The sequence below is a fragment of the Ornithodoros turicata genome, chromosome 6, assembly GCF_037126465.1.
Source record: "Ornithodoros turicata isolate Travis chromosome 6, ASM3712646v1, whole genome shotgun sequence".
Classification (NCBI taxonomy): Eukaryota; Metazoa; Arthropoda; class Arachnida; order Ixodida; family Argasidae; genus Ornithodoros; species Ornithodoros turicata.
Genome location: NC_088206.1, coordinates 52399429 through 52468230, shown reverse-complemented (window position 1 = coordinate 52468230; position 68802 = coordinate 52399429). Strand labels below are relative to the sequence as shown.

The following is a 68802-nucleotide window of genomic DNA, read 5'->3' as shown; positions in this document are numbered from 1 at the left end:
TTTATTCTTAAGGGTGAATTTCGGGGACCCCCCACTTGAACGTCAGTGGACAGCGAACTCAGAGCACACGCGCGAACGAACGAGCGCTCAGCACTGCCACAGTTCCCGTCGATGCTTTGTCAAGCGAAACAACGCGGGGCATGCATATGCTTTTCTGCACTAGAGAGGAAAACATAGCAACAACACACACACAAAACAAATATGGCAGCCATGACAGACCACTATGTAGAGGGTGAGTGCTAAGAAGGGCAAAAACCACCAATATAAGCTATGTCTTACTGCTATCCTCTGCGTAGAGCTATCACTCCGCTGTCTTGTTGGACTACAGGATATATTTTGAAACACTTTATTTTTAACGATATATTTTTAAACAGTTTATTTGTGATGATATATTTTGCAACGATATATTTTCATGGTGGATTCTTGAGCGATTGTTTTTTGAGCGGGGATTTTTGCGCGTTTGATTCCTTATCGGGGAATTTTACGCGGTTTATTGTAAAACAATTTACTTTGAAACAGTTTTTCTTGAAGGATTTATTTTTAAACATTTATTAGTGTAACCCCCCAATCAGTCAACAATGCAATACACACAGGTTTGTGCGTGTGCAAGTGTTGCCCTCCCGTCTGTTGCTATTTTATTTGCTTTCTCTCTCTCCCTCACTCTCTTTTCGCGGTTTGGTGTGGGAAAGCACCTCTCTGCTGTCGCTGTGGAATAAATGGAATATTCCTGATTTGGTTGTGCCTCATATGCACCAAATGCTCATAACCTCCAAACGCTCAAAACCTCCAAACGCTCATATGCACCGAAAAAAAGTTGGTGGTCTTGAGCGTTTTGTGGAAATGAGCAGGAGGGGAGAAGCTGCTCATAAGCACCAAACGTCCAGAACATCAGAATGCTCATATGCACCGAAAGGCGGGCGACCACAAAGGCCGGGTCTTCTCCCGCATTTGGAACAAGGTCAAAGGGTGAGAAAGCTGGAATGAATAGCGACTACCAAGACCACTTAATGTGCCAGTTTGAAGTTTATGTAGCAGCTTGGTCCTGCTTCTATGTAGCCAGAAGGAATAGCGCCTTCTCGTTTATGATTTCAATTTTTGGCCGCCCCTGTACCGCTTGTGGTATAATAATAAATGAAAATATTAAATTCGGATTCGGAATTTGAGCTTTATTTTCATAGATATGGAGGCAGCCTAGGACAAAAGACTTGATTCTAGCTCGAAAGGCACTCGGCTCCCAGTGCTGTAGCATTGAAAGAGCGTGGTCCTCTCCGAACATGTGTCCGGGTTCACTTACAATGCAGAAGCTGGAATACGATATTTATATAGGGTTTATATTATGCATACATAGGCCTGCAATGAACATTTGCGCAAAACCCTTCTTTCGAGCCTTGTTCTTCGCAAGTTGGTTAATTAATGCGTCATAGTCTAGAGATATGATAATCATGTTTTCGGTTGCCTACGAACTCAGAAAGCCTGACATCTCTTATGGTTGAGCGTCGGTCAGTTTCATTGTGCTGAGGCTTCTTTCAGCATCAGCGAAAGTAGCTGGTGTGGTCAGAAAATAGAATCCTGACGCAAATGCAAGGATTCAGATATACCTCCTGGAGGCTTCCCTGTATGTGTACGTTAAAAATTGTTTGGCATCTCTTTGTTTGGCGTCCTCTCGTTTTCTCAATGACACAAAACGATATTCCATTATAAGTTCGCTGGAATCGATGTCTACCATTTTTACTCAAAATTTTTGCTGCGATTCTCCAGTTCAAGTTCCCATTGACACTGCCCCAAGTTGTTAGCGTTTTACAGAAATCCGAACGACTTTTACCACTCATCAGTGAGAATAAGAAAGAACTGAGATTTGAATTTTTGTTCTGCAGAAAAACGACTCTTACTTTTTTTTCACTTTTAGGAGAAGGTAGCAGACATTGCAGAACTGCTTCCTGATCTTGTCGCGTTGTCTGTACTCCGCAAAATAAACAGAGGAACAGAAAGAACATACGCAATTTATACAATACAAGCGGTGCAGCAAATGGAACCGCTTTTATGTTCCTCATTAAATGACGTGCAGCATTTATTGTTCATTAAGATTAATGTTAATTTAAAAAAGCATGTCTTCTAATTTCGAACAAATGAGGAGTGCGAATGATAGCACTTGATTGGCTATGATCCGGTTTATCAGATGTCCACAACGACACTCCTGCATTTTTGGGCGCACGCGGAACCGCGCGGGACCACTGCTTCCGCCACGCAACCAGGGACCAATTTTTCCGGGACGAACTTTTCCAGGACTATTTTTTTCCGGAACTCCATCCTACATGCTCTACACATTCTTGCTCCTATAGTTATTCTATCTTCAGTCTTGAAGATGACTGGCTTGGTTCTTTGGATGATTGGTTTTCAACTCATTTCTGCTTGCCCATCGATTTAGGCACACCTCTAATAAGTAGAACTCGGAAATTTACGTGCCAAAACCATGAAAATAGGCAGGTACTTAGACCCCAAAAAACACCTAAACAGGCAAAACATGCAAAAACAGACACGTTGTAGCACATGCCAAAACTACTTCTAATGTACGCTTCACGACGCAGAATTCATACTGTGGAACTGTAGCGAATGCTACAGAACCATTTGATGACTCCAGTGCCTGACTGCGACGCTGTGCAGCGTCAATCCTCCTTCCTACACCGCTAGTTCAAGCTCACTGGGTGTTGTTGAACCTCTAACACATATTCAGTTTAATGTTATTTCTTCAGTTTATTTTTACTACTCGTTTTCTCTTATGTTTATTCGTTTATGTAGCTTCAGGAGCTATGGAGTAGACGGCGTTCCATGTTGATATCCGTTCATCGGCCACATTTTCTCTTAGACGTTTTGTCAACCACACTCTACCTCAGGTAGGCAAATTTAATTCACTGTGGTGACGATGACAGGTCTCGCCGTTGTTGGCCTCACAGAGGTGGGCAACGTCACGATCGACTGACGGCCTGGGGGAATGTGCATCCTGGTCGACTTCTAAGGGAATTGTGCCGACATATGATTTGGTCGAAAGACATTTCATCGAAGATCGAAACGGCAGCGGTCGTTTGATAGATTTGTTTATTGGTTCACTTGAAGTGTTGAAAATGAAAAAAAAAAAAAAGGAAACAAAGAAAGAAACAAAGCCGGAGTTCTAAATGCCGTTGTCCTAGGCAACATTTAACTGTGCGTAACCCGCTTGCTCGTAAACACATTCCTCATGTTAACCCACTTTTTCATGTCCAAGAAGCGGTCCAAGGGCCCATGTTGTTCACCCTAGCCCGTTCGACAACCTGATAGGCTTTTCCGCTCTGACACACAATGACTAAACATGCCATACATGTTAATCCCCCAACCCTTTATCAAATAATAATTGATTTCAAGTATGAAACATTTTTGGCAAATAAATAAAAAATAAATTAATGACATTTTTCGATCATTTATTCCTGTTGACTGTGTATAAATTTTGGCAATGTATTATTGTTTGTAATCAACTGACCATTGTTGGGGAGAAAGAACAGTTTTAGTTTATTTACTTTTCGCCTATGTGTAGGTGAATCTAAATTTAGCTCTTGCAACAGACATGTAACCGAAGAAGTCCTTCGAAACCTAGACAAGATAAGCAGGGCAGCAGATCTTTGTACTTTCTCTATTTTTTTCGGATAGCGTGCATGTGCCCAGATGGCAGAGGCATACACTAAACGAGGTTGAACTAAGGTTTTATATGCTGTTAATTTAATATATTTCGTTGTGCCATGGCGAAATTTCCTTCTTATCATCCACAGACTTCGAGTGGCTTTCGCGCACATATGGCTATCCCGTTTCAGACCGTTCTCTTTAAATATGTCACCAGCAATGAGAAGGGTGCTCAGTAGAAGCACAGACTATCGGCTGCTCCCAAGCTGGGGCAACTTTCTTCAACATATGTCCGACTGGTTCGTAAATTACAAACGTCTGCAAGTAACGAGTGGTCTCCCTGCAAAAAAATAAAAATAAAAAATAATAATAATCAAAATGAAGCTTACATAAACAAACATAACATAATCATCAATCATAATCATCAAGATCATAAGAATCATCAATAACATACCAAGCTGTTACATAAACTTCAAACTGACACATTAAGCGGCCTTGGTAGTCACCGTTCATCCCACCTTTCTCACCCTATGACCTTGTTGCAAATGCGGGAGAGGAAGACCCGTCCTTTGTGGTCTCACCAGCTCCGGTGGCGCAGCGGTAACGCGTGCGCTTGGAGACTGGGAGGTCCGCGGTTCGAATCCGCGGGCCGGCTGTGCCGTCTGTGGTTTTTCCTAGGTTTCCCTCAGATGTGTAATAGGCGTATGCCGGCACAGTTCCCCTGAAGTCGGCCCATGGACGCAGCTATCCTCCCCCCGAGCGGATTCCGCTCGGTCTTCCACTTCACCCTTTCCTCTCCTCCTCTCCACCACCTTTCCCTTCCCGAGAAACATGCCGCCTAATCAGGCAGGCAGACCTCTCGGGTTCCTCCCAACGGCACTCTTCGTCCTCCTCCTCCTCCTTTGTGGTCTCCTTGTGGACTCCTCCTCCCCTCCTCCTCCTCCTCGAAGGAGACCACAAAGGAGGAGGAGGAGGAAGAGTGTCGTTGGGAGGAACCCGAGAGGTCTGCCTGCCTGATTAGGCGGCATGTTTCTCGGGAAGGGAAAGGTGGTGGAGAGGAGGAGAGGAAAGGGTGAAGTGGAAGACCGAGCGGAATCCGCTCGGGGGGAGGATAGCTGCGTCCATGGGCCGACTTCAGGGGAACTGTGCCGGCATACGCCTATTACACATCTGAGGGAAACCCAGGAAAAACCCCAGACGGCACAGCCGGCCCGCGGATTCGAACCACCGGAGCTGGTGTAGTCTCCTTCCTTGCGGTGCATATGAGCATTCGGATGTTCTGGACGTTTGGTGCTTATGAGCAGCTTCTCCCCTCCTGCTCATTTGGCTCATGGGCGTTTGGAGGTTATGAGCTACTAAAGGGGATTCTATTCATATTGTATACTACTTTTGTATATATTTTATTGTATACTATCTATTTTGCTCTATACAGTTTCTATAGAAACCTGTCACCAAATATCCATTGGAAATGGATTAATATTAGATAAAGGCTGTATAGAATTCTTATAGCTTTTGTACCTGCCTTGTCTAGGTTTTTCTATAGAATTCCTATAGAATATTGAAACGTTTTTTTAGAAGGGAATGGTCGCTTTATGATATGCATAACCAGTGTCCTCCAGGTAGAATTCAAATTCAAAGAGGAACTCGGTATTTTTTAATGTTTCAAAATCGCAAGATGTAGGGGAGGGTGGGGCAAGATGAGACGGCATACACACACACATACATAAAGATACGATGATGAGATGGGGCTGATGCCGACGGGGCTGAGACGGAAATTCGCAATTGAATATGAAATTTGTATTTCTGTTTTTCAAAACAGGTAGCCATATGCACGTTCTCAGGGGATTAGAGCTTCTGACTTGTAAATGCAGAACGGACGTAGCCGGTCTAAAATAAGCACAGCACAAGAAATTTAAACCTCGAAATTGTCTCATCTTGCCCCTTACCCTCGGGGCAAGATGAGACACGCCGTGGTAATGAACTATACAAATTAGGTTTTGCAATCCAAGCGCAAACTGTAAAGCCCGTAGGCCTCGATCTACGCAGCCCCTTTGAGCCCATCGCCCACATGATCTGCAATAAAACCACCACAGAACCCGACACTGTATTTTGCTCCACCGCACCTTGCAAACAAGGCAGTGCCAGTCGGATGTCTCGCTGTTGCGTGCAATTAAACTCTCTCTGAAATATCCTAGGACACAGGAAAATTTGCTGGAAAATCCCAAGCAATATGCAAAAATGAAATCTGAATGAAGATCTGAAGAATCTGAGGAACAAGAATAAATCCACGTAATAGGTTTGATAATATAAATCCACCTAATAGATATATTTTCTGAATTACATTAAATTTAAATTACATTAAGTTTGAACATGATGGCAATTGTAATTGCAATTCAATTGTAATGGCAACTGCAATGGCATTAAGTTGTTGCGTCTTCCCTAGTGCAATAATCATCACATGCATTAAGAGAGAGAGAGAAATACATAATGACGATGATATGGGGCGCATGCATTAAATTTTCTGTTAAACTCCGCATAACTAAGAGTGCCCATACTTTGCATATATCTAGATGAAATAGGTTGTGGACATACATTGATGGAATAAGCCTGTGACACGCAGCTGCACAGATAACAAGAAAAAGAACTACAGAAAATCGCGCCTTTTTTGCGGGTCTTTACATTCCTGGCAGAAGTAACCGATTTGTTTCCTCTTCAACGCAAACACCAATCTGCACAATTCTCACATGGAAGAAGGCAAACATGCTGAGCCACCTATATGAGTAAAGTTTCAACCGCATGGAACAAAGCTTCTCTGAGACAGGCGTCGTCGAGAAACAAATGTCGCATCTTGCCGCGTGTCTCATCTTGCCATACGTTACCCTACAACAAATCAACTTTTTTTTTTTTTTGAGATGATGAATGGGGAGTATCATTGCCAGGGCACAAGGTGTAAACATTTTTAGAGAAGTACGAAAAAGTTTTAGACATGACGTATATTCGTTAATGTAATTGGCGACTTTATGTTGCGTTCTCGCCCGTGATCGAACCCTTTGATTGGCAGGCGGACAAGCTACCGACTGATACTCGGGAGCCTATTCGTCAACCACACTCTAAAAACTGAACTTCACCGCATAGCACGCTCTGCGCCAACCACTGCCACGAATGATAGGGTTATCGCTTCTGATTTGAAGAGAGAGTGAGGTGTACGCCTTTTTGTGTCAATTATCATATATCCAAATTGACACAAAAAGGCGTACGCCCCCTTCTCTCGTCGAATCAGAAGCGATAACCCTATCATTCGAGGCAATGGTTGGCGCAGAGCGTGCTATGCGGTGAAGTTCAGTTTTTAGAGTGCAAACGAGCATCATTTGGGAGCCTTAGGAAATCGTTAGCGCCCTTCTACTCCGACTCCTAATCGCTGTCAATGAATCAGATATCAGCAACATGATGTCAGCCACCCCAAGGGAACCAGGCTGTTCTCTTATGTTTTCGGTAACGTTATCGTGAAACATCTACGTTTTCATGGAGCTCCCTACACTCTAAAAACTGAACTTCACCACATAGCACGCTGTGCGCCAACCATTGCCAGGAATGATAGGGTTGTCGCTTCTGACTCGAAGACAGGTGGGCGTACGCCTTTTTTGTGGCAATTTGGATATATGATCATTGACACAAAAAGGCGTACGCCTCCCTCTCTCCTCGAATCAGAAGCGATAACCCTATCATTCATGGCAATGGTTGGCGCAGAGCGTGCTATGTGGTGAAGTTCAGTTTTTAGAGTGTCATAGCGAGCTTCAGTAGATCGGAAGGTATTCACGATAATTGTTTCGAAAATATGGTAAGCCAATTGCTGTGTTTCTTTGAAGTTGGGTGACATCACACTGCTTGGCTTGGATTTGATAACTTCCTTGATCGTATCGTTTTTGTAGATTTCTTCCGACACACGAAAACTCCCCATTGTTTCCAAATCGGATGGTTTTAATGATAGTTCGTGGCTTTTCGTCGCGAGACAACTATGATGATGAGCGGAGCCATATTGATACGTCTGTGGATTAATTTTGCCCACCTGGGGGCTTTTTAGAGGAAAACTCCGCACCAAAAACGTGTTGAAGTAACAGTGCATCAATGCATACTGTCTCATATTTTAGTGGCCACAATTTATTATCTCTAGGACGCACAGATAATTAAGAAAACGGCTGTCTCAATAAGTAATGCACAAATTGTATATACAGGGTGTATGCTATAAAAGGTCAGTCACAGTTTCGTGCAAGAAGTGATACCTCCTTGATGCTATACCTCTATCACGAAAAGACTTCCTCTGCCTCAAAGTGACTAATTTATGCTAGAGGAACCTACGAAACGATTGTGGTTACCTAGCAGTGTGTAACAAAATAAATATGACCATGCAAACTTTCACCTCCATCTATCGGTATTGCGCATACACTCTTAAAAATGAACTTCACCGCATACCAAGCTCCTAGCCAACCAACATCGCGAATGATATCGTTATCTGCCCTGATTTGTTGAAAATGGGAGGCGTACGCCTTTTCTGTGACAATTATGAACAGCATAAGTGTCACAAAAAAGGCGTACGCCTCCCGTTTTCAACAAATCAGGGCAGATAACGATATCATTCGAGACGATGGTTGGCTATGTGTGTGCTATGCGGTGAAGTTCATTTTTAAGAGTGTAGGAAAGACATGAAGACGAAAGTTTCCGTGGCCGTGTTTATTTTATTACGCAGTGAATGGTACCCACAATGTTTTCGTAGGTTTCTCTGGCATAAGTGATTCACTGTATGGCAGCACAAGTCCGTCTCTCAAATAGATATAGTGTCACGCACGAAAATGTCACTGACCTTTTATAGCATACACCCTGTATTTCGACTTTTCTTTCCCGTTCCTTCCCCCAATTTTTCTGTCAGTGTGTTACTATTGTTACTCGTGTAATACACACAAGTATTGGTATTATGTATTTACCTTAGAATGAAAGTATTATGTATTAGTATTATAATACCGGTTTCTACGGAGCATCACGTATTAGTATTATCATACAAAATATGAGTATTACTGCCCACCCCTGAACTGAAATAAGCAGTCTAGTCGGTTTATTGGGAGGATTTAGACTATGTTATGACTCTACAATGTAAAACACTTCCATGTAAACCTCGCCGTCGATGCGGCCAGGCGAACCGCTCAACGTTATTCCATCCCTCCCCCACGCAAACACAACTCGGATTACCAGCTTCGTGATACTATCACCATATCATGCTTTGACGATAAGTTATGTGCGGGCGGTACATCAAATAATTACCCGTTGAAACGTGAGTGTTTCCCATCCAATACTAGCCATCTGGCACGCATGGCGGAATGAAGGAAACGCTCAGATAAACCGACCTTGAATGTCTATCGAGCTACATGAATTTAGCTCCGGAACAGGCGGTGCTGGAGTCAGTCGCTCCACCGGCGTTACCAGTGAAGCAGCATGTCGACGCACGTCAAGGAAGAGAAGATTTACGCGGTGAGTTTTGCCAACAGCATTGCGTCGGTTGAATCGCATGGCGTTTTTGTGCACTGTGACTCGATGGAAGTACCGTGATCATTTGATCCGCCGTGGAGGGGCGGCGGATTGTTTCATGCTGCCTGTAGCAAGTGTTTGTTTTCGTGAGAGAATGCTTTGCGCCGTTGCCTCGACAACCGAAGCGCTATAATTACGCGAGGTTGGGCCCAACGCAAAACGGTCTTGAAAACGATCACCGATAAAAGGTTTACTAATCCTTAGAAATATGGCTTTATAGGAAATAATTGAGGCTCACGTTCTTTTATAGCACGTTTTATGAAAATGGTTGGTAGAACAACATTCCTAATATTTAAGATGACTGATCAAATTCAACATTAGAGTGTCATTACGTTATTTTAGCACCTTACAGTAGTCGAGACGTCATCGTCGTGTCGTCTTTCTGTTACAGTATGAGCGCAGACTGTGGTGCACTCTAATGTGTCGTGTAAATACTCTCCGATTTCTGTCTGCAGCCAGGAAATGCAGTCTCGGTTGTTGTAATTTGACGCAGTTTGAGTCTAGAAAGGAAGAAATTGGACTCGCCCCTCGACGAATTGTACTAGTTACTATATCATAAGGAATCATCTTCCCATCGCCACCGCCAGCGCGTGCACACATATACACAAGCCCACACAGAGAGGGTGAGAGAGACAAACAAAGAAAAATGCTACAGCACTGCACTGCATATGGGGGAAGGTGGAGCAACATATGAGACAGAAATTTGCAATTGAATGTGGAATATCTGTTTTTCGTGTTAAAAAAAAATAAACTACTCATATAGGCACATTCTCAGGGGTCTAGAGCTTCTGATCTGTAAACCAGAACCAACGTAACCAGTTCTAAAATAAACACAGAAGAAGAAATTCAAAAATGCAGATTGTCTCATCTTGCTCCAATCCTCGGGGCAAGATGAGACACGCCGTGGTAATGAATTATACAAATTAGACTTTGCTGTCTCAGCACCAACACGACCCCCTTGGACCCGCCGCCTACATGATGTGCAATAAAGCCACACAAAACCCGGTGCTATTTCCCTGCACCGTCCTTTGCAAACAGGCATCGCCAGGTTGGTCGCTCGCGTTTGAGTTGTAAATCCTAGGCAATATGCAAAAAAGGAATATCTGGGGAACAAGCATAAGGCCATCTATAGTTGAGTGATCAGTTCGAAATTTAATTAAATTTAAATTGCATTATATTTAAATACATTAAGTTGTCGCTTCTTGCCCCGAGATACCATCGGATGCAGTAATTTTTCATTTAAACACTGGTTAACCAAGAGTACCCATATTTTGTATATATAAAGGTCAATGATTAAAGAAATAGGATGTGGACTTACATTGACAAAATAAACCTGCGACACGCTGCTGCACAGCTGACAAGAAGAAAGACTACAGAAAAATCGCGGCCTTTTTTGCGGGTCTCTACATTCGAGGCAGACGTAACCGTTTTTTTTCTCTCTCTCTCTCTTCAACGCAAATACCTATCCGGACAATTCTCACGTGTAATGAAGCGGACGTGCAGAGCCACCTATGAGTAAAGTTTCAAGCACATAGGGCAACTCGTCTCTGAGATAGGCGGCGTCCAGAACAAAATGTCGCATCCTGCCGCGTGTCTCATCTTGCCGCACCTTACCCTAACTGCACGAACTGCCTTTAGCTGCATCTTATACGACTATACAGACACGTGATAACACGATAAGCGTAAAACAAGGCACAAGAGCCTGACAGACCGAGAGCTTTCCCTCGCGGTTCTACTTGGCCCTACCTAGCACGCTGAAGTCACGTCTGCGCTGACACGATTCCTTTGGGAATCTAAACTCCTGGGCATTCTCCTGTGCGCAACGTCCTGTGTGCAACGATTAGTGAAGGAGCTGTTTCTTCTGTATTTTTTCATAATTTTCTGTATCTCAGCTGCTTGTATCTTCTTTTGTTTGCTTGACAGCTTTAGGGAATAGCAAGCCCACATCTTGGCCAACCTTTCTCTTCTCTCTCTTTTTTAAATTGCATTAAACATATCCCCCCCCCCTAAGAGACCGTCTCAGCAGCGCACCTCAATACAGTGTTTAGGGCACACACACACACATACATCAATTGGATGATGATGACGTGGGCGCAGTTTGCAAGTGGACAGCGCAACGTCCTCCTTTTTGGGTTCGCGTTTCTCAAACGCCCAGCACCCCTGCTATGTCGAAGCTTGCATTGTCCAGGCATTCGCGAGCAGATTTTAGTCCAGCGGACTCTATAGCACCGTGGGATGAGCATCTGGTACAATGCGTGAGGGTGTGCACCGTGCTGTCCACCGCCGCACACACTGAGCAATTTGCATGGCCAGCCCAGCGAACTCAATGGAAACAAACTGTCGATATACTTCGGCACGTTCAGGCGAAACCAACGTGACGGAACGCTGACTTGCACTTCTGGATCTGCCTGGGTGGAACAGGGGAAGCCATTGTCAGCTTGTAACTATTGCCATCAGGGTGGTTCCATCACTGCACCCTGATGTAGTGAGCCACAAATCCTCCAACGCCACTTGCGACAACTTGGCTACCCTAACGTCACTCTGGTCACCCTGCTCGGCAAGGTCCTACACAACCAGTGGGCAGTTACGACTACTCTCCTGGGCTTTCTCCGTGCCACCGGCCTCTCGACCAGCCTCTAAGGCCCTTTTGTGTGTCTGTCTGTGTGTGTTTTTTAATTTATTTCTTTGGTTTTCTTTTCGTTTTCTTTTTATGGAAGGAATAGCAAGTCGGCCTATGCCTGACTAACCTTTCCTGGCTTTTTTTCTCAATAAACATATCCCCCCCCCCCCTCTACACACACTCACATATGAAGCACAAATTTCTTCGCTGGCGAAGTTGATGTTGATATTGAATATACTTTAGGGAGAGGTTGAATCATATATGGCGAAGTATGTATCCACTCGTCACTGTGTATTATTTGTTGCTGTTCGATGATTTCACGCATGGGATCGGACAGGCTGATCCGGACGTTGTCTTCGATTTTGAATGTAGAATTATGTATTCTACACTCACCTCTACAGTTTCGATTGTTTATCTATATCTATATGTAGATATATCTATATCTCTCTGTTGCAAATAATAATAATCAGTGTGAAGTAGTGGAACTCCTGTTTCGCAGGCTTTCATTTTTATTTTTGAGAGGCTTCATCGTTCATCGCCACCATCGTCATCACCACGTTGCACGACATTGATCCATCGTGCCTTGTGTTGCGACACGAGTTTCCCTGGGCCATTCACTAATGCAAGAACCTCTTTGCGTCCTCCAAGAATGGTCAGCGTACGCCGAGCAACCTTTTCTTCCCGCATACGACCTGGTTCTTGAAACGATTCTCAAAAGCCACAACGGACAGTTAATCCGTCCAACCCATTAACGTGTCTCCAATGTAGGCGCAAAAGCAGGTCACGGTCGGATCAGCTGCCTTTCTTCCCTCGGACAAAGCGGCCACCTCCAGACTGGAGACGACCCAGACAACAGTGATATGTACAGAACTAATACGTTAAGCCAAAGTGCTTTTATTGTTAATGAAGTGAATGCTCTTTTGTATGTAACGGCCACGGCCGCTCGAATGCTTTATAAGGAGCGGACTCTCCCGTTCGCTCTGTCTGTTCTCTGAAACCCGTCGAAGATGCAATAAACCACTGTTTTGTTGTTTGAGTCGGACCCCTGCCTGGCCACCTCCCCGTCACATCACCGCTCGGACCCCGAGACGCAACAACTGGATGGCAGCGTCGGGATAGACCTCGCTGGACCGCAAGTCGTCGCATGGGTGAGTGCACCGCTTTCCTTGTCAGATCTTTACCAGACGGTGAGGAAGCAGTAGGCAAATTCTGTTAGCTATTTTCGTTAGGAAGCACGAAGTTCAGCTTCAACCCAAAAGTATAGCGGGGAATTTGGCACTCTAGAGAGGAACCATGGACTTAAGTAAATTGCGGGTACCAGACTTGTTACTTCTGCTAGAAGAACTTGGAGGTAGCGCTGGGCAGGCAAAACGAAAACCCCAAATCATTGAGCTTATCCGGGGAATTGGAGCCGATGATGAGGAACTAACGGAATGTTGGCAGTTGATCCTTGAAAGAAAAGAGAAGGAAGAAGCTGCAAAACAGGAGCGCGTTGAAAAGGAAAAACGCGATCATGAGCTCACTGTGAAAAGATTGGAGTTAGAGAGACTCAGGTTGGAGGCTGAAAGTTCCGGACGTGTTGTAGGCAGAAGCGCGAACAGTGAGCGAATCAAAATCAAAGATCTGCTACAACCTTTCAAAGTCGGGGAGGACATTGGTCTGTATCTCGTCAATTTCGAGCGCACGTGTGAGAAAGTAGGTTTCGAGCGCGATGTCTGGCCTCAGAAACTCCTCACTCTATTGCCCTGTGAAGCCGCGGATGTCATAGCTCGGCTAAGTAAAGAAGACGCCGCTGTCTATGCCAAAGCGAAAAACGCTCTGTTAAAGAAATACCGCTTGTCTACCGAAGCCTTTCGGCAGCGATTTCGCACGTCGAACAAGAAGCCAGACGAATCATTTCCAGAGCACGCGTACAGGCTGAAGGCAAACCTGCTAGAGTGGCTTAAGAGTGCAGAGGTGCACGGCGACCACGATAAGGTTATCGAATGTATAGCTTTAGAACAGTTCTATCGCTGCCTCCCCGAAGCGACCATGTTTTGGGTTCAGGATCGCATGAAACAGGTAGATGTGCAAAAAGCCGCAGAACTCGCGGAGGAGTTCGCAGCCCGTCGTAAAGCGCAGACAGTGAGCACGCTGTCGTCTAAGGGTTCGCTGGAAAGCGAGAAGGAAAGCCTAGAATCAGGAAAGGTTCATAGGAAAAAGTTTCATTCCGGGCGTTTCGGAAAAGGTCAGGAAACAGCTAAGCGAAACGGCAACGAGGCACGACTGACGCCTGCTACGTCAGAAAACAGAGGCCAGTCTAACAGAGAGAATACGAGGGTATTCGAGTCTAGGAGACGTGACGTTTGCTACGATTGTAACAAACCAGGCCACTATGCGGGAAGCTGCCCAAATAAAGTAGTGTTTTCCTACGTCAGTAGCAGCGCCGAGAACGCAAAATTGCTCGAACCGTACCTGCGGGACATGACTGTAAATGACAAACCGTGCCGTGTACTACGTGATTCTGCCGCTACGATGGACGTTGTCCACCATAGGTGGGGAGTAACGCGTTACAAAGTAGTGCGTTACCGGTAACGCGTTACATCCGAGTAGTGCAATATGGTAACGCATTACATTTGGGAGAAAAGTAATGAGTAACGTAACGTCATTACATTTTTAACAACTAACGCGTAACGGCGTTATGCGTTACTGCGTGTTCGGGAACTTGAAAGCTTGAGCGAGGACCGTGCCTGCAGAATCGGGGAAAATCCCCGATTTCTTCTATTCATCTTCAACAATGACAAGAAGGTCACATCGACACCCACGAAGAACGCAAAAGAAGGGTTGTTGACCTACCCTGGTTGAGGTGTCACCTTTGTTCACCACCTCTGTTTTTCACTCCCTCTGGTATTTTTCGGACGAATGGGGCAAAAGCGGCAGAAAAATATCCTCTACCCCCTGAACAAGTAACAAAGTACCAAGGAATTGGCTGTTTGGGTTTGTACTGTATGAGATAAAAGGTCACCGTCTCTATCAACCTTGACAAGGAGCACTCACTGGTCAATAGGCGTCCTCTCAGCCCAACGGGCGAAGCTCACCGATGGAAATTTTGAATATCAACTACTTCTGCGTTGTAATAAATAAATCGTACATGTAAGTTGTGTTCATGCGTGACCCTTGTTTGTGCCCAACATTGCTTGTATTGATTTGCGGAATGCACTTATGTGACTCAACCAAAAATGGTACATATTATAAGGACAACTGGTGAAGTAATGCAAAAGTAACGGCATTACTTATCAGAAGTAACGACGTTAGTAACGCGTTACCTACTACCGCAACAGTAACGAATAACGTAACGCGTTACTTTTCGAAAAAGTAGTGAGTAACGGTAGTGCACTACAAAATAAAAGTAACTTCCCCACCTATGTTGTCCACCCATCGTACGTAGAAAAGGAAAGCTATACTGGGGAATGTGCCTGGATTAAGCAGGTCGTGGAAGAACACAGCGTGTGTCTTCCGTTAGCGAGAGTTACCATTAAGGGTCCATTCGGAACACTGGTGACAGAGGCGGCAGTATCGAGAAACCTCCCTCAGGCGTATCCCTACTTGTTTTCCAACAAATCTGAGCAGTTGCTAAAGGACCGTGGTCAGTGTTTTTCAGATGAGCTTGTATTGGCTTTAACTCGCTCTAAGGCAAGAGAGCTCGCGCCGAAAATGGAGTACGATGCTGTTCCAAATCAGACGGCACAGGGAGACCCGATAAATTCCGATAGTCTGAGTGCGGGTGGCGCCGATAAGGGAACTTCGGGAAGGGACGAAAATCGCGCCCGTGAAGAAATTGCGCAGGAGGCGACGGACGCGAATGTACAGCCCTTCGAAGGCAACTTCCTATCGCCAGTATCGAAGAATTTTGAAATTCTTGCAAATGTAAATGCGGAAGCTTTCGCCAAGGAACAGGAGGCTGACCCAACGCTTATCGAGCTGCGTAACAGCATCAAGGAAGGTGTAGCAAGGAAAAATATTAAATTTTTCGTACGATCGGGCCTTCTACACAGACAATATCAGGACCGAAATGGTAGGACTTTTGATCAATTGGTGGTTCCGCAGAAATACCGTGGCGACCTCCTTCACATAGCCCACTCAGGGTCATGGGCTGGGCACCTAGGGATTCGTAAGACTAAGCTCCGCTTGGTGCAGGAGTACTATTGGCCCATGTGCTGGAAGGATGTGGAAATGTTTGTAAGGTCGTGCGACACATGCCAACGCGTAGGTAAATCGGGCGACAAGAAGAGAGCCCCGATGCAACTTGTCCCCATTATCACAGAACCATTCAAGCGTCTAGTGATAGATATCGTAGGACCACTTCCCGCCACAAAGTCAGGTTTCCGCTACATCCTTACTGCGCTCTGCCCTGCAACTAAGTTCCCGGAGGCAGTGCCTCTCGTAGAAGTAAAATCCACGACTGTCGTTGACGCACTTCTCAGCATATTTGCGCGCGTCGGCTTCCCATCAGAGATCCAATGTGACAACGGGAGCGTTTTCACAAGCTGTCTAACCACTACCTTCTTGGAAAAATGTGGAATTAAGCTAATTCACAGCTCGATATATCATCCCCAATCGAATAGCGTGGAACGCGTTCACGGAGTGTTAAAGCGCGTATTACGGGCGTTGTGCTTTGAAAACAAAAAGGACTGGGAATCGTGCCTCTCGGCGACTATGTTCGCACTACGCACAGCTCCGCATGAAACAACCGGCTTCAATCCAGCAGAGCTAGTTTATGGAAGGAACCTAAGATCGCCATTGCGCTTATTGAGGGAATCTTGGGAAGGCCAAGGAGAGGACCCGACGGTCGTCGAGTACGTTCTGAATCTCTTAGAACGATTGAGTCACGCTAAAGAAGTTGTTGAGCAAAACATGAAAGCGGCTCAAGAAAGAGCAAAGAGATATTATGACAGGACGGCCAGGAAGCGAGTGTTCGCGACAGGAGACAAAGTAATGCTGTTGAAACCCGCAAAGCAAAACCGACTAGACGTGCAATGGGAGGGACCCGCCAATGTAGTGCAAAAGATTTCAGACACCAACTACGTGGTTGAGCTGGGAAATCGTCGGAAATCAGTAAAGGTGTACCACTCTAACCTCATGAAGCCGTACCGAGAGCGCGATGTCATTGTTAATCTCAGTTTAAATGTTCCCGAGGAAGTGGCTCCTGAGATTCCCACTGTCGATGACACCAGAGAACTCACAGTCGAGGAAATTGTATGCTGCGCGCGTTTAGGAGAATCGCTCGAACCGATGCAGGTAACTGACCTTAAAAGGATTGTACATGACTTCAAAGGAGTCTTTTCGGAAAAGCCAGGCAAAACATCGGTTACAACCCATGACATTCAGCTCACTAGCAATGAATCTATTCGATCTAAGCCGTATCGAATGTCGCCCAGACAAAAGGACATTATGGAGGTCGAAATCAAACGCATGATACAACTCGGTGTGATTGAACGAGGTGAAAGTGACTACACCTCGCCAATGATATTGGTTGAAGTCCCAGGAAAGGATCCCCGGCCGTGCATTGATTATCGGCGACTTAATGCGATAACCCGGGACGAGATATACCCAATCCCCAACATCGAGGACAGGGTTGAGACAGTGAGCAAAGCTAAGTTTATTTCGACCTTAGACTTGGTTAGGGGCTACTGGCAGGTGCCACTAACGGAGAGGGCCCGCCGGTATGCCGCCTTTGTCTCTCCCTTTGGTACCTTTCGTCCTACAGCATTAGCATTCGGCCTCAAAAATGCTCCCTTTTGCTTTTCGAAGCTGATGGATAATATCTTGGACGGTCTAAGCAGCTTCGCTCTGCCGTATCTCGACGACGTGGCTATATTTTCAAATACCTGGGAGGAACATGTAGAGCACCTCAGGGAGGTTTTGAGTCGTCTGCAGCAGGCTGGAATAACCGTGCGACCAAAGAAATGTCAACTGGGAAGCGCGGAGGTGACCTATCTGGGTCACGTTGTTGATCAGGGCTACCGCCGTCCTTCTGACTTGAAGATTAGCGCTGTAATCGATTTCCCGCAGCCCAAAACTAAGACAGACATACGGGCATTTTTAGGCCTCGCTGGCTATTACCAGCATTACATTTCTAACTACTCTCAAATTGCTAGTCCACTAACGGATGCCCTTCGAAAAACAGCCCCTTCAAAGGTGGTATGGGACGAAAGTAAGGCACAGGCTTTCCAGGCCCTAAAGGAGGCCCTAACTCGCAAACCGGTACTCGCAACACCGGACTACAACCGCACTTTTATAGTGCAGTGTGATGCAAGCGACCGTGGCATAGGAGCCGTCTTGTGCCAACTTGACGATCGCGGGCGAGAGCGGCCAGTTCTCTTCGTTAGCCGTAAGTTGACTGCGCGCGAAGAGGCGTACAGCGCCTCGGAGAAAGAGTGCGCGTGTCTCGTATGGGCTGTACAAAAGCTTGAGTGCTACCTGGCAGGGACAAAATTCATAGTCGAGACAGACCATTGTCCTCTGACCTGGTTGCAGAACATGTCGCCAAAGAACGGACGTTTGTTACGTTGGTCTCTCATACTCCAACAGTACAGCTACGAAATACGCTACAAAAAGGGGAGCCAAAACGGAAATGCCGACGGCCTGAGCAGAGGCTTTTAGTTCACTGGATGAGCTCAAGAATGCTTACCAATTTTCAATTGTAAATACCTACTTCTTTGTGTTTGTATCATAGAGTGCTCGTCTGGTACCAGCGAATTGTGAGGGCGTAATTCCTCTTTTGTGTACAAGGGTTATGCTCATTGTTAAGTAGCTGAATTGAGGGCATAAAGAAATTAGATGTACATATTATCAGAGTTAACACTGTCTGGTGTGATCGGGCTTTGGATAGCGGGGCACTTGTTTGTGCACGCACGTGTGGTTCGGTGTGTTTGTTTCGCGCACTGCTGTCTATTGTTGTATCCAGAGCTATACTTCTTCATCAGAGGCCTTTCAAGTCCAAGACTTCAACGTAGGGGTGTCCCTGTTTCGTCATGTGCTGAAGACATCTGTCCGTCCTTCAGCGGGAAACAAAGTGGCACGTGGAGCTGGACGCACTGGTTGAATCCAAGGCATCATGACGTCCATCATCATAGTGGAGCAGCGAAAGTAACTGCTCCCCATCGTGACGACCACCGGCGGGGGAGGAGTTGTTGCGACACGAGTTTCCCTGGGCCATTCACTAATGCAAGAACCTCTTTGCGTCCTCCAAGAATGGTCAGCGTACGCCGAGCAACCTTTTCTTCCCGCATACGACCTGGTTCTTGAAACGATTCTCAAAAGCCACAACGGACAGTTAATCCGTCCAACCCATTAACGTGTCTCCAATGTGGGCGCAAAAGCAGGTCACGGTCGGATCAGCTGCCTTTCTTCCCTCGGACAAAGCGGCCACCTCCAGACTGGAGACGACCCAGACAACAGTGATATGTACAGAACTAATACGTTAAGCCAAAGTGCTTTTATTGTTAATGAAGTGAATGCTCTTTTGTATGTAACGGCCACGGCCGCTCGAATGCTTTATAAGGAGCGGACTCTCCCGTTCGCTCTGTCTGTTCTCTGAAACCCGTCGAAGATGCAATAAACCACTGTTTTGTTGTTTGAGTCGGACCCCTGCCTGGCCACCTCCCCGTCACATCACCGCTCGGACCCCGAGACGCAACACTTGGGGTAATAGGCCGCACCTCATGTGGCGAATTTCCCCACCCCTCATCAATTATCTGCTGTTTTTGTTGTTGTTGTTGTGAGGGTTAAATTACGCACATTGAAGATGCGATGCACGAAATAGGGCTCTATGGATTTTTTTTTCTCACTCAGTCCATCAGTATATAGTGGGCTGAGGGTGGACGATTGCTCTCGGAAGCCCCATGCAGTGATACAACAGCGATGCCTATATCGCCCTCGTAGCTCATAGATTGTAAATGCTGTTCTCGAGGCGCTGACCATGTCCTGAGCGTTCCACGCCGTATGAAATTTTCCTACCACACATATATACTTAGCTGCAAGGACAGCAGTATTCATTGTGTCAAAAACATAAGAGAGTGGTGATACATTTCACCGCGGACAAAGAAATAGCTTCTTTCACCCCACTTCGACTGCTCAGTTATGTTTTTATTTATTTTTATGTCTAAGTTCTGGCTGTTCTTTCCTTTTCTTTACACAAACTCTCACATCCGCCTCCACCCGTGGTTTAGATAATTCGTCTCGCCTTTGTAGCTTTCTTTATGCTAATGTGCTATCAAGTTGTCGTGCGCCCACCTAAAAGTGCACGAGAACAATGAAAAATAATTCGTTTAGGAGCACGGCTGTATCAAAGAATAAATATCGCCTAATCATTATTACGCTGCAACGCAACGGATAGCGATGGAAAACTCTCCATTCGTCATATCCAAATAAGCTTGTTTTTCTGTTTGTATCGAAAAAGAAAAAAGAGGAGAAACTGAACTCGTCTCTCGACTTGTTCTGCTACTCCTAACCCTAACATAAATTCTTACCCCCTCCCACCCCTCACTCCCCAAAAATACTTCTCATGAGCTCTATTCGCAAGTTCGCTGATCACTATGCACATGTCCGCTCTTCAGAAGTCCACTGTTCACATGTTCACTAGCAGTCCGCCATTCACAATTATTCACTATTCACATGTTCACTAGAAGTTCACTACTCACAATTATCACAAGATCATGCACAGAGGATCCTAAAAGGTGGTGTCCATCCCACAGCTCTGAACAAATTTCAAAATAAGTTGCTTGTCATGGAACGCCTTGGTTGCTTCGTATCGAAACTGTTACGACGGGCATTACACTTCGGCAAGGCGAAGTTGCGTAGTATGCTTGCTGTGAAATTCTGAAAGAAAGAATAATACATTACACTATGTCATGTGTATCAAACATTCATAGAATGGCATTATACAGTTACGACCTCTAAGGTACAGTTTTCACGACACTCAATGCAGTAATTCATCCATATTGCTCAAAACGCCCTGACGCGTACAACGAACAAGTTTTCATTTTCGATATGTGGAGGACAGGAAAAAATATTCTTGTCTTCTCGTCTGTGTCGCCGTTAGCGATTTTTGACAGCTTAACTGATGCGAGTATAAAAATTGTCCTAGTTTAATATGCATGGAACGCTCTTTTTACGTGGTCCACTAGCAGCCCTCAAAGAAACGCGCATTTCACCTTTTGTCGCAGCAGATAATAAAACACAAAGACGTCAAACATTTCGTTGGCGACAGTAGCGATGTCAGGTCATTTTGCAAGTGTAAAGGTCACTGAAAATCCAAAATCTACTCGAACATACCGAGAAGCTGCCACATTCGTGAGCGCTGGTCCTGGATCTCTGGTGTTCGAGTGACAGGTGAATATTATATTTCCAGTACGGAGAACGCGGCTCCGGTACGAAGACGAAGAGTGGGAAGCCGCAGTACTTTGAAAAGGTTCTTCAGAAATGCCTGGACGAGAAAAAGCTATTCGAGGATCCTGAATTCCCATGCGACGACACCAGCATCGGTGATGAAGCAAATAAAGGAAAGATCGTCTGGAAGAGACCCAAAGTGAGCATTCTCGAACTGTACTTGCTATCCTTCATAATTTCTCCCAGTGTAGCTCCTCGAAACCTGTTTAAGGCTTATTAACCGTGCGTTTGTCTAGCTGGGCTGGTCCATGAAGGAAACTGTGGCGGGAAAGGCGCGATCATATTGGATTATATTGGAACGGTGAGAATATGCAGTAATAATACTCATGTCTGAAAAATCGCTCTTAGACCATTCGGCTCGTTGCACGGACACTGATGGAGGAGACGCACAGGGGAAAAGACGCAGGTGATTCATAGGGGAAGCGGATTGTAAGCCCTCCTGATAGCGACGGGCCTCTTATATTACGTGTACTGCTGGTAAGGCGGCTTTAGGCTGTTAGTAGACACACATCAATAAATAGATAATAATAAATAATAAACATTACCAACAAGCTCGATCGTCCACTAATCCCGCATGATTATCTGCCGCAAAGGTATTCGAGCACCCGTTTACTAAACGGTACCGCTAACAGTAGCTGACGTACCAACTTTTTCACCGTTGCAGTTTCGCCTTTTAAGCTGCTGTGTTTCATGTGTACTCAGTCTGTATCCTTCAGGCGACACCTTATCATAGGTCGGCGCGATCATGATCGCATCACCCTTGCCAGTGCTTCGTGATCGCACTCATGATTGCGATCATCAGGCTTTGATAAGGCGTTGCGATCATGATTGCGCCGACCTATGCACCTTATCTAGGGAAGTGAAGGCGGCCCAAGCAGCACAATGTACTGAAAGTCAAGTGCAATAGGGGTGGACGGTATGTGTCTTATCAATGTTCTTTAGTTTCACGAGTCTGTTCAAGGCCTTCCACCTACCCGTCCACCCCTATTGCACTCGACTTTCAGTACATTTTGCTGCTTGGGGGTCGTCAATGCGAGCTAGCTTACAGAACGCCTTTTGTAGACAAGATGATGAATCATGAATGCTGACTTTTTTTTTCAGTGAACAATGGGGGTTCGCACGTTTTTATATTGGATAAAGAAACTTGACAGTAGAAACGCTACGTTCGCTAGAATTCTATACTCCACTGCAGTACAGGGTCGCTGCCACTACAACGTTTATTTGTAGCACTTATTTCGTCACCACGTTACTGAACGAGTAATGGAGTAATGTAATCCATATCGTAGGCGTCGTGTGCATGACACTCACATAACGGCGGTTGTCTTGAAAGTTACCGCTGTCGTATAAACATGTCAGTTGTCAAAAGCGTCTCCTGAGAGCTGTCGTCAGACAGCGATTTATGCCGATGTGTCAAGGTGTACCTTGTGTACCTTGCTGGAGTCTAGACGCTCTTTTCGACATGACGATAGCGAGGATTGCATCTGTAGTCTTCAAGTACAGACGAATGAGATTCTTCCAAATTACACATAGACGTGCTGGGAAAACGTGCACACAACGTTCAGGAGTTGTTGGGTGATGGAATGTACGAGCGCACGCCGTTGAGACTCCAGTGGGTTTATGATGGTGACATGGTGGAGAGCCCTTTACCAAGGGACGTTGTATCGGCAAGGACGATTGACGTGTTAATGCCAAGAGCATCACTTGTGACGCGTTAGACAGGTTGCATGTCATACTTCTTTCATTTGGTGATACCGTGCCATCATTTCTCGTGCTTTCAGGAGGAGGCCGGTAGTACTCGCTACTAAATAAATAAACTAAGGTCATGAAAAACGAAAGAGGAATAAGCTAACTCGCAGATTGCAGAAACAAACTATCAGTCTAACAAATCTATCCATTCAAGTACCGGGATAGAAGGAGCATAGTAATACCCAACCACTTTAAAAACAAGCCAAAATAAACACGAACACCATCTGTATGAAAGGAACGCACTTTCTAACAACAAGGTAGCAGGCGCGAAGAGAACCATGCACGCAAAATCGTTTTCAGAGCAGAAAGAGAGTCAACACTGCATCAGGGCAGAAATCTGCTTCTTCCGCAGCTTTTCAACGTTACAGGCATCGTGGTGATGCACGATTTTCTCTCATGCAAACCTTGCACCCCTTTTGCCAGGACATCGTGAAGAAACCGCGGTTCTTTGTGGACGGTGTGAGCAGAGAAGACGTCCGCCAGGGATCCCTCGGTATGTCTCTCATTGCATGTAGGGAATACGTTCGTCAGTAGCATGCCTTGTCTAGGTGACTGCTGGTTCGTGGCTGCCCTAGCGTCACTGACTCAACGCCGAGCATTGTTCGACCGAGTCGTCCCTCAGGGTCAGAGCTTCAAAGAAGGGAAATACGCCGGAGTTTTCCACTTCGTCTTTTGGAAGGCTAACCGTTGGGTAGACGTCGTTGTGGACGATAGGCTTCCGGTGTTGCGCTCAGGAGAGATCTACAGCATAAAATCAGGCGAGAAGTCTGAGTTCTGGAGTACCTTGGCAGAGAAGGCGTACGCCAAGTAAGTGGAACGCGTCGAGGTACGTGAAAAGTACCTCTCTTTAAGTACGTGAATCGGCGACCTCCCCTCTCGTTGCATAACGACTGGAGGCAAGAACGACTAAATACTTTATGAATGAGCAGGACGTCGATTACGTTGGAAGGCTGATTGAGGTGATTGTTTTCCTGTCTTGAACATGTGAAATACGCACACACATGCAGAGAAATGCTGATGCTGTAGAATTGTTGCAGGCACGTAATATTTTGCTGAACCTGAAATGTGAAGTGTTACATGAATGAGTTTTGAATTTAAATGTAGTAACCGAAAGTAGAACAGCAGAGACAAATTACTTATATGACTTACCAGCAGGGCAAACTTGATGTTTTACGTCGATATTCTTGTTTATTTGTAAATACAAGGTGCCTTTAAAAAAGTGTCTTTAAACCTTAAAACTGCCTATGCTTTTAAACTTTAAAAAGGAGAAGGTGCGCTGTGTGGAAAAGAGAAGGAGGGAGGGAGATACGTTGGAGCGCTCCCTGCTACATTTTGTGTTTTGCGCTTTTTCTTTTTTTTTCTTTTTTACTCGCATCAAAAGTAAAAGTATATGGTTGAAGCGTACGTCGCTGGGAAACAGTTGGGATGCCTGAGTAATTACTACAGCGCAATTAAAAAGTTACTGAAGGTTAGGGCATGCGACTTGCAATAACACCAAGCAAATTTCATCGCCAAGGGCGGTTCGTTTTTTTTAACCCTAGGCCCTCTTGGGTTCATGCATGGCCCACCCTATACACGGGACATTGCACGCGAATCCTTCTGCTGAATAACTCAGAAACAGCTCATGCTGTCGGGGAGTCCTTGAAGAATCGGCGAACGACTGGTCACTCAGTTGATCAAGTGCCGTAGCCTCAGTGAGAAACGTTACAACTTTTGAATTTCGCTTCGCCCGGCTTTGCTACCTCTGCCGTAGCGATGGGGACGTTCAACAGGGGATATACCCCCTCTCCGCCCCCCCCCCAAAAAAAAAAGCCCCATTGAATCTTGATGATTTTTCGAGTAGCTTACATTTCTCGTGCTGGCTTTTTCTTTTTCCTTTTTACTCCCATACCTGTGTCTTTTGCTGGACGACCCATTGATGCGTCATGGGTTGCAGAGCCAGTAGGAACGGGACAATATCGATATTCTTATGAGAATTATCGATATTTTTCCAATACGATGTTATAGGTACTTGTAAAATATCGATGCCTATTCAGGTGACAAGTAACGCTGTACCACGCGCATACACCGAAATGTCCGTGCCCCCAGGTGTCCGATGTCCGATGTAGCCCACTTCTCTGAGGCCGACAACGGCGGGTCCATTCGCCATCACCACATCACCAAAACTCTGTTGTTGCCTACCCCTGTTGTTGCCCCCAAAAGGTTGCCTACCCCAGCTTCCATTGTTTCAGCCACCGTTGAATGTGCTTTTTCTGGGAGTACGAGTTCCCCGGAAAGAGTCATCTACTTGTGTGAGATTACCCGCGTAATGAAGCACTTACAGAAAAACAAAAACTTTTCCGTAAACGTGTAGAACGATGTAAACAACAACTGGTTTAAAGTTCAACACCTATACAAAGAGCGTCAATAAGGATGTTGGTTACACTGATTCCCGAATAATATTATTATTTCTTCATTTTGTGCGACTAACAAACGTATAGAGTGCGACTAGATCGCGTTCTGCAGCCTGTGTAAGCTTAGGAAATTCTATCTCGCCAGAAATGCTTCACCTGCGGCACAAACACCTTGAACAAACTAAGCGGTACCTTTGAAGTTCATTGGCTATATGACAATATCGCGTTGCTGATATATCTTCGTATTCCCGTTGCACTTCCTTTTGAGCTTAGCTCATAAGAGTTAGTGAAATTGAGGAAGATAGTCACATCAGTCTGCCTGAAATAACAAGTAACTAATAAAAAGAAAAACATCTGCTTTACCGTCACCTCGCTTTTTTTTTCTCTCTCTCTCTCTCTCTGCGTTCCACTTCTTCCATATCATGTAGCGGAGAAAGAGTCCTACGCTACCCATATTTATAGCAGAAATACTATTTTCGTTATCAGTGGTACGGTAGCGGAGCTACTAGTAGCGCTGCTATGCACAACACTGCCTGCATATTACGAACCGTAGCTGTAGCAACTACCGGCGTTTAACTCCATCCTGGTGTTTAGGTTGAACGGGACGTACGGGAACCTGGAGGGAGGCACAGGTACGGAAGCCCTAACGGATTTTACTGGAGGCATTCCTGAGCAGTTCATTCTGCTACCATTGCCTAAGAACATCTGGCGCGCTATCAAGAGAGCCTTCGAGAGAAGGTCCATCCTGACCAGCTCTTTCGTGGTAAGCACCCGTATACTCTCTGCTTACAAGGTAAAAAAAAAAAAAATCACTGTAAGCTTGGCGCACTGCCAACGCGTACACTCTGCAATGGCATTGCAACAAACGAAGGGTGCTCCATGTGCTATGCGGCACGTGATATGCGTTCGGCAGAGCGACGAACCCAACCATGGATTGTCATGGGCTTAGTGCAGAAACACGGGTTTCGCCTCTAAATGCGTTTATTAAAGTCACTGTAATCTTTGGTGCACGTTTCTGAACATCAGAACAAGCCTAATGGTGGCACACTTTGTCGCACTCCGCATCCTGCCAATAGCGGCGGCTCGCAGATTACGGTCCTCATTTTCTGCCACGGCGTCTGCGCATCCCTCAGCAATGGGCGTGTTAACTGGCGACTCCAGAGTCCAAGGAGTCATGAACCCATCTACTAAACGGCCAAGCGCACTTCCGGTGCGCGTGACGGCTGTCAATTTCCGTGTCTCCATCTCAGAAACGGAGTGGTGGAGTGAAAAGCACCGCGACTCTAGTGGAGTGAAGTAGTTCCGCCATTCTGCCAGCTCAGAGACGTGTTTTGGCGGATGTAATGATGTTTTGGTGCGTGGTTTGTGGGAATCGCTTTGTGCATTCCTGCCCTGCGCTACACAAAGATACCCTAACCTTGAATGGCCTGCAGAAAATTGCAACGATGAACGATGCATCGACTCAGCCTTCCACAAACACAGTTTTCGATTCGTTCCGCTTTTAAAAATGGAGTGCTTGTGGTGTCAGGTGTCTGCCAAGCGAAGCCGAAACACTCCAACAGAGGGTGGCGGGTGAGCAAACCAGGATATTGAGCGTTATAAGCAAAGGCTCCTTGTGGGGTTAGATAGATTCACTCCCTTCGGACTGCTACAGTCGATACTGAACGTATCCAATGGCGGTACATCAGCAAGCTGTTTTCTTGTGCGAATGCTCCGCAGCACACCACCTACGCTGTAACTCCGCGGCGTCCTAGTTGCCAGACAACGTGAGTGACATCACGTGAGGCGCCGCGTAGACACTGAACGAGTGAAAGCATCCCCTCCTTGATGGTAGTCAAGGTCGTGACGAAGATTAGGGAGTGTTGGGTTCAATCCTTCCACTGTGCTGTGCTGTGTTGTTCTGTGCTAAGGTTTTCACTGGGATTTCCGGCAGACCTTCCAGACGAATGTTGGCAAGTTCCCCCTGAAGTCGGTCTTGGCAACACACCAAGCTCCTGTCCTTCAGCCTTTCCTGCTGTCCAAGTGTGTATGCCACTCATAGCCACAGTTTGTTCATGGGGTCAATATAGGACCAAAAAGAGGCAATAAGGAGTTTCAACACTTTGGAAGCACTCTATATGAAAATTATACGATAGAGGAAGCTGTCAAATACAAGATCAGCGTCGTGATGGCAGCCACTTCTAAGGTTATCATGTTTTCGGCATCGTTGTCGTAAAGGCCTTCAAATCCCAATGGCAGGTTCGGAGCGCTTCCGGAGCATGGCTTGCTGCCTCGCCGGGAGTCTGCTCTGTGGCAGGAAGTCTGCTCTATTGGCAGATTGGGAACAGTGCCGGAGTCTTCCAATTGGAGCTTTGGAGCGGCCTTCAAGCCAAGGTCGCTCTAAGCAGCAAACCAGACTGCTCTGCCAAAATCGACAGATTCAACCGGAACTCTCCCTTGACGTATCACTTCTCGCTCGTGCTTCCTATTTCCTGACCCTCCTTCGCTAAACGTGACCACGATCGCAATGTGTATCCGCCGTGACTGGTATTTCGCGATGAAAGATGAAAGTCACTGAAAAGGTTAGCCAGCTGTGGGGGCTCGAACCCACATCTTCTGGATTACCGGTTCAGGGCTCTATCAATTGAGCTAAGCTAACAAACCTCACCAGCGACTTCCAAGGGTGCGTCATCTGAAGAGACAAACTAGCCACTCTCTCTCTCTCATCCTCCTTTCACTCTTACATTTTTGTTCACTCATACATACATTCATACGGCGGTATCGACGCGTGCGGCAACTGTTGAACATGAGAGTTCTCTTTCTCATCAGTTCTCTCATGTTCAACAGTTGCCGCTCGCTTCGATCCAGTCGTATGAATATGTGTATGAGTGAGCAAAAATGTAAGAGGGAAAGGAGGATGAGTGAGAGAAAGTGGCTGGTTTGTCTCTTCAGATGACGCACCCTTGGAAGTCGCTGGGGAGGTGTGTTAGCTTAGCTCAATTGGTAGAGCCCTGGACCGGTAATCCAGAAGATGTGGGTTCGAGTCCTGCAGCTGGCTAACCTTTTCAGGGTCGCAAAAATACTCCGAAAGCCGGGAGACGACATAACTGGACGGAGTTTCTCGGAGTCGGAGTTTCTCTACTTTTTGTCCTTTTCAATGACTTTCATCTGTCATCGTTAATTTCTTAGGCAACTTGAGGCCTTGTATGTATTTGTCCTTTCTATGTTGTTCCAGCCTCAGAACATCAGTTCTCTCATGGTATTTCGCGTCGTACGTTGGCGATTTTGCTTCTTGAAGAAAGCGACGAGCCAGGCATTACCAGGGCAACGTTGGGAGATTGGGAGGACCTTCATGTTGCAAAACATAGGGTTGTAGAGGAACATCACTACCTACTTCTTCTTATTTCTCCGTCTCTGGCCGTCATCAATCAAGGGAGATTGGCCAGGGCCATAGCTACTAAACTCCCAGTTGGGCGCAAGTGTCGTTGAGACTGGGAGGCACCCGGGTTCGAATCCCGGTGCCGGATATGCTGTCTGGGGTTTTTCCTGGGTTTTCCTCAGACGTTTTCAGATATGTGTCGGCACAGTTCCCCTAGAAGTCGGCCAAGGACGCACACTCCCCAGAGCGTCAGTAGTGGCGTTGCCCACCTCTGTGAGGCCGACAACGGCGAGTCCTTTCACCATCACCACCACCACCTGGGCGCAAGTGTTCCGGTCGCAGATGCGGATCACTTGCTCTAGGCCAGATCAAGCCGCTCCATTGCCGAGTCTGCCAATAAACCTCTACCCGAGAAACGTCATGATGACGTCGGTAGACACACCGAAACCAAAACAGATCGGAAGGGGAAGGCTGGGTTCCACGAATGGGCAATTGTTCGCTGCCTCCTATTGAAAGAAAAGTAGGACCGAAGGTCGCGTCCTTTTCAAAGATCATCGAATCCCCTCAAGACCGTGGCTTTCAGGCGCCACCTTGTTCGCCACTAGCTTTGAACGTAGTTCAACTGTTACCAAATTCGTGGCGCTGTCGAACACTACGACGTCATTTGTTTACAAACAGGTAAAGGTCTATCTCCGACTCTGCCATTGGGATTCAACATAAATCTATTGTAGTCCTTCTAAGTCTCCCTACGGAACCGTGATGAAGAAACCTCTCCAAGGAGAGTGTCCCGATGCGGACGCCGAGGCCCCAAAAGTGCGATGCTATCGCATTTAACAAACGTAATGAAACTCGTGTATAATCTGTTCCTGAATGTTACTTTTGCTTTGTTATTTTATGTGGTATAGACGCCACCACAACAGGAGGAGGAAGGTGAGACTACAGAAGTGAAGGTGGCTGACGGCCTCTATGCAAACCACGAGTACAGTGTCACAGGTGTCGCTGAGGTGAGGCCTACAGACGTCGCGTTGCAATTAAAGACGAGCACCAGATGTCACGTTTCAGTTCAAGCTGGACAATTCAGATGACCTCACCCAATTGATTCGTCTCCGTAATCCATGGGGAGAAAGCGAATATACCGGACCTTGGAGTGACGTGTGAGTTTGGGATATATCGCTTTCCTCCTCTTTATGTATCGATGTTTTGTGAATCATGGATGGAACGGTGGGCGCCCAGGGCTATGCAAGCATCCCGAAACCACGCACTTCTTGAGTGCAAAAGGGTCGACGCGCTACGAATTTTGTAGCGATGTAGCTGATTGGAGTTGGCGCTGAGAGAACACGTCCCGCTCGCCGCGTCAGTGTGGCCAGATTTGTGAGCTCATTGCCTTGCTGTGCGTTCATAGCGATTCTAATTAAATTAATATCATCATAATTCGTGGCTTTACGTCGCGAGACAACTATGATCATGAGCGGTCGGTCTGCAGATTAAGTTTACCCATCTGGGAGTTCTTGAACGTGCGCTGAAATCTAAACAAACGACACACCAGAAGACGGCGTGTCAAAGGAAATCGTACCCTGCCACCAAGGTTCTGGCGTCCTCGGCCGGGTTCGAACCCGGAACCTTGGGATCAGTAGGGCGACACGCTACGAAATCAGCCATCGAGGGCGGTCCTTGTAAAATTATATTGGGCTGTGCTAATAGGTTGCTTTGTAAAAATATTTTGTGTGCTCCTGATACGATCTTTGACGAATTAAGTATAGTTTCGAGCAACATATAATGTCTTTTCCTTGGTTCTTTAAATCGTGCAATGCGTGCTGAAATTTCTCCGTCTTATCTGCTTGAGAAATGGAGCTGAGTGCATGCTGGCCGGCCTCGGTACTTCCGTCGGTAACATGTGAGCTCAAGATCGCAGGTTCCATCCCGGCCGAGGACGATAGCAATGTAGGGGGAGGTAAACAATATATCTAGTACCGTGCCTCGGAGGTTTGAGGCGCACGTTAAATGAACCCCAGGTGGCAAAAATTATCCGTTGTCCTATTTGCGGCACGTGCAACATGTCGCCACACTGGGCAGACAAACCTTACGTGTAACATCGTGGCACCATTATGTATTTGTGCATGCTGAAATCACAATGTATGCAAACGCAGTGAAAGCGGAACGGAAAGCCATGTCCAGACGAAGTAAAGAAAGCGACACCTCCAGTGCCATAACTTCAAGCGGAACTTGTTAGTTTATCCTTGATTTCCTAGTTATTTCCTTTTCTTTCTTATTTATTTATTTTATTCTTCTTTCATTTATTTTCTTTCTTTGCGGAATAGCAAGCCGACGTCCCGTTTGGCTGACATTTCCCGCGTTTTTTTTTTTGTTCCTTTCGTCTAATAAATATCCCCCCTCCCCCCGAACTTCCAATTGTTTATCTCTAAAGGCACATGCATTAAGGGTACTTCGGTGCAGTCACTACACCTTTTGTTTTAGGTCCGCCGAATGGAAGAAAGTATCGCCAGCGAAACGTGAAGAACTTGGCGTTACGGTGAAAGATGACGGAGAGTTTTGGTGAGGTCGCTCTCCTTGATGGCTTCATAAGCCTAATTAAGAATGTATCCCTACAGGATGGGTGTAGATGTGTTCCTGAAACGCTTCATGATGGTGGACATGTGCCACCTGAAGCCAGGGATCGTCGAGAAAGATCCCGAAGCCAAACGCTGGGAGACAGCCACGTTCGAAGGCAGTTGGCTCACAGGTGTCAGCGCTGGAGGTTCGGACATAAGCGATGGTATGCTGGTAGACATAACTTTCTATGATAGGAGTTCCATACCACCGGATTCTACTATAGGAGTGAGTTCTTTGTGTGCACAGGTGCCACATACTTAAGCGTAACATTGCCTGGTATATGCAGACATGTTCCCCACCAATCCCCAGTACCTGGTGACGCTTCGAGAACCTGACGATGAAGACGAGGACGGAGAATGTTCCGTCCTGATCTCTCTGAGGCAGAATACCGAACGCAAGCGTTTAGGCCAGTGGAAAGAGATTGGCTTCGCTGTTTTCGAAGTATGTACACATGAAATTCCCGGGTGTCTTACATGTCTTATACCCATGTTAGATAGGCACGTTTCAGGCTGTAAAGTGCTAAGTGTAAACAAAAACTGAGATTGAGGTCATGCCAGAGGCCAACGATAAGGCCTTCGGGGAGAAACGGAGATACTTCCAAATTGCCTCCTCTCGAACGCAGAAAGCAATGGGTTAGTTTCGACGGCGGACACAATCGCCCGCATTTGTCCGCGACCTTGAGCTGTGGCTCCGCCGTTGTCGTCTGGCAGCGTCTGACAACAACGCCGCTGTCATATTTAACGCTTGGGCGAACCTCCTGACAGTGAGTGGTCAAGAAGGACAGTCAACTTTGATGAGCTTGCTCACTGGCGTTGGTGAATCGGAGCTGCAATCGGAAGTCCGAGCTACGGGATGTCTAATCGCGGTTCAGATGTTAATCCACGACGGTGAAGTCGGGCCTAAAGTGTCTGGAGCTATCCGTTGGCATGAACTTTAGAAGACCCCAGTGGTGTTGCAGCCATGTCGAAGGGCTTCCCGCTGATACTATTTAATTGAACACGAAGTATTCGTGGAATTCGTGGAAGTATTCGTGGAAGAATTCGCGTTTCCTCTGGCACAGAAACGAACCCAACTATTAAAATGTGGATTATGTATACCGTAAGTATCTTCATGCCCTTTTATTGCCATTATAATCCTTATCCACAATAAACTTGGCAGGAGCTCTGAAGTCTGGTCGCCTTAGTTTAACCGACCAATCTCAAAGCGGTGTCCTGAAGTCGAACGGCGCATAGTCAATCTCTTGAAAGCAATTGGTTCGAACTTTTGTAATCATAACGATTTTCCCAGAGAAATTCATATGTCGGCACAGTTCCCTTAGAAGTCGGCCCAGGACGCACATTCCCCCAGGGCGTCAGTCGTGACGTTGCCCACATACGTGAGACTGACAACGAGAAGCCCTATCACCACCACCACCCAGAGAAATTGGTTTATGTTTGGTGGCACGCGCCTGTCGATTGTGGAATGAAAGGTCAGAATCTGGCTGCATAAGGGCAAAGAGATTTACAAGGAGAAGATGATAGAAGAGGTCAGTCGCTACGGAACGGCAACGGCATGCATGTCTTGTTTCTGCAATGCATGATGAACCATTCTGAACTAAGCATCGTTTCTAGCTTGAGGAATTTATCAGAGCACTACTATGGAGATACCACTCTGTCGATATTTGTATCCATATCATCGATGTTTTAGGCATATAGCAATATGATATATATATATATATATATATAGGGTGAGGTAAAAGGATTATCAAACGGCCACGAAGTTTTACAGAAGTTCAAAAAAAGACGCGGAAACAGATTTTAGGGAAGTTAAAAACACTAGTTTATTACATGGGGAGACGTTAAAAAGAAAAATGGGCAAGGGGTCGACGTTTCGACAGTGGCACTGTCTTCGTCAGGACAAAAGATGCGTAGCTGATTACACATTTCTTAAATAGGTTTGCTACATGACGTCATAATCGGTATCGGTAAACGCCTGTGGCGTGCCCGTACCGATTATGACGTCATGTAGCAAACCTATTTAAGAAATGTGTAATCAGCTACGCATCTTTTGTCCTGACGAAGACAGTGCCACTGTCGAAACGTCGACCCCTTGCCCATTTTTCTTTTTAACGTCTCCCCATGTAATAAACTAGTGTTTTTAACTTCCCTAAAATCTGTTTCCGCGTCTTTTTTTGAACTTCTATATATATATATATATATATATGAGCAGGAAAAATCAGAAGACGACAAAGAGCTTACAGGAAAACACAAAGGGGAGTTTATTAACACATATAGGGATAGGGGACGACGTTTCGGCAGTCAGCGCTGCCTTCGACGGGAGACGGGAGACTTGAGTCCCGTCGAAGGCAGCGCTGACTGCCGAAACGTCGTCCCCTATCCCTATATGTGTTAATAAACTCCCCTTTGTGTTTTCCTGTAAGCTCTTTGTCGTCTTCTGATTTTTCCTGCTTATTTCATTCTCGTGGTCAACCGCCCTCCTAAGCTTCTAATCTATATATATATATATTATCGAACACTCAGTTGTCTCGCGACGTAAACACCCAATTATTATTATTATTATTATTATTATTATTATTATTATTATTATCGAACAGATTCAAATTTATCAATGTTTTGCACGTTGATATCGATAGACATAGATATGTATCAATATTGCAGATGTTGTTTTTCTATATTCAAAAGTGGCGTAAAAAAGGGGGCGGGGGGGGGTCCAAGGGTACATGCCTCTCACCACCCACGCAGTTGGGTAAGCGGATTGAAGGTCCATCCACCCCCCATCTAAAGTCGCCATACAACCCTTCCTATATATATATATATATATATATATATATATATATACGCACACATATATAGTATTATAAGTCGCACACACCAGCACTGGACAGCTGTTTCGGCCTTTTCTTTTTTTTTTTGACTACGCCATTGATATTCAAAGTTCCGGTAGTACCATTTCATGAAATTTCCCTTGCAGGTAGATGACCCAGATTCTCGACCTAAGCCTTTGCCCTCTGACTACTTGCGTGACAATACTTCTGTCGTGGTAGTAAAACCCAAGCCCAGTCGCGATGTTACCAAACGGCTTCGTCTCCTGCCAGCTACCTATTGCATCCTGCCATACCTAAAAGAACCAGACACCGACGGCGAATTCCTGTTGCGGATCTTCACAGAACAGAAGAGCGATTGCAGGTGAATCAATTTCCTCCGGACGACCTCCCTCAACTGCTAGAGGCCGTGAACGACATCGGTTGATAACTGCATCGTACACAATCACTGTTTAATACCCGACAGACGTTTCGCATGTCATCCGAGCGAAAGCAATGTGCAAGAATCCGCATCTTCTGGAGTGTTTCGGGTTGTCCGTAGTGCCAATTAGCGTCCTAAAAATCGCACAGTTTGTGGTAGTCTAAAAAAGTAGTAGGGTAGCGAGTGGTACTCGAGGGGCGGTACCTGTGCTGTGACCATACACGATTTGTGTGCGGCGCAGCGCCACACCCAACCATAGGTAATTGCCATGTGCCTTTTGCAGACAGAGGGGTTACGCCTGCAAACAGGTTCCCGTTTCGTTGAAGGGACTATCCCACCTGGATACGTGTGTATCAGACCGATATGTTAGCGTTCGTCACTGCTTCACAGACAACTTGGCCAATTTTCTCTTTCAAAAACAGTTTAGAAATTACATAAACGAGTTTTAAAGATTCGCACTCCTTCTGCAGACGAAGAAGCCCCAGCGTATAGTAACATGTACCCTGATAAGGGCAGCCATGCACATGAATGGGAGCGCAGCGTAGGCGATTGTCTCCTAAGTCGTCTGCTTTGCGTTCGCACTGAAATACACTACATGAAAAGTCATCGGTAAATACGCCGACTTTCGCTTACCAGTGTGAGTTCTGAGGCTACCATGTTGCGTGGAACATGGTGTTATGATTCTGGCTGTACGAACCACGACCTACTAGATTATAACGACCGTATCACAGGCACCCCTTCCCAGCGCCGCGTTTGGAAGCTAGCGGTGGCGCTACTCATCTGCCCGGTTATTGCTTACTCAATTTCTGCAATACTTTGTACTTCAGCTTACCGTAGTATTTTTGTACAAGCGGTACACGGGAGATGCTTCTATCTAAAGTTGATTATCATCATCATTCTGTGCGTTTTCATAGGATTTGTTGCTGTCGTCTGCTACGGTAGTCGTACGTCCTCTTCTGCGCGTTCAAAATTCAAATTTCTATTGTTCAATCCCGATGTAGATGTCGCAGCCCGACGAGTAGCGCCCCTAGCGGATCGTGCCGACAGGCTCCTCATAGGGGTTGCCATATATGTCATGGTCGTTATAACCTAGTAGCTCGCGCTAACGTCCGACGCTAACCAGAAACCACATTCCACAAGCCGATCACAGATTCTACGCGACCAACAGACGCGGTACCTCCCACCGGCCAATCGGTCGCCAAGGCCACCAAGGTCCCTCTAGCCGCTCCCCGATTGGACTTGTTCGCGCCAAACGGCACTCACTAAAGGCCTGCCCAAGTGACGTTTTCTCTTATTGCCAATGAGGCCATTCCGAAATACACAATATCCGTCGTCTCCACTTGCCATGCGTTACACTAAACTGGACACAGGAACAACGCCACCAATTCGCGTCGGATTTTCGGCCTTATTGTCAGTGACGAACGCGGAGTCAAACGCCACTATAGTTTTGGAATCAACCGCAACGTATGCAATAGCAATTGTACCATTTGGTGTGCATTTCTGAACATCCGAGCGAGTGTAAAGCTACGTTCCCGAACGGGCGAGTTTTACAGCGAGAGCTGAAAGCGACGCGAGGTCGAGCACTCGCTACCACAGGCTATAGCATATCGACACCGCGTCCAGCGCCTTTGTTCCCAAAGGTACTCGCGAGAGACGCTGGAGCAGAAGACCGTGTTCATCGTGTCGTCCAAAATGCGTGTAGTTCCTCAAAGTAATGTCATATAATGCCATTCATAATATTTTAAACTTTGTACACAATAAGAGACAGGCGCAAAGATGAAATGTCCTGAATGAAAGATCATCTCTTTAGTGCATGTACCAAGCGCACACATTTGTGCACTGATTTCTGTGTTCTGCAATAAGAATTTTTAATACCCTTTGCGTCTTTTATACTGCCAGTGGAACGCCACTCGCGTCTTCACAACGGCACTACTTACGTTTTTCACAAGTTTGTCCAAATTCCCTAGCTTTTTATCGTCGCTTCTGCATCGGGCCGTTTCGTGATTATTTGCTGCGACATTGGGTCCCCTAGCGGACCCTCGAGTGAAGTTGTTTGCACACAATTGCTTGTGTGAAATAGCCAGAAGCATGCAAAATAGCTGTACTTTTTTTGTGCTTGATATACCGCGGCCAAAATTATCGCAATTACTAGTTTTATTACATTTCCATGTGCCAGCATATGCTCGTTTGTTTTCGATGTTTTTTGTTTATAAAGTTCGCCATCTTGGAAGCCAGAGCGAAAATATCTGCATGGATGCCACAGAGCGTGATGGTGAATTCACGCTCGCTTTGCCGATTTTTCATGCTGGCGCTGGGTGGCTCGCTGGTTTGGGAATAATCGAGCAAGGAGCGCGAGCGAGAAGCGTAGCATTTCCACACTCGAAGTTTTTCGCATCTGTAGAGCGCCAATTCAGTATTGGCGGTAATGTGTGAAAAAGAAAGAAAGAAAAACGGGGCACGATTTCGGATAGTAGTTTTTTAACAGCAGTTGTTCCTGCGAGGTAATAAAACGTCGGGTAATGCCATTTTCAACTACATGGTCTTCGTAGTTCTCTAATAGCCAATTCCACCTGTGACGCCAAAGTAGGTTTAAAGGAACGAGTTTTTAAGAGTATTTAATATTGAATACTATCCAAGATTTGATATTTCGTACCACGCTCGGTTACTTTTTTTCCCGGTATTCAGTAACTTAACTGAAATACTTTTTGCGAGTATCTTGTACTAGCCTGCTCACAAGACAGCAATAATAGTATTTGTAGTCCGGCATGGCTACCCTGAAGAAACCACGTGTGCTTCAACCTTGAAATGTTACCCCTCATTTGGGAGAGGGATCAATGAGGTCACTCCACGGACAATGGGAGAGGGGGGGAAACCGTGGAGCTGCGCAGAGAGCTGACGTCTTGAACGGCGTATTTAAAGTTTGTGGATGATGAAGCGTAAGGAGTAAGAAGCTTGCTCACTTAGAAAACGTTATTGGATAAAAAATACAGTAACCTATTCGGCTTCATAAACGTTATTATAAATATTACATGTTCTATTGAAAACATTGTACACGACAAGGAGCCTGGTTCCAGGTTGGGAATATAAATAGTTCCACGTCGCTCTGTGCAAAGCATTGTGTATTTGTTCTGAAGAAACCATATTCGTTTCTCTTTCCAGGGAATGCGACGGTGGGAAGGTGTGCGCTGCCAAGGTAGGCGAAATGAAGTTAAAATCCCGGCGGGATGGTGATCCATTCTAAAAACGATAAAACTCCCCAGTTACCCCCAACCTACAGTGCTGTTTTGTCTCATCTTCTGTCCCTTTTGTTGTTCCCTTGCACTAGGGGTTTTTATCGTTTTTACTAAAGGCGAGTTTTGCGCTATGTTCATGACGACGATCGTAGCGTTATTATTAGGGCCTGGAATTTTAGAAAACGCCTAAACGCGACATTTCGCGCCTAAACAGGGTCGCCTGCCTTTTTATCGACTCTACCCAATTCTAGCCTTTTTTACATTTCTATACAGATGCCATAACATGTTCTTTTTAGAGGTGCAAGTGCGCGTGCGCATTCAGGTTCGTGCTGGGTGCTGCATTTTGCTTTTCGTGTCTACCTGTTTGCGCCATTTGTTCTCCTTTTTTCTGTTTCGTTTCCCTCAGTACCTTGATTTGCTGGAAGGCTTTCATGTATATTTTATCAAAATAATTGGCCTTTCTTGGTCTTTCAAGATCCTTTGGGGCAAAGGACTAAAAGTATTATTTAATGTTGGGTGGTTCTGACCGCCTCAGCAATCGTGTACGAGAAGTCAAGGCTTGTACGGTGCTGTAGCCTTTAAACGAACCAGTTTTCCTGGACGAAGCATTCTGAAGCATCAACAAAGCCAAATAACGTACCAGATTAACGCGCCTATTTTTGCATTTTATTGCCTATTTTTGTGTTTTTGAGGGCCTAGATACCCACTTCGATCGTTTTTAGTGCCTAAATTTTCGGGCCCTAGATGCTCGGTTCACCTTCAGGCAAATATTCCATCTTTCGTTCAGCCACAAGATCCAAACGAACCCAACGTAGATGATGAATCGGAAGATGAAGAAGAGGAGGATGAACTTCCCCAATATGTTATAGAGCTGGCTAACGAAGTGATGGGAGATCGGACTACATTTGACCCAGCCACCCTCCAAGCACTTTACAAAAAGATCTACGAGAAAGGTGTGGTACTCTTCGATGCTTCATGTAGCACACGCAGATCGAAATGCTGTTTTCAGTGAGATACATAATAAGGGAGAAGTTAGATATAGTTGCTTGTAGCATGTTCATCGCGTTTTCAGATTATAGCAGCCTTTTGTGGGTTCTGTGCTTTTCTAGTTGACACAGCAGCACAAGTTTGAAACGAGGAGAGGTATAAACGTACGCAGCGCTTGACCATTTTGATGTACACGGCTCCCACAATGGCCGCTGTCAGCGGAGAGAGGGCACTAGCGCGGACTTTCCGGCGCACACTCTCGGGCGAATTCCTCGCTATTATATTCGTAGCTTCGCAAGTTCGCTTTTGCCTACGCAGAGTGTGATGTCATTACATGGTGAGAGGCGTGTTCACAGCCACGTCGCAGGTTCGGAAATTTGCGTTGACTTCCCTCGTCATATGCACATGGATGCATATGATAAGGGATGCGATATGGCATCCCGCACACATGGGATGCCGTCGCAACCACATGAAAAAAAAAAAGAAGGAATAAAAAGAGAAGAGCATCCTCACAAAAAGTATTTTGATATAATAATATTAGTTTTATAAATTCTGCATTAATACTAAACTTGTACACAATCCAACCGGAGGTGGGGAGTAATGCATTACGTTTGAGTAATGAGTAATGGTAATGCATTACATTTCGACTCGGTAATGTAGGGTGGCATTAGTCATTACTTTCGTCGAATGTTAATTGCCCCACGTGAAGGTTGAGAACATAGTTTTTTTTCCGCCGTTAAAGTCCGCCTTTAATAATGGGCTCAGGGCAACAAAGACAGAGAAGGGTCCAGCCTGGGCAATTCTGCAAGGGTTCAGCAGCCGGCGGTGTGTGTCACAAGTGTCCACATGATGATATCACCGACTTTTTCCTGTACGCATTTGGGGTAAAGGAGAATCAACTAAACAGAAACACAGCCTCTAGGAGGGCGAAGACTTGTCCCATTTGTGGGCCAAATTTACTGCGTATATCAAGCTAGTGAGTTGCGATGGGAGACATTTTACGGTTCGGTGCAAGTTATAAGGATCGCAACCTAGAATCGCCTGGTGGGTTCCCGACAATCAAGAGACTGTTCGTGCAGAACAACACGGAAATTTCGTCATCCGCTTCCGCTGAACGGGTGTTCAGTATGGCAAAAGATGTCCTGTCGCCGAAGCGGGCAAGGCTAGCGGATGACATCTTTGAGCATCAACTGCTACTACAGTAAATCTTATCTACAGTTTTTGCCCATGAGTCTCGTTTCTGTAGGGATTCAGTGGCACCGATTTGGGGATACTCCGGTGACTATTGCCTATAACCAAAAAAGCAAAGAAAACTCATGCGCGGCACGTTTGAGGCTAATGCCTTAAAAACTAAATGTAATGCCAGAATAATGCTTCGTTAAAGTAATGTCATTACTAACATAGAAAAAGTAATGAGTAATGGTGATGCATTACAAAATAAAAGTAATTTCACCACCTCAGAATCCAAGTAGGCTGTGGACTGCGCCATATCCTGATGAATGCCTCGACATGAACATCAGTCTGAACCTATATTAGATTTTCCATGCAATATAATTTCATAAAGCCGTAGAGATGGCGACTAACAGACAAGTAGGCAATGAACGATAATGTAGAACCGAATGACTCATTTTCCACGCGCTCTCGTCTAGCACGGAGATAGGTGGCAGCGGCGATTGAGCAACTACAAAGCAATGTTTTGTCAGTCGTGACGTTGCTCGCCTATGGCGAATAAACGACCGAGACGCAAACAATCTGTTCATGACGGTTATTTCGGAATCAGCGTCCAGAAATAGCATAAGGTAGATCGGTAGAAGGTACACAAGGCCATAAAACGATACGGGAGTGCAGGATGACGTGCCACATAGGAGCTGAAATGCCATATTAAGAAGATGCTAGGATTGATTATACCAGCTCAATTAGAGATAACTCTTTAGCGGGAAAAAATAAAAAAAGGCAGCACAAAGTAGCTTCACGTATGTCTTAAGGAAGAAATTCCAATTTGCAGCTTCTGTCTCCAGAAACACACATGTCGGAGCTATAGACTACAAAAGCCTCCATCACAGAGCAGTTCTGCATCATCAGTTTGAAAATGATTTGACTATAAACTACATCTACATATGTGCGGGCTGCTTGTAAAGTTTCCTGATGCTAGCCTTACCAGACACGTTGTCGCTGAAACCAAATGTGCACGTCGCCTTCTCAAAACGTCCAAAATTGAGTGCCCAGCAATGATTTAACCTTAGAGAAAGTCGAATAAAGTTTGGGTTGTGTGCACGAGACCCCCCACCCTTTGACTTGACAACAACTTTGGTTTCGCTACATCATACTGCTACAGTTAAACCTGCATCAGACGGGCAGCAAATGATTACCATCATCTAATGTCATTCGCATGTTGACAGCCATAATTTACAAAGGTCATGCCGCACGTCCTTTTTGGATAGCATTAAACATCACTATGATAATGCTGTCGACTTAAAGGAGCAACATATATAGGTGACATTTTTATTGGGCTCGAAACCTTGTCTCATTCGTCGAGCCACCATGCAAAATGTTTTCGCTCTGCGGTGTATTGTAAATGCGCAATCAAATTTACGGAAACAGCCGGAGAAAGCAGCCGCGGATGGCCCACACGATCCTCTTGTGACGTAGGGAGGTCCCCGAGCCTTTTTTTTTCTTCTTCTACTTTGTTTCTTTCGTCTCAGCTCACGCGTCCGCTTACACCTGTATGAGCTGCGCCGCTGTATGTCACGAGTCACGTGCCTGAGGGCCGCATTGCGTCACGAGGTTCCCCCGTTCTCCGATATGCTCTTTTCACGAGTGGATGCTTAGTAGTGCGTGAAACAGAGGCCTCGCGCGCTCTCAGTAGGTCATCTGCACGCTTTACTTCTTGGCAGAAGCTCATTTTCTCCGTTGCATAACATGCTGCTGCGAAAAAAAAAAAGGGGGGGGGGTTCACCTCCATATGCTCCTAGAACAGTGAACGTCGTTTGTGTATAAACAATGCATTTATTTTGGAGGGGTCGCATTAAGTTCACGAGTTGATATTCAAGTGGATTAGTTTTTCTATGTTTCATAAATGGAGGTAATAAGTTTTTCGTTTTGTCGGAAAATTCTGAACAACCCCAACACCCGTTCTGGGAAAAGGCAGTTGCACAAACTATACCTTAACAAACGATCATACGATATACAGTAGAAAAGTGTTTTATAGAAATTAATATTTTTCTTTGACGCAGACAATGGCAGTAGAGTAGACATTTTATGCTCAGATGGGTTTCCGTGACACCATTGATCTGAAAAAGGCCTGTACCACGTGAATGTTGTTCAAATGCATCAAACAGTTAATGTCATTTTTTTCTGCCCGCGTGGCACTGGTTTTGCTCTCATTCTCGATATAGCAGGTAAACGCAATAATGTCTGCGGTAAAATACATGACATAATTTTTCTAACTTCACCTTTGTACTTACAGAGGGCCTTCTCTTGGAGTTCCCTCTGGACGTTTGCCGCACCATGGTCGCTCTCAAGGACGTATCCTTTCCTTGCTGTCTTTAAAGGGGCTGTCGCATCCGTCGCGGTCGATTGTAAAAACTATAGCATCGTCTTACATCTCGTTCATCACCGACAATAACGCAGAAAAACGACGCGAATTAATGAAGTAACGTCTGTGCAATTAGATGTAATACATGGCAAGAGCAGACGCCGGATGTTGAGAGTATAGAGGAATTCCCTCTCTGGAAATTTGAGGAAACGTCACACGGACGGGTCCAATCAGGAAGCGCCCTTTGGCAACCGGTTAGGCGGGCGGGCCACTGCAATTCACAGAGACCTGTCATCGGGATGTGCAAATGTCGGAATGTCGTTACTGGGTTCGCGCAGGACGTGTTCGTATAGCCAGGAAGATAACACCGCGTTCCACACAACATGGCCGTGTCAGAACTCCCACTCATAAGCGAAAATCGGCGTATTTGCAGATTACTATTCACACAAGATATTGCGATGCGAACGCGAAGCAGACGAGCTCGGAGCGCTCGGAGTCAATCCCGTGAGCTGCACTCCTTTTGTGTACCCGACTTACGTCATCGTGATGTTTCCATCGCTGGAACTTTTTTAGGTTATGTGGGGGTTCTTTAGAGGGAGTGCGAATCTTTAAACTTCGTTCATTTAATATGTAGACTGTTTTGAGAAGAGGAATCTGGCCAAGTAGACCGTGAAACGGTGCCAAACATTACAATATCGGTCTCACACACAAGTTTCCGGCCGGGATAGTCCCTTTAACTACCGTTTCATGAATACATGAGAAGCATGCGCATGAATTCCACACGGTGGCGCCACACAGTGCCACCTAGCGCCTTCCCATATCGCCTTTAGCAAATAATCACGTTTCATTTGCATACGCTGTATAAACGCTCATTTACCTCCCTGATCTTCCTGTGTTTAACGATCCTAATTAAACCATTTGCACGAAAACATTTGGTGCTACAATGCATGCGCAATGCCGCTTGCAATGCGCAATGCATCTTGTTGTTTGTCCTGTAGCGGAAGGTCCAGCTGTGTTCTTTATCTATATGATCAGAGATCATTTACAGGAGACCTTGACCCGGAGGAATTCGCATCTTTGTTCTCGTTCGTCCAGAAATGTCAGGTATGCGGTATGGGCTCCCTGCCACGCTATCCTAATGCGTCGTACCTGCAGTAGCTTGTTGTGGGTGAAACCGTCTTGCACGACGATTTCAGAATGGCAATGACGTTCCCATAGTTTTGCAGATGCTTCATATTTCTCACGAATCAACTGAAATACATACTTCGCTGCTTCGCCGTTGGCACGTGGCCTGTCCTCCACCATGTGATCGCCAAACTGCGTCTGCGCTACGCTGACAATAGCCCCATGGATGCACTCTACAGGTTTTCCCGTCCATTTTAGTCCAAATGCCATCTGAATTAGTCCAGGTGCCATCGGAAATAATCCAAGCGCCATTCAGTTTAATCTGAGCGGCACCTGAAAACATCCGGATGCTAGTCAATTTAATCCGGGTGCTATTTGAATTAATCCATGGTGTTTTGAAGCAGTATAACCATGTATTCACGCGAGGGACATCCCCGCAGAATATTCTACAGACATGTAGTGGAAGGAAAAGTTAAGCGCTGCTGACGGGACGTCAGTTCTGCGGCTTTTTATGCTGAGTATTCACACCGCGACGAGATATCGGGATTTGGAGCGGAAGTATAGCGGACGACACCACTGGTCATGTCGTCTGCTAAGGAATATGTTGTGACAGATCTGCAGGATATTCCACGCGGTTAGCAGAGCGCGAAAAGGCATAACGCTCGTAGCAGACGACACCAGTGTGGTCCTGTCATCTGTGAAGGAATATCTTGTGGCTCTGCCGCAGGATATTCCCTGCGGTTTGAACAGAGAGCACAGAAAGACATCACGCACATCCTGCAGCTTAGCCACAAGATATTCCTTAGCAGATGACAGGAATGGTGTCGTCTGCTATGTGAGCCATGCCTTTTCGTGCTCTTCTAACAGCGCGGATTCTCCTGCAGTTCAGTCAGAAGATATTCTGTAGCAGACGACAGCACCAGTAGAGCGATGGCTATTGAGACAACAGCACCAGTGGTGTCGTCTGCTAGAGAATATCTTCTGACTAAACAGCACGATAATCCGCGTTGTTAGAAGAGCACGGAAAGGCATGGCTCACGTAGCAGACGACACCATTGGTCCTGTCGTCTGCTACGGAATATCTTATGGCTAAGCTGCAGGATGTGCGTGATGTCTTTCCGTGCTCTTCAAACCGCAGGGAATATCTTGCGGCAGAGTCACCAGATATTCCTTCGCAGACGACGGGACCACACTGATGTCTGCTACGAGCATCATGCCTTTTCGCGCTCTGCTAACCGCGTGGAGCAACCTGCAGATCTGTCAAAACATATTCCTTAGCAGACGACATCACCAATGTTCAAGTTCAAGTTGAGTCAGAAGATATTCCGTAGCAGGCGACAGCACCAGTGGTGTCGTCTCCTATGTAAGTCAAGCCTTTTCGTGCTCTTATAACCACGCGGAATATCCTGTAGCTCAGTCAGAAAATATTCCGTAGCAAACGACGACACCAGTGACGTCGTTTACTATACTCCCGCTCAAACTCCTAATATCTCGACGTCGTGCGAATGTTCAACACAAGACACGGCAGAACTTCAATCCCATCAGCAGTTATTTTTTTATTTTTCCTTCCACTAGAATGCTTTACGGGGATGTCCCTGATGTGAGCTTACGGTTATATTGTTTAAAAACACCATGGATTAATTCAGATGGCACTCGGATTAAATTGAATAGCACATGGATTATTTCAGACGGCACCCGGATTAAACTGAATGGCGCCTGGATTATTTCAGATAGCACCTGGAATAAATCAGATGGCACTTGGACTAAAATGGGCGGGAAAACCTGTAGATGTACACAGAGTCGGAGTGCTCCGAGATTGGGATCGGAACGCTTGCGTTTACATGGACCTCTCCCTACGGGTGAGGAAGAGGAGGCGCGGCTGAAAAATTACAAGGAGGAAGTAGAAGGATGTAACACTCACGTTAGGCTTGTGAAGTAACTTATAGGTACAAGTATACAGTCTCCTAGAAATTAAAACTAGTTACTCAAACTCAAAACTAATTACTATTCTCGAAAGAGTAACTTAGAACTCCAACTAGCTACTTGCGTCAGTAACTATAGTTACAGCCTATAATTTCCTTCCTTCAGAGTCACGTGTCTTTGGCTATAACTGTATAGTAGCTGTCAAGATTTTCTTTCCTCTGATGTAGTCAGCCGGTATTCATTGCTCGTGTAGCCTTCCATATAGCCCTGAAAGAATAGAGTTTTGAAAACGAATGCAGTTATCCTATATATTCTTCATGCGGAAGGCCAATAATTTGAAGGATGGGAGGAAAGTGGTTGGAGGACAGCATTCATTTATTTATTTTATCGCTGGGTGTCACAGTAGTTAACATGATCGAAAGTAATTGTTCTGAAACTAATTGTTCAAGGCAGACCAACACAAGACAAGCCACAAGCTTACTGGGAGCTTGAAGTATGGCAGTCATCGAAAAAGCCCCTGTCGGGATTTCATACTTCAGCCGAAGTAGCATTTGCTTAAACAATTCTCCTCTGATAACAATAACCATTCGCATTCTCATGATGCAATGAGCATAGAAATCTGCAGAGTGCCACCTACTGGAAGGAACTCGGTGCGCACAGATGTGTTTATATGGGCTTGCCGAGCGAACCAAACGACTCGACCCATCTTTCAGAAGGGGTCCGAGTCGGCATGCATTTGAGAGCGCTCCGAGTCGTTTCATGAGCCGAACTGAGTTCAAACTGGTTCGGCTCGCTCTAAGCGATTGCATGCAAACGGGATCATTGTCTAACCACCGGAGTAACGACACATAAAAAAGATAATAGAAATATAAAAGTAAAAAAAAAAAAAAAGATACAAAATTTCACGAAACAGGAAGGAACCGTATTTACAAAAGAGCTTCGCCAAAAATTGACCGCAGAAGTCCCTATGAAGCGGTCAAATTCAAACGCGTTTGGTACAACGCCCGAAGTTGCCGCCACTTTATTTTCTTTTTTTGACGTGAGTACCCACACGTGTTGGTTGTATTTAAGCAAGTATCTTTTCTCTGTCGTTTCTCTTCATTCCAGGAAGTTTACCAGAAATACGACAAGACCCGTATTGGTTCCCTGAGCACGTACCAGCTGAGGAACGCTTTGTGCCTCGCAGGCGAGTGTTTATACCTAGACAGGGTAGCGAACTGTAAAAGTTTACTCTTGTCGGCATGCCGCTGTCATTATTAAATGTAGCTGAAGGCATCGTGTTGTCTACATATAGAAAGCTCAGAAGGCGATTCTATCCCGGTACGTTTCGAAGTGATGGTGCGTTTCAATGAACGTTGTCGGCTCTGTGGTCAAAACGATCAAAATGGCAATCACTCATCTTGAAGTAGCAATACAGACACAGATATGCGCACGCTTTACTCTCAACTACTGCTTCGGACAACTGCCTTACTTTCAACTACTGTGAAAGCCGGTTTATATGACCACCACCGCTCCCGACGATTTTGGTCATAAAGCGTACTGTCGTTCTGACGAGAAACGCACCCTCCACCAATCGTCGCTTCGGTCGGGCCATTCTTAGGGGCACGACAGCAGCAGCACAGCGTGACCGTGTCCTGTGGTCACTGAAGCTTCATGCACTACAGCGCTTTGGCGGTCCGAAAACTGTTATGAATAATTTCGAAGTCAACAACATCAGGAGTCATCCCAAACCTTGGAGCCCTAGTTGAACACGTGCCGCACTCTGGCTGAGGTATGTGGTAGCCTGTAGTAGGTAGCCTGTAGTAAATCTGCCGAGAAACACCAACTGGAGCTGGGAAGATGGAGCCTCGGAGGGAATAGGGTAACAGGAAACTCTGCAGTAACTGGAGAAAGGGGCTGGTCCACATATGCCCACAGAGAGGCCTGGTCCAAGCTCCAGTACCTTGGAAGACTGGCTTTCCTGCCGAAACAAAACTATGCCTCAAGACTGTACAGATATATCCGATACAAGAAAGTGAAAACTAATTGGATAAAGAAAATCACGGCCCTCGATTCAAAATTCAGCAAAAATACAGCACGTCACCTAGCCAAGAGAGTAAGGGACTGGGATAAAACAATCAAGATGGAAGTTGCCAAGACGGACCGAGATATATGGAGACAAAACATGGGGCAACGTCCAAGCCTTCGCAAGTACATGTCACTGAAACCGTGCACCGTCCAACATTATAGAGGGGATGAAGAGGAGGCGAGACCTTTTCGACGAACCAGACACAAAATGCACAGTTTGTGGCGCCCATTTGGAAGATATTGAGCACGTCGTCGTATCGTGTCCAGGATTACCCGGTGGCGCAAGAAGTTGCGACCTATCCTAGGGTCTCGGTTTTACCGTGGAAAGAAAGACAGTCAGGCGGAATAAAGACAAGGCAGCAAGAGGAAGAGGCCCACAAACTGCGACCACGTACGTGAGCCACAGCGCAGAGCATGCAGATTTTGAAAGAGCTGGAGTGGAAGCCACTAAGCGCCGCCTAGTGACATGGAGGAGGAAGATGCAAACCGCGAAGAAACAACGAACAGTTTAAACTGGACTTTCCTTCTGTTATCTCTTGTGTATTTTATGAGTGTAGATTTTTTTGTGTATTTTATTAGTCGCAGAGGCTATGGCGACCCTTCTACCAGAAGTCGAGCATAGCCCACCCTGACTCAAAAGGGATAGGACACGGCTACTACTACTACTACTAGCCTATCCCTGAGGGTACTCTGTGGGTCATGTGAGGCGGTCTTAATAACGAGAAGTTTTACCTGAAGTTTAAACCTGTGTTTTACCCTACTTGTGCTAAAGATGTTGGTCATGGTGGGATAAGCGGATTGTCATACTAACCAGGTGGATCTACATGGCGGCAGAACGGTTCCCAGGAAAAACGGTCACAAAGCGAGCGTGTCAGATTATTGGGTATCATATTAACGGGAGTTCACTGTAATGGATAAGCAACTCAAACACACATTTTTATACAATTCTAAGAACTGGACGCTGTGTGAAGAAGTGTGCGTTTAACTTGTTTATCGATCAGTTGAAAGTAAGGCAGTGGTCTTGTTCGTATGTAAGGAGCGTTCAATAATTTACCTACCTAACCAGGAATGAAACAACTTATCATAATAAATAGTTATTTTTCATTTTTCAATATAGTCTCCCAACATCTCATTACACCTCTCTCACTTTTCTTTTATACAGGGTGTTCAAAATTAAGCTTCCACGAGCGCTACGCAAACACAGCGATGACAGGAAACCGGATGATAACTTTACACTACTTGTGTAAGAAACAGGTGCTGCTAATTATGTAGCTCCTGTTTCTTACTCAAGGAACAGAAAAATAGCAAAAATAGCACCAGTTTTCTTTTGTTCGCCTATTTATAAAGTGCTAGTGAAAGCTTAATTTTGAACACCCTGTAGACTTAATCCCAATGGCATAAATGTATTTTGGTTGGTTGCCGAACCAGGTTGTTACTGCTGTTCTTCACTTCTTCATCATTCGAGAAGCGCCTCCCCCGTAGGATTTTTTTTAAATGTCCAAATAGAAAATAATTCGAGGGAGTTAGGCCTGGACTGTATGGTGTGAGGTTTAGTTGCTGGAACCCACATTGGTGAACGGCAGCCTGAGCTTTGGCAGACGTGTGCACTGGTGCGTTGTCATGCAGGAGCAGCACGCTTTTTGAGAGCTTTCCACGCCTTTTCTCCTTGATGACCAGAGCACTAACTGTGTGAGCATATGTCTCTCCTGTTATTGTAGTTTTCTGTGGCATGAATTCCAACAACAAGAGCCATTGGTCATCCCAGAAAACAGACGCCATGACATTCCCAGGAGATTTTTCAACTTTAAATTCTTTTTTTGCGGTGGGCGAAGTGTTGTGTTTCCACTGCATGGACTCGATTTTAGACTCCCTGTCTCTGTGCTGGACCCAAGTTACATCTCCCGTCACCAAACGTTGGAGAAAATGTTCCGGATCATCACTGAACTCTTGACAGCACTTTCGTCGGGATTTCTTTTGAAAGGAGCTCAATATTCTCGGGACCATCGTGCACTAACCTTGGACACGTCCAGTATTTCATGAATAATGCTCCAAACTGCACCTATCGAGACGCCTGCCTCCTGAGCTATTATGGACATCTTCATTCGCTTGTCTGCCAATAACCAAGCGTTGCACTTTCTGGCACATTTCTTCAGAATTCCCTTCCACAGGACGCCCAGTGTTAGGGTCTTCTTCGATCGGCTCTCTTCCCTACTTAACCAGCTCACTCCAAAACTTCACTTTGTAGTATGAAGGAACAGACTCCCCGTAAACTGCCACCATGTGTTTGATGATCTCCTTTGGCTTCTTACCTTCCGTTCTAAGAAATCTTATGACTGCTCGAAATCGCGCAGGTTTTCAGAATACCCACATACGCGTTCACTTGACATGTTGTCACTCCGCTAGTCAAAATCGCACTGAACTAAGGCTGCGTATGTAACATCTGAAGACATGTTCCAACATGCACAGACTTTTTTCAACTGGCTTTCACACTGAGGTAGATTTATTGAACTCTCCTATGCTTCAAGATGAGTGAGCGTTACCAACTACCCAACCTGATCAGTTTACCAAAATGGCAATGTTACGAAGAGAAGTTTTGGACGCATATGCTTCGAGTGGTGCCGTAGTATCAGCCGGATGTCAAGGCAGCACACGCCAGACACCATTCCACTTGTTGTGCTCCCTTTTTCCATCATCTTCTTGCATATATCGCATTTCAGCAATAACACTCCCTGACTCACTCAACACTCAAGTGGCTGTTATTGCCGAGCAGTTCACTGCGATCGAAACCGCTTCAGTGTTGTGCTTCGCGTCACCGTCGTGGGGGCAGCGTCTCAATTACACTTCGCAATATCGTCGTTTGTATTGTTTTGACTACAGAGTTTGCACATGTCGCATTACAACGATCACCCTGAAATTAAAAAAAAAATCACCTTGCCAATCTTCATTCACCATGGTAACCGAATCGCGTTGGGAGCTTTATATATTCACAACAAAATCCCGCCTGCATTCAGTAATTGCTGGGAACGGTGTGTTAACTCTAGTAATCTTTTCGAGGTTGCTACGCTGTATATGAGTTGTTTATAGCCGTTCTGTTTCTCGTTAGCTGTATTTATAGCATGTTATATTCGCACTCTTACGCCACGGCAGGTTGCTACGTGAACCTGCACGTGCTAAAGGCTTTGGTGCTGCGTTACGGACAGGACAATAAAATCGGCTTCCTCGACTTTATCGCCTGTGCAGTGAAGGTCTCCTGCATGGAGGGTGAGCTGGATTAGAGTCACTAGGCTGGATTACGCAGTCCTTATTTTCCATTCACTCCTTCTTGTTGTTTATTTCTTTTTGGATGTGTACAAATTCAGTCATGTATCACAGTTCACACAATCCCTTTCACGTTTCACGCAGAAGTCTACCTGGAAAATGTCTGTGAAGACGGTAACGTCATCTTCTCCCTTAATGAGGTACGGATATTCCACATGCAGAAATGAATGTGCACATATGGTTTTTGTGTAGGATGAGTTCGCTATTGACTTACATTACAGACTTCATAGGGCGAAGTGATGCATGAAACAATATTCGTAGATATCGATGCTGTGTGTTCCCAAATGAAAATCTCCCACCACATACGAACCTTTGATTGCTATTACCATAGGAGTTCGATTCTTATTGTGAAGGTGCTCATTATTTCATTCCCCACATCACCACCAGCACTGGGGTAGAGTAGCGCCCGTTGCGATGAAATTTCCCGTTGATCATCTCAAAATAAAATTGTTGTTGTTTGATTGCCATTTTCGATTTTTATGACGTTCCCTTCCAAAATCCGATTTATTCTTTACAGTGATTGAGGTAACATTTGGCATTTTACAGTGGATGAAGGTAACGATGTACTGCTGACAAGGTCGATCCTGCACGTGCCAAGGTGCGCCCGAGGGACCTTCTCGCGCCAGCCTTTCCCGTTCCTGATCACGCTTTCAGGACAAGGGAAGGATGAAACTGAAGTCGTATCGCTATTCAGCAGCTGTCTGTCAGCAGAGTTATATAACCGCTCCATGTGTAATGCATATTATGCTTAATAAACAACGTAACGCAAGCCTACACACTGCGTGCTCGTTAAGAAAGGTAACATTCAAGGCATCCAGGACGGCCTATATGTTAGCATGTGTAGAAGAACATCAACGGCAATCAATCATTCAATGATGATGATGACAGCATGGGATGTATGATGGTGGGATGTATAATGGGACGACGTAGGATGAACGCCCCGCAGTGTGGGCAGGACTCTCCCCTCTTCAAACAGGCCAATGTGTGAGGATGAGATAAATGGGACCAAAAAGAGATGACACGAGGCCGGTAGCTTGAAGGAGAGAAAAGGGGTAGGGAAGAAACCGGCACTGATGCGTAGAAGTGCCGTCTCTGTTGTGTCATTCGAGCCAGAGCCACCCGACAGAAATATGTTTATTGTACAATGAGCAAACCAGACAGAGAACATCCGCGCTAGAGCTCATGAACACCAAGTTCAAAACCAGGGCGCGTGACAAGGTGCAAATGACAAGTGCATTTCCTCCCCCCTATAGCATGTGAAATCAAAGTTGCCATACCATATGTAGACGCATCGCAACACAATGCAACCTCTTCATGAGGATCAAACAGTTCCAGGACCCGATTACTACACAGTTGGCGTTTTGCTTTTTTGAAGCATCTTGACACATCTGATCCCATAGCCAAGAAGTTTCTTTTTTTAGCAAGTGATACAATGGTTCCAAACTCCTAGCCAAGTTTGCTACGAACTTACTACAGAAATTCAACATCCATAGAAATGCTGTGGGACTTACGAGCATTTACTATCGCCTCTATCTGAAGCGGAGACGGATGTAGTCCATTTGCATCCACTTCGTGCCCCATACTGAAGTTCAACAAATCTTTCGTTTTCATGTATTACGAAGGTATAATATGCCTCCAAGCCACACGAGAAATATTTTGGCTGTGCGCGGCGGCAAAGTTTGCCAAACGGAGAGCTGAAAACCAGCTTGGCTTTTCCTCCTCAACTCGCGCAATCGGCGCCGAAATCTAGCCTCTTTGTAGTGGAAATCCTCCAATTTCCCTTTGGGTGACGAAAACTTGAGGGTCACGTTTCATTGGGCGCCCGGACCGGAAGTTCTGTTGTTAGTTTGTGAGAGCGGGCGGCATCCGGAAAGCGATCTTCAATATGGAAGTCGAAGCAAGAAATGCGGAGACTTTGAGCCCGGAACTTTTTTCTGGCCTTTCTGCGATCGAGAAGGAAATTCTGTGGGCTGAACAGTTCGGAAGCCTCGCTTTCGAAACGTCGCCGATGCCGCAAATGCGAGCCGAAGTCAAAGGTCTACGAATATCGGTTACAGATGAAGCAAACAGGATCAGTCGCCTGTCTTCGACAGGCAGGTAAGGGGTGAGCTTTTTAACGCACGCTGTGATCGAACATGTAAACGCGTTCTCTGAAATTTCATGTCTTCATATTTAATGCGTACTTTCTGTTTAAGGTGCCGGTGCGGCTGGTGTGTCATAATGCCGAAGGAAATCGAATGCTTGTGCTGCAAGGAACTCGAAAGCGCAGCCGAATGACAGCAATATGAGTGCACTACAACCCACGAAGATTTCCAACTTCTATGTCTCAATACGACTGTTCTGAAGGTGGCATATATTGAATTCCGTGGGCAGCGCGAACCTATGAGTGACCATATTCACAAGTAAGTCACATTTGGCCCTGTCGAACGATGTTAAAATTTGGTCGCTTAAAATTGGTTTGGTCCTTCATTAAAGTCGCTAAAAGCTCCAGTAGAGGGCGCACCACATAAAAGACGACACAATATAGAACTGTGAACTGGATAAAAGCAATATATGCAACTGTCATATTGTCATTGCAAAGCAATATTGTCAATGTGCTGTGTCTTAAGTCACCTTTTTATGTATATTGCCCTGTCCTCAGGTTTTTAGCGTAGGCTTGTAGCTATATTGAGTGTTCTTACTTTGAATTCACTGAAAAGTAAAAAAAAAAAATGTTGGTTTCTAAGAGAATACAGCATGTGTAGTAATATACAGGGTGTGTGCAGACAAATTGCCGTTGCTCTCAAGTACACGTGGAAATGCCACGACACACACCCTGTGCTGTGACCGGTTACCTATTTGCCTAAAGTATGTTTTATGTACATCTGCGTAGCCGATATGGATATGCTGAGTATCGCCAGTTTGCAACGTGTTTTTACCACAAGCTTGGGAAAAACAAGAACATGGTCATCCCAGCCTGTGCAGTGAACAGGATCTGGCGAGCCTTCCACACAGAAACTGCCACAGGCTTCAGGTACCCAACATCCTAACTGGAGGCACCTCTTCGCACAGCTCGTCTATCGCATTTAAACTAATTCAGCATCTGTATTCAGGATGATGCATGGTCCATGCGTTCAGTATGTTGTGTTGAAACACAACACTAGTCCTTTTTAATGAGTCTTGCGGAGCGATAGATGAGCACTCCTTTCGTGACATTGTGTACCGTTGCTACACTGAACAATTTCTTGAGCAAGGCTGATGAACAAATGAAAAGCAGAGTCTGTCTTTCAACTATGCATGTACCTTCTAACTTCTGTATTTATTAAGTGACCCTTGTTGTACCCCTCATGTAATGCCCGCAAGGGGCTTTGAGGTATATTCATGAACAAATAAATATCAAAACCAGAAAATGATGTAACATCTATTGCAATACCTACCCTCTCTTTGTGTGAATGATATATAAACATTCTCAGAAGGTATGTTGTCACACTTTGCCTCATTGTGCCTAAAGCCTAATTCCACCTCTTACATCATCTCCATATCCTCAATCTCCAAAGCTGTACGAGGCTAAAGTAATCAGGTACTACATAAAAAATGCGGAAGGAGGAAATTAAAAGCTGACACATCTAAATCCAAAGAAACCCTGGTGCTTTCTCGGGCTACTCATGTCTCAGTCCTGGATGAGATTCCCTCTTCAAGGTGGGTCGGCTAAATTCACCAAACTGTAATGTCTGTGGAGTGGAAGCTGACAGCTGGAGTGGAAAGCAGGGTGTGTGTAACACTGACCTCTGGTGTATGAGTTCTTGTTATCTGCAATCAGGTACCCATGATACTAATCTGGAAAAGCCTTAGCCCTCTTGCAGGAAATTGCTAATGAATCTGAGTGCCTTCTGTGGAAACAGGTTGTAACTGTCTTTCTATCCATCCTTCTTAGTTGCCCCAGCAAAAGCAAATATGTAATGCTGCAGACAATATCTAATGCTAGCACATTAATTCCATTGAGTGTTCTCAGGCTCCTGAGATGGGGCTACCTGGTGCATACGCTTTGCCATGTCGGCAAGAACATAAATCGAAAGTTGGCCTTTGGCCATTCACTGCTCCATGTGACTGCAAGAATGGTGTCACGAAGCGAAATGGGCCGGCGAGTCGTCGAATAAACAGCAAACGGTTTATTAAACTACTTGGTATCGAAAGTACAAGAGTGTCACTCTCTGAGAAAGTCACTCTCTGAACACAACTAAGTTCAAAGAATGAATGCTCCAGCCTGGAGCGCACAAGCATTTAAGCGTCGCGCCAAAAAGTCTAGAAACAGCACGTGCGTTTGCCAGAGAGCAGGCGATGTGTCTGGAATCTTCTTGCTTCTTCTTCAGCACGCACCGGGATGAGATGTACCTGCCCTGGAAGTTTCTCGAAGATGATTCGTGGCATTGCCCCCTCCGTAGACGTGGCATCGTCTCGATGCCGTTTATTTTTTTTTTTTTTTTCGTCACGTTGTCTCGTTCCGACCAGAGCCGTATATTAAAAAGGAGTCTGGCCATTAATGGGTCATGCCTATACCTGAAGCTGCACCCACTTTCCAGCTTTCCGACCAATGAAGTCTTGAAATATGGGGCGCTATCGATCAACCCGTCCTCACTATTTGCCCCCCTATCCAACATGAGCAGCGCCATTTTGGGTGGCAAGTGGATTGGATGGGATTGAAATGGATATCCCTCGCAATCTGCAAAAGTAGTGCATTGTTGGTTCAAGTATGATGAGCGCCACCTAGGGAGCGTAAGGCACGTCGGGAGTTGTCTGCTTCCGTCGTTGTACCGCTGCCGGCAGAACCACCTGCTGGGACACATTCTGTTGTCGGTATGATTTTTAAACAAATCTACATGAATAGTTGGAATATAAGAGGCAAAAATGTTTATATCCATGAAATCCAGTTATTAAATATAAGATTGTTATGAATTCGTTGTCATCGCCGTGTTCACTAGGCCTAACACCAGCGACAAACCTTATTATTTTCAGTTAGATATCGATGGATCAGCATAAGTTGAAACTGATTTCCGAGAAATTTATATTAGGATGTACATTTGCAGCGTAAAATCAGGTTAGTCTGTGAAAAAATTTTGTCACGAAATCCCCGTTTCACTGTGTCTCTTTTCGTCGCCATTTTGGGTGGCAGTATGGTGTCATGGCGAACCCCTTGGTAAAAAGCAAACCAATCAGAGGAGCGAAACTGTGACTGACAGGTCGAGCCTCTTTTTGTGACTCCTCCCAATGGCCAGACTCCCTTTTAATATACGGCTCTGGTTCCGACCAGTCTACAGCGCTAACTGCTGTAGTACGGCTTGAGTCGAACGACGTGAACTATTTCAATCCTCGGGGGTCATCGAGAGGGAGCGCAGCCCTCGGGTACCACTTCGTAATCCAGGTCTCCAATGCGTCGAAGTACTTTGTAGGGACCGTAGTGGCGCTTGAGTAGCTTCTCGCTAAGGCATCGTCGTCGAATCGGCGTCCAAACCCATACCAAGTCGCCTGGACTGAAGCTTACGTCTCGACGGCGCAAATTGTATCTTCTTTCATCGACGCGTTGCTGTTGACCATAGATCGGCGAATTCATTCATGATGGCCTCCACCGACTTCATTCACCATCACCTCATAGAGAATGATGTGATGTTGAATGAAGGGCATGATGTGATGTGAAGTTGAAGTTGAATAAAGGGCTATGATGTGATGTGAAGTTGATGTTGAAGTTGAAGGAAGGGCTATGATGGGATTTGAAGTTGAAGTCCGCGTGATGGGTTTTGAAGTTGAAGTCCGCGTGATGGGTTTTTAAGTTGAAGTCTGTGTGATGGGATTTGAAGTTGAAGTCCGCGTGATGGGTTTTGAAGTTGAAGTCAGTGTGGTGGGATTTGAAGTTGAAGTCAGCGTGTTGGGTTTTGAAGTCAGCGCGATGGTTTTTACGGGGAAGACAGCGGGATGGGTTTTGAAGCTGAAGTCTGCGCGATAGATTTTGAAGATGGCGGATAGGTTTCGAAGTCCTCATAATAGGTTTTGAAGCCGACAATGTTTTGTCGATGTCTGACCTTCACGTGTCGTGACAGTTACTTGTGCGAACGCGGGGTTGGAGTGCACCGAGCGAACATAAACGCTTCGCGTTTCGTGTCTGGTGTGGGCGTACGGGCCTGACACTGCAGATGCCTGGCGGACTCCCCCCCCCCCTTGTTGTGTACCGGCGGTCGCAGGGAGGGAAAGTGTTTGGAACGCGTTACTCTCTGGCGTAGTGGGGCGCGGAGGGCAATGTCATGTAGCCGGGGGCAATTGTATGTTGCGAATGTGAGCGGTAGATTAGATCGAGATGCGATTTGGCGTTCTGCGGTTGCGCGGTCTGCACGTTGCGGTTGTTCTGTTTGACTCATTTGCTCGCCTACAGCTATATTGTGCGTATATATGTATATTGGGTGGGTTTGGATTTGAGCCTCCGCGTTCGGTCGCGTACGCGCGTTTTACTAGGCGACAGTAGATTGCTGTCGTGCTGATGAAGTGTGTTTTATTGGGCTTATTTTGTGTCTTCTTAGATTGTTTATTTTTCCTTTGTGTGATTGGGATCCAAACAGGACAAGATCGGGCTGGCATTGTTTTTGTGGACGTCTTTTGTTTTAAATGTAAAACACAGAGGTCACTATAGGTCTCTTATTTATCTGAGGTGCATAGGCCATGTTTTGGGGAATTATGTATTCGGCATGCATGTAGCATCCATCGGACACAAGTGTTCCATCAGAGCACGCAGCTAATATTTCTTAGATATTCATCGCCAATAAAGTACATTTCAGCAGAGGCGGGGGAAGTTAATTACCACCCAAAAGTTGCTAGTTACGAGTTACGTCATTAAGCTAAATATGTAATGAAGTTACAACCTTCAAGTTATCAAAATGAAATTAAGTGAGAAATGAAAGTTCTTGGTACTATGCCGAAATTAAGTTGGGAGCGGAGTTCCGAATATACCTTGTCAATTGGGCACAAAGTGAGAATTGGAATTCCAAGTTCTGCGAGTTCCCATTTTCCGCGCACATTTCATAGAACCTTGCCAGTGGCCTTATCACCCTCCCCGTAAAAAAATGCACTCCACGCACTCCAAACGAACGCTCTGCTGCGACCTAACTCAGAAGCACGCCGGAATTGCGTTTGCGTATATCCAGTACATCGCGCTGCAACAAGGCGGAGCAGACAGGCTGCTGGCGCCGCGCACGTGCAAGAGGCAGGGTCACTGCCGTCGGATTTTTCAGCAGCAAAATAAAAAGAAAGGAGCCCGCGTTGTGCGTTCTGTCTGCTTGGAGGAGAAGCGAAATAGAAATTTCAAACTTTGCTCATGATACTTTTGCGAAGTTACCTCAAAAAGTGACAAACACTACACTCAAATGATTATGATGAGAGGTTGTTTCAAATATCAAATAAAAACAGGTAAGAGTGGGAATTGTTATAAACTGTGTCGACACATATTTATTTAGAGATTGTGAGAGAGGAAAAGAAACTGTTTCACGGACTGTAAGTTGGTGGTCTTCCGAGCTCCTTGCAGTATACGTCTTCACTTCAATTTGCGCCTCACATTCTGTATGTATTAGATGTGTCCAAACGCCTCGGTCGTTAAGAATTCACTTAGTGTTCGTCCGTATATACCCTCCTCGGAGGAAAAAGAATACAATGGGTTACACTTCTCCGAGGAGAGATTCTCAGTTTTTGGTGTCAGTCATTTATCGAGACCATGATACATCCCTGTGACACCCCCACCCCAAAGAAAAAAGTTTGGCGACACCCCCTGCAAAAAAGGGGGCTTGCCGTTTCAGCTGTAATGACATGTCGGTAATTATACGTGTAAAGCTGTTATCACGTAGCTGTAATAATGACCACGCCCCCTGCTTGGGATTCCGGATAAACCACTGCAGTGGTGTATTGCATGAAAGAATTAGAGTAAAAACATATGTCCAGCGAAGATGATTACAGGTCGCTGAATTCGTTCATGACGGCTATTTCCAGTGTCAGTAAGCATCATGTGCAAAAAATTCATGTAATACTGAGTGGCTGGCCACGATGTATTCGGATGCCGAAGCTCAGATAGCCGAAGATACCTCCGCGTCACGAGTGAAAAATGGCACGGCGGAAAAGCCGGACGTACGAAGTCACATGATCGTGCAATGTACCGGCAGACACGGCGATCGTACGAAGTCCTATGAACGTTCAATGTTCCGGCAGGCAAGGATGTCGTACGAAGCCACATGAACCTGCAATGTGCTATGGGCTCACTTAGCTGTCAACAAAAGGCGCAACATTGTGCAACAACCCTACCGCGTAAGCAACATACCTCCCGCCGCCGTTCACATGCGACAGCGGAGGTCAAACGTTGCATCCCTCCCTTTCCTACTTTATTGGTGCACCCTGCTTCCAAGCCCAACCCAGAGCAAGGCGACCGCACCCTCCAAACAGCATACCCCTGCTCCGCTTATGCTTTCGCCGCCACTACCAGGAAATCCACGCTAACAGGGGCGAGGAAGACGCCAACGTCGTAATCCTCCAGCAGCGAGCAGCCGGGCACATCAACGTAGGCCTTCGTTGGTATTCAACTTCAAAACCCCATCAGCAGTCACATGAACGCGCAATGTGCTATGCGCTCACTTATTTCTCAACAACGGGCGCAATATTGTGCAACAACCCTACCGCGCAAGCCATACACCTTCCGCTGTTCGCATGCGACAGCGGAGGTCAAACGTGGCATCCGTCCCTTTCCTCCTTCATTGGTAAACCCTGCTTCCAAGTCCAACCGAGTGCAGGCTGATCGCGCCCTCCAAACAGCATACCCCTCCTTCGTTTACGCTTTTGCTGCCACCACCAGGAAACCCGCGCAAACACAGGCGAGCAGGACGCTAGCGTCGTAATCCTGCAGCCGGGCACACCCCACGTAGGCCTTTGTTGGAGTTCAACTTCAAAATCCATCACCGACTTCAGAACCCATTATAGGAATTCAACTTCAAAACCCCATCACAGACTTCAACTTCAAAATCCATCACTGACATCAGAACCCATCATAGGAATTCAACTTCAAAACCGCGATGGGATCTGAAGTTGAATGATGGGTTATGATGTGATGGATTCTGAAGTTGAAGTTCAATGGTGTGATGTGATGTGATGGGTTCTGAAGTTGAAGTTGAGTGATGGGTTATGAAGTGATGAATTCTGAGGTTGAAGTTGAGTTACGGGCTCGTGATGTGATGGGTTTTGCGGAAAACTGACCATGATGTGATGTTGAATGAATTCTTAGCAAAATGCCGACCTATGCTGTTGACCAATGCGTAGTCTGACCAGCAGGCGTGCTTCTTCTGCTCGCTGTGTGAAGTCCAGAGCGTCGTTTTCCTTATCACTGGGTTCGTGGGGCAGCATCGCGTCCAGATAGTCGATGCGTCATGGCCGTGTGCAAGGCGGAACGATGTGAATCCCGTTTTTTTCCTGGACAGCCGTGTTATAGGTTACGAGATGGTTACGGTTACGGGATTACGATGTTACGATGGTTAATGGAGATACGGTTATATAGATGACACGTTCGACGCCGTCGTGAAGTTGAACGAGCGCCGCTCCTAGACCATCGTTGCTTGCGTCGGTGTGTATTTCTGTTTCGGCGTTTGGATCGAAGTGGGCAAGCACGGGTGCGGTCTGTAGACCGTCTTCAATTCATCAAACGCCTGTTGCTGGGCTTCAGTCCAGATAAACGTGGATCCGTCCTTCGTGAGGGCATTCAGGGGTGACCTGAATAAACCGTCTGTAGTAGGCGCAAAGGCCAAGAAAGCTTCGAACGTCTTTCACGTTAGAAGGAACAGGGTAATTTCCGATGGCCGCCGTCTTCTCGGGGTCTGGGCGTACGCCGTCGCTGCTCACGAGATGGCCGAGAAATCTGAGTTCCTCGTAGCCGAATCCACACTTCTGAGGCTTCAACGTCAGCCCTGCAGTTCTGATAGCCTCAAGGACTTACTTCAGCCGTTCAACATCTTCTTCGAAAGTTCTTGCGAAGACGACAACATCGTCGAGGTACACCATGCAGGTTTGCCGCTTCAACCCGGCGAGAACTGTATCCATAACTCGCTGGAACGTCGCTGGTGCTGTGCAAAGGCCGAAAGGCATAACCTTGAATTCGAAAAGTGCTGCGTACGCCGCATAGCAACCGATCATGTGAGCGGTTATTCGAGACACACACCTGCCCGAAACACTCGAGGCCGGACGCTGTCAAGTGAACTTTGTTCTCTCGCACTCAAGTGTAAACGTAAGACGAACGCTAAGGCGCAGTCTCCTTCGAACTATCTGCCGGTACACACGTACCTTATGTATTCTCTAAAGTAATAAACTGGACCTCCATGTAACACTGGCGACGAGGACGGGATCTGGATCTACGTGACATTCACCGTACATATTCTTGGTGGTAGCGCTCGATACGTCATGCCCAAGACGGAAGGAACCGGCCCTGCTCCTACCTTCATGTCTGCCATCGGAAAAGTACCGGAGTTCATTGAGCTCGAGGAAACATGGGACCAGTACAAGGAACGACTGGACGCCTTTTATGATGCCAACTGCATTACGGACGAGAGGAAAAAGAGATCCATTTTCATCTCTTCGGTGGGTGCACCAACACACAGCAGACTGCGTGTACTTCTCGCCCCAAGAAAACCAATGGAAGTGCCTTATACCGAAATCATGACAACTCTAACAAGCCATTTCAGTCCAGAGCCATCGGAAATAGCGGAAACATTTCGATTTCACAACCGCACGCAAGGTGAGGGAGAAACCGTTACTGTTTTTGTTGCCGAACTCCGTGCAATCGCTGACCGCTGTGGCTTTGGTGCTGCGCTTGAACGCAACTTGCGCGACAGATTTGTCATCGGAATTAAGGATAAGAGCGTCCAGAAAGTTTTGCTGACGAAGCCCAAGACCTTGACACTCACACAAAGTGTTGAGATTGCTACGGCAGCGGAGCTTGCAGCTCAGAGCTCTAAGGAACTTGAGCCGAGTGCGGCATCCGCGTCAGGTGTCAATGGAGTCATCAACGCGATTCGCAAGCAAAGCAAGCAACAACGTCAGTCGAAAGACTCACAGAAATCGTTTTCGTGTATCAGGTGTGGAAGCAAAGAGCACAAGCCTCCAAACTGCCCGTTCAAAGACAAAGAGTGCTTCCGATGCAAGAAGCGCGGACACCTCGCTAGTCAATGAAAGACGGGACAGCAAAAGATATCTTCAAAGCACCAATCCAACTCCTTGGAACTGGTAGAAGACAAAGGCAACCACGCTGAGACATCTTCTAAGGAAGAATGCTTCAACCTGTACACGCTAAAGGGACCATCTTCAAGTAAGATGAAGCCAATCATGCTCAAATTGAAGTGGGCTGGAGTTGTGTTAGATATGGAGCTCGACACAGGATCTCCAGTTTGCGTGATCGGTGAAGACGTCTACAAGAGGCATGCCACGGCATGGCCGCCTATTTCGCCATGCGACATTAAACTGTCGTGCTACCTTGGAACTTTGCCTGTTCTCGGTGTTCTCAGACTACCAGTTGAACACCTGGGTAGAGAGGTTGACGGACAGCTATATGTAGTCGGCTGCTCCGGACCAGCCTTGGTAGGAAGGGACCTTATAGACGCCTTGAGTATTCTGAATCACAACATCAACGTCCTGCGAACACCGCATGATGCCACGATCGTAAACCTCACAAGTGAGTTCAGCGACTTATTTGAGCCTGGCCTAGGGGTGATGAAAGGACAACCTGTACATCTTCACCTGCGTCCCGAAACCACGCCAAAGTACTTCAAAGAACGATCTCTGCCTTACGCATTGGGCGGCAAAGTAGCAGAAGAGCTAGACAGACTGTCAAATGAAGGGATCATCACACCTATCAGCCACTCGCTCTGGGCGACGCCAGTTGTACCTGTGCAGAAGAAGGACGGTTCAGTGCGTATTTGTTGTGATTTTAAGGTTACACTTAATCCGGCATGCACAACTGAACTGTACCCGCTGCCAAAGGTGGATGACTTATTCGCTTCACTGGGAGGAGGCTATTGGTTTTCAAAACTCGACCTCCGCGATGCATACTTGCAAGTTCCCCTTGACGAAGAGTCACGTAAAATTGCTGTTATAAGCACGCACAAGGGACTGTACTGTTACAACAGATTACCCTTCGGCATTGCATCGGCGCCCGCCTTGTTTCAAAGGAAAATGGAGTCTATGCTACGCGGCATACCAGGATGTCAAGTATACCTGGATGATGTCCTAATTTCTGAGAAGGACGAATTCGGTCAGACTCTAAAGAAGGTATTCCAAGTATTCAGGGAGTACGGTGTTCGTCTGAAACGTGAGAAATGCGAGTTCGGCAGAGAACAGGTGACGTACATGGGTCACACAATCGACAGAAATGGACTGCATCCGTCAGAACTAAAAGTTGATGCAATTTCCAAGGCTATGCCACCGAGGAATGTGACGGAACTGCGTTCTTTCCTGGGACTCTTGACATATTACCGAAGTTTCCTGCCTAACAAGTCAACGCTACTAGCACCCCTGTACGCATTGCTGGTACAAAATACCCGCTGGCGCTGGGGAAGAGAAGAATCTAAGGCTTTCGAAAATGCCAAGAAAACACTCGTAGAAGCGGAGTTCCTCGTACACTTTGATCCGTCGAGGGACGTCATCCTCGAATGCGATGCATCACCGTACGGCTTGGGAGCAGTACTGTCACACAACATTGATGGCGTCGACAGGCCCATCGCGTTCAGATCAAGAACACTAAGTGATGCAGAGAAGAACTATTCTCACCTGGAAAAAGAAGCACTGGCTATCATTTTCGGCATCACAAAATTCAGGGACTACCTACTGGGAAGAAAATTCGTCCTGAAAACTGACCATCAGCCACTGGTGGGACTTCTGGGTGAAAACAAGCCTGTACCGACGGTAGCTGCAGCAAGGATACAGCGTTGGGCTCTGATACTGGCTGGCTACCAATATACACTGAAGTACAAGGCTGGGACAAACAATGGAAACGCTGACGCTCTTAGCCGGCTTCCGGTTCAGTGTAACGTACACCCCGAGGGAACAAGTGACACAGCAGTCAATGCTCTCGACATGTTCGACGCGAGCCCAATATCGGGGAAGCAGCTTGTGGACATCACACTCAAGGACCCTATTATGCAGAAGCTGAAAGCTAGGATCGTGAAGGGCTGGCCTGCAAAACTGGACGACCGGATCTAGAACCATACTGGCCGAGACGTCATGAACTGTCTGTTGAAAAAGACGCGATACTGCGTGGACAGCGCATAGTGATACCAGAACGAGCAAGAAACGCTCTGCTCGCAGAGCTTCACGGCACACACCAGGGAATTAATGCAACCAAAGCATTCATCAGAACACTGATTTGGTGGCCAGGAATCGACCGAGACGTGGAACAACGAGTACGTTCGTGCCCGATATGCCAGCAGACGGCATCATCACCACCATCTCAAGAGCCACTGCCATGGCCATCGTCCGCCGAACCGTGGACACGCATACACATGGACTATGCGGGCCCCATTGAAGGGAAAATGATATTAGTCGTTGTGGATAGTCATTCTGGCTGGATAGAGGCTATCCCGGTAAAATCTGCAACTGCAGAAGTGACCGTTGTTCATCTCCGAGACATTGGTGCCCGCTTCGGACTACCAACGTGCATCGTAACTGACAACGGCACCACATTCACAGGTGCGGCCTTCCAAGAATTCGTAAAGAGAAATGGGATTCGCCACATGCGAACAGCTCCTTATCATCCGCAGTCAAACGGACTTGCAGAACGGGCTGTTAGAAGCGTAAAAGAAGCGCTTAAGAAGCTGACCGACGGACCACTGGAAATCCGGCTCCAACGCTGGCTACATAACCACAGAAGGACACCATATCAGCTGCCCATGGGGGAAAGGCTCCTGCGGAAATGTTATTCAATTTTCTGCCACGTAGTCGCTTGGATATCATCAAGGTCGATGTGCTCAAAAACCAGAAGACAACCCAGCAAGACGTGGACAGTCGTTTGAAACCTGGAGCACCTGTCTACGTGCGCAAACAATGCGATCGACCGGGATGGATGCCGGGTGTCGTGCTTGAGGGCCTAGGAAGTCGCATGGCTAAAGTGCAAACGGCCCAGGGTATTGTCACACGCCACCTTGACCAGATGCGAACCCGCTACGGCGCAGATACCGCGGTTTCCGAAAGTGATACAGCTCACGCATCCAACGCGGCCCATGACGCCACAGATGACACATCGGAGTCGACAGAAACCGAAGGACATCGATATTCGCTCCGACCGCGACACAGGTCACACCACTGACCACTTTTCATGGGTGGGAAAGAGTGCTGCGTACGCCGCATAGCAACCGATCATGTGAGCGGTTATTCGAGACACACACCAGCCCGAAACACTCGAGGCCGGACGCTGTCAAGTGAACTTTGTTCTCCCGCACTCAAGTGTAAACGTAAGACGAACGCTGAGGCGCAGTCTCCTTCGAACTATCTGCCGGTACACACGTACCTTATGTATTCTCTAAAGTAATAAACTGGACCTCCATGTAACAAAAAGTTCATCCGGAGTGACGAAGGCACTCTTCTCACGGTCCCGTTCGTCGACTTCGATTTGTCAGTAGCCTGTCTTAAGGTCCATGGAAGAGAAAAAATTTGCGTTTTGAAGGCGATCGAGCGTGCATCGTCGATGCGCGGTAACGGACGTACTTCTTCGTTATCTCATCGAGTTTGCGGTAGTCGACACAGAACCCTGAGTGTTCCGTCCTCCTTCTTCACACGTACCACCGGCGATCCCCACGGACTGGTCGACGGCTGTATAATGTCATTTCTTAGCATCTCTTCTACTTGCGTTCTGATCGTTTCTCGCTCTTTGCAGGAGACCCGGTACGGCATGCGGTGAATAGGACGGGCCTTTTCGTCGACGATGATGCGGTGCTTCGTAGTGGGCGTTTGTCTTACTTTCGACGATGCAGTGAAACAGTCACTGAAATCGTTCAGCATCTGGAGAAGGGTTTGCTTTTGAGCTGTATTGAGTTGAGGGTTTACGTCGAAATGTTCAGCCTCGTGTTCCGTGGTGACCGCGATGCCAGCAGTGTCCATCAGGCAAACATCCGTGGTTGAGTATTGGTCTACGATGACGGCTATCTTCGTGCCGTTTGCGAGGTGTTGTGGCTCCGGGCGAAAATTTGTGACCAGGAGTTCGAATATTCCGTTTCTTACATGCACAATTCCTCTTGCTATCCCAATTCCTCTTTCGAGGAGAAGTTGCGTGTTGCCTTCAGCCAACAAACAGCCAGTCGGTGCTCTGTCGCACGTAGCGGTCACAAGGACTGACGACAAGGGAGGCAGGTTGACGAGCTGAGTAGTCACGGCGGTTACGTCGGTGTTTGCGCGTTTCTCCTGGGTTATTCGTGCCCACCACTTGTCTTCTGCTGTTTCCGGCGTTTTAAAAGAGATAACTCCATCTGTGAAGTCCATGATTGCTTCGTTTTCGACTAGAAAGTCCATTCCGAGTATTCCGTGGGCAGTTCGGCAGGGCGGCAAAGCTGACGACGTACTGGATGTCACGCACTTGTATGACTGCCGTGCATCGGCCAGTCGGTGTTACGATGTGTCCACCAGCAGTGTCGATGTCAGGCTCATCCCATTTCGTTTGCACCTTGCGAAGGTTCTTAGCCAACCTACCACTTATAACAGAGTCGTCGGCTCCGGTATCGATTAACGCAATCATCTCATGGCCGTCGATGAGTATTTTCAGGTTATTGGTAATTTTTCGAGCGTCGTGTTGGTGCTGCGTTGCTGTTCGTCGAGTTGGAGGAATTGTGACTTGTCGTCGGTCCGCAGCTTCACCTCCCGGAGCTGCAGTCTTCAGTTTTCCCGGTTAGGGCTGCGCCACATAGGTCATCTTGCCGGTGACAGTGAACGTGCTCTTCCTGGCGACCTGCTGCGGTGGGGGACGCTCTTGGACAGGTTGCGTCGTGAGCCAGTAGAAGCATTCTGCTGCCGTAGATAGTCAATTACGGCGGGGCGACTACCGCGCTGGGGGCGGGGGGCGTCGGGTGAAAAACCGGGAAGGCCAAGGCGTCGGTAGGGACATCGGCGATAGACGTGGTTGGCCTCTCCGCAGTGGTAGCAGAGCGGCCTGAAGTCGGGAGTCCGCCAAACGTCCATTTTACGAAGCGGCTGAGAGTGTGGCGGGACGCTCTGAGTAGGTTGGACAGGCCGAGGAGGCGTCCAACGGTTTCCGTAGTACGGCGGAGGAGTAGGGCACCTGTCTCAGAGCGGCAGCGTAGGTTGGTCTCGGTACTTCGGCGTCGGGGTTGACGACGTCTGGATTGCCTGCTGAACCTCGTCCTTGGTAATCGCACCGATCAAAGACAAACGGTCTTGGGCCTTATCAGGACAGAGGAGACATCGTACTTCTTCGCGTACCACCTCTCGAATCAGCTGTCTGAGCGATCCGACGTCGAGGCCAGCGGTCGTGGAGAAGGCCTCGTAGCCCTGGTTTCGTTGGTCGACGGTAGCGCAAGAGAGCAGGGCCCTCTCAATGCGGACGGCTTCGTCCAGAAAAGCGTCGGTCGTGGCAGGTGGATTCCGGGACAGGGCGCGAAAAATTTCTTCTTTTACACCCCTCATGAGTCGCTGAACCTTCTTCTCCTCGGATGCTTTGGGGTCAGCTCGCCGGAAGAGCCGCAACACATCTTTGACGAAGCCAGTAACGCTTTCGTTTGGCAGTTGGATTCGTCTTTGGAGCAGATGTTCAGCGCGTTCAGCTCGTTGTTGAAAAGCGAACGCCTTGCGGAGTTTGCTTTTGAAGACGTCCCAGGACGCGAGCGAAGTCTCCCGGTTCTCGAACCATGTCTTCGCGGTGCCTTCCAGAGAGAAATAGACGTTGACGAGCTTCTGGTCGTCACTCCAGTTGTTGAACCTGACGATCCGCTCGTAGTGGTCGACCCAATCGTCCACGTCGTCGTAATACTCCCCGTTGAATGTCTTCGCCGATCGTGCAGGTTATGGGCGTGGCAATAGGTTGCGCCACTTGGGTGCTGGTCTGCGCAGTCATCATCTTCTTGCGTTTAGGGGGTTCTAATGGACCGAATTCTGCAGGCAGGCCAAGCTGTCTTCTGCTTTGTCGCAGTTGGTCTTCCGGGCCGTTGAACAAGGGATGCCCCGCACCTCCACCAGAAATGTCACGAAGCGAGATGGGCCGGCGAGTCGTCGAATAAACAGAAAACGGTTTATTAAACTACTTGGTAGCACAAGAGTGATAGCTCTCTGAACACAACTGAGTCCAAAGAATGAATGTTCCAGCCTGGAGCGCACAAGCATTTAAGCGTCGCGCCGAGAAGTCTAGAAACAGCACGTGCGTTTGCCAGAGAGCAGGCGAATCTTCTTGATTCTTCTTCAGCACGCGTCGGGATGAGATGTACTGTTTCGTGCTTGCCCTGGAAGTTTCTCGAAGATGATTCGTGGTAATGGTATGCCCTAAACAATAGGCAATAAGAATGATTTCTACAATGTAATGAGCTTTGTAAAATGACAACTTTATTTGAAAATATATTCCAAATGCTAGGTGACGACCTCATAATGTAGCATCCTTTACTGCAAACACCGCTTAACACAACAATTAAAAACAGAGCGTAAACGTTTTGCCGCCTATCCGGGTGGCATGATCAGTACAACAAGGGCCAAAGACGAGCACATCAGCCTACTTATCTCAGAGGGCGTCATACACATCCGATAGGGGGCCACGGTCTGTATTACAGGCTGATGCATCAAGTCTGATAAACCAGGACCCTAAGCACTTTCTAGGGTCACATCGCTAGTCATGTGCAAAGGTTACCGCACCATCAAAATTAAATACATGTCCCTTTGGCCAACAATGGTACACTAATTCGGTCCTGGTTTGAGTAGCATTAGACGCCTTGGCAAAGTCCCTTGTGTGCTCTTTTAGTCTTT

At 46.5% G+C, this 68802-nt stretch overlaps 1 protein-coding gene across 1 annotated transcript; it reads left to right on the top strand.

Annotated features, from left to right (window-relative positions):
- The first annotated feature begins 9058 nt into the window (after positions 1 to 9058).
- On the top strand, positions 9059 to 51585 carry LOC135396689 (calpain-B-like). The gene is made up of 19 exons (XM_064627794.1): positions 9059 to 9168; positions 21237 to 21413; positions 23444 to 23513; positions 23569 to 23827; positions 26008 to 26176; positions 29677 to 29775; positions 29834 to 29925; positions 31247 to 31324; positions 31381 to 31544; positions 31668 to 31822; positions 34352 to 34566; positions 37783 to 37816; positions 38644 to 38809; positions 42310 to 42368; positions 43414 to 43482; positions 46534 to 46612; positions 50641 to 50754; positions 50896 to 50951; positions 51358 to 51585. Exons 1-19 carry the CDS (start codon positions 9133 to 9135, stop codon positions 51382 to 51384), a joined length of 2118 nt encoding a protein of 705 aa, XP_064483864.1. The 5' UTR covers positions 9059 to 9132; the 3' UTR covers positions 51385 to 51585.
- The last annotated feature ends 17217 nt before the right edge of the window (positions 51586 to 68802 follow it).

Coding starts and splice junctions, on each gene's coding strand:
- LOC135396689 (XM_064627794.1), top strand. CDS start 9,133: ATGTCGACGCACGTCAAGGAAGAGAAGATTTACGCG. Junction 9,169..21,236: donor AGGAAGAGAAGATTTACGCG/GTGAGTTTTGCC, acceptor TTATATTTCCAG/TACGGAGAACGCGGCTCCGG. Junction 46,613..50,640: donor GAACGCTTTGTGCCTCGCAG/GCGAGTGTTTAT, acceptor ACGCCACGGCAG/GTTGCTACGTGAACCTGCAC.